The sequence below is a fragment of the Lissotriton vulgaris genome, chromosome 5, assembly GCF_964263255.1.
Source record: "Lissotriton vulgaris chromosome 5, aLisVul1.2, whole genome shotgun sequence".
Taxonomy (NCBI): domain Eukaryota; kingdom Metazoa; phylum Chordata; class Amphibia; order Caudata; family Salamandridae; genus Lissotriton; species Lissotriton vulgaris.
The window spans coordinates 962,949,213-963,021,301 of record NC_141693.1 but is presented as its reverse complement, the minus strand read 5'-3'; positions in this window follow the sequence as shown (position 1 = coordinate 963,021,301).

Sequence of the window (72,089 nt, the reverse complement as noted above, 5' to 3'; positions counted from 1 at the left end):
CAGTTTGGGGCAATAAAAGATAGGCGGCACAAGTTTGAGACACATTTAAGGACATATATGGTCATGTTTTGGAATACTGCCAGCTCATTGGAGGGGGCACAACTCCGCTGGTCAGTTTGGTGCACATTCCTGAAGGGTTACGGGTCAGTGGGAACTGCGCATGTGCGTCTTGACCAGTACTAAAAATAGCCTGTTGCTGGGCAGATAGGAGTGGTCAGTGGAACGGACAACGGACTAAAGGGCACGTCGGCCACGAGGCCGCTCATGATCTAAGATGGCCGCCGCAACATTCAAAATGGCGTTTTCGTATATAGCCAAGTTAAGGAGGACAACGTGTAGGTTCAGCTAATCGCTAATGCGGCCGGGCCAATTACGACAGACGACCCTTTTAGCGTTTAGCTGAATCTACCTCATAATGAACATAATCAGGATGTTCGTCCTCGATGTCTATTAACATAATTTGTGTTACCTCTTTGTGCAGCATCATTTTGTCATGGGCAAGAGCTCGCCTTGATGGTAAGCAAGCTGATAAACACATTGAACATAAGGCTGGGCCACACTGAATACATAGGCATATAAAAAACATTGCTCCCACAAGTATACACAGAATTGTCAACAGTTTCCAGCCCCAAGTTGCAATCATAGACCAGAACCATCCCGAAAGTGTCCAAGTTCCATTGTCCGGGTGTATTTCAGCAGCTATTTTATGAAGCTTGGAAATAGCATCATACACAGATGGAGAATTGTCCGGAACGTATACGCAACAGCTGCTTCCGATAATTCTACATGCCCCCCCACGATCAGCCAAAACAACGTCCAATACCATTCGATTTTGGAGGGTGACAATTCTGGAAATCTGTAGTTCCTCGGTAATATTCCCCAGGGCAACGGCAGTGCCATTCGCAACAGCCTCGACAACACGTGACAGTCGTCTGATTTTCCGGCTGTTCAGTGCAGCCCCCACAAAGGAGAATAGTCCCAGATTAAAATCCACATACTGTTGTAGTGCAGTGTCCATTTGGTCAATGTCCTCCAGGGCAACAGTTCGTTTAGCCCTATTCAAAACGAAGTCATGGTAAAAAGTATAATCATTGTGGTACATCGGAGGGGCAATGAATACAGGGGGTAACACAAACGATACGTAGCACGTGCCCAACCACCCCACTGGAAGCTGATGGTAGCCCTTTGTTCCACAGATAAAGTATGTATTTCGTGATGCAACAAATGAAATGCCATTCGGGCTATCAAACGTGAGAGTAGTGTTACATTCGCTTTTTCCCACTGCAATCGAGCCCTTATTCCTGATACATAAATCGGCTTTTGTAGCAATGACATTTATAACGTGGGCACTAGATACATTAACGTTCCGCTGATTGCTGTATACACGTGGGGCAGACACATTGTCAGGCCTATACTCCTCCCATTCGAAACGAGTGCCCTCAGCCCGGGGAAACCCATCCTTGTCATGGGAACATACTTTATTCAAACGGAAAAGCACCCCCCCCTTAGTTGGCCATCTCAGAGTAAAAAGGAGGGTGTACCAGGCGTTGCATGGCCCATTATGTGAAAACGGGAGTGGAATAAGTGGGGTGCCCCCTCTCTTCTGGTGCCCAGGCAACATCCCACACACCCAGCAATTCGAGGTATTGGTCATGTTATGTGTGTGGTGAAGAATCTGAATGAAGCTGTTATTTAAATACGTTTGGCGGTGGCGCTCTTCATGGAAAGGCAGTGTAAAATGAAAATGTTCAGACGGTGCCGGGGTAGTCGGCAGCAAATGTTCACGTACAGGCACCACAAGTTCGACTACCCAGGCTATAACAGCTATCACCACAATAGTCAAAACAAAGAGAAAGGCACCCAATATTTTCTTATCACGGGATGCCGTTGATGCCATAGTTCAAGAATGTTCGTGCAAAGTCTCAAATGGCACAAATTGTTCACAAATTGTTCACAAAATCTCAGATACACGTACGTGTATACCTAAAAAGAAAAATGCGGTGCTGAACTCCGAGGTAGCCGTTGTTTTCTTCTCCGGGCCAAGACGGGTGTCGCTACTCTGGCAGAACTGATCCCCCCCCCTTGGAATTCCCGGTTTCCGTTTCACAAACCTGGAGCGGTAACCAGCCAGTCATTAAAAAGGGCAAAAAAAATCTTCTTATCGTGGACCCAAGTTGTAGCGCTCTCTTCCGGTAGCAGATTGGTCCGGGAAGGCTCCCTCAACTTCGGCCGACGTCACAGCTGGGCTCTTTTCTTTCTCCAAGATCTCCTTATAATCAGTCAACACAGCAGGAGTCACCAGATCCGGAGAGACACGGCGACAATGTGTCGAATGCACCCACCGCTTCCTGTTTGTCACTCGTACTGCGGTACGGGTCGCAAGGAGGACCTGCTCGGGGCCCTTCCACCTGGGCTCCAGACTGCTTGCTCTTTCAAACGAGCGAACCATTACATGGTCACCAGGACGAAGATCATGGCCCTCTCCAGTAGAGTTGTCAGGGAGCGCTTCTCGAACCTGTTGATGAATAGAGAGCAAATCATTTGTTAATCGTGCCAAATAATCATTCATCATAACACAAGGCACATCATGCATTAATCGCGGCTTGGGCACCCCCCAGATATTCATAGGGCGGCCAAACACCACCTCATAGGGCGTAAGGCCGGTTCGTGAGTGGGGAACTGATCTAAGAGAGAGCAGCGCTAGCGGCAAAGCGTCTGGCCACTTCAACGATGTAGACGCCACAATTTTGGCCAGCTTAAGCTTCAACGTAGCATTGTACCACTCGACCAAGCCTGCTGACTGAGGGTGGAATACAGCGTGGAACTTCTGCTGAATCCCTAACCCCTTCAGTACATATTCCACAATCTTTCCAACAAAATGGGGCCCATTATCGCTCCACAAAAATTTACAAACTCCAAAGCGAGGAAAGAATTCCTTAAGCAACACCTTAGCTGTTGTCAAAGCCGTATTGTCTTTCGTGGAGTAGGCCTCAACCCATTTGCTAAAAGCACACACCACCACTAGGACGTACTTCAGGTTATTGCAGCGCTCGAGTTGGATGTAATCCATTTGAAGCACCTCAAACGGTGCAGAAGGTGGAACGAACCCTCCTTTCGGAGTATGGGTCCCCTTTCCAGGATTGTGTTGCAAACATACCAGGCAGGTCTGCACTACTCTCTTTGCAGTATTTGCAATCTCTGGATGTTCCCAAACTCGTGTTAAAAGCCGAGTGATTGCAAGAGCTCCGACATGAGCCAGTCCGTGTGTCATCTGGACCATCGCCTGTAAGTAAGCCGCAGGCAATTTCCACTTCTCCATGTCTTTGCTTCTCCAACAACCCTCGTCATCTAGTACCCCATCTGCTGCCCAAGCCGCGAGTTCGGATTCAGTGGCTGATTTTTGAATATCCCGTATTTCTGCTCTAGCATCACTCCATCGCTCAGCCTGTGATTGTACCACGTACATGGGGGAGCTAGATCGGGACATAGCCGTTTGTCTCGCTATGCTGTCTGCAAAGGCATTTCCTTGGCCCACTTTGTCCGTGATCTTTTTATGGGCACTACACTTCACTATCGCTACTTTCTTAGGGCCAAGCAACGCATTTAGGAGATCACGCACTAGCTCTCCGTGCATAATGTGCTCTCCGTGTGATGTCAGAAACCCACGTTCCCTCCAAAGCAGCCCGAAGTCATGGGCCACTCCAAAGGCATACCGGCTGTCCGTGTATATGTTCACACATAATCCGGCACTCAATTCGCAGGCTCTTGTTAAAGCTATCAGCTCTGCTGTCTGAGCCGACTTTTGTGGTATCCTAGCTGTCTCTACCACTGTCTTAAGCGTCGTGATCGCATATGCTGCGGAAGTCGTACCATCTGGCAGCCTTAAACACGATCCATCAACCCACAGTTCCCCATCCACATCTGGAAGTGGCACATCCTGTAAGTCGACACGACCCTTTGTCTGTTCCTCAGTCAGGAAAACACAGTCATGATGTTTTTCTTCCTGACCCTCCTCGGCCGGATAGGGCAATAAGGTGGCAGGGTTCAAAGTAGCGCATCTTTTCAATGTAATATGTGGCGCTAAGAGTGTCAGCTCATATCCTGTTAGCCGCGCACTCGTAAGGTATTGAGTCTTTGTTTGGTTTAACAGGGCATCTACTGCGTGAGGGACTAACACCAACAATTTGTGTGATAACACTATGCCCTCACTCTGTCGTATGGCTACTGCTGTTGCTGCTACCGCTCGAAAACACCCAGGCAACCCTCGTGCTACAGGATCTAAAATGGCAGAGAAGTATGCACATGGTCTCTGCTTATCCCCGTGTAATTGCACTAACACTGACAACGCGCACCCATCATTCTCGTGCACGTATAATGTGAAAAGTTTCGTGTAGTCTGGTGTACCTAACACGGGTGCGGAACAAAGGGCCTGCCTCAACTGCTCAAAAGCTTTCTGACATTCATCTGTCCACTCAAGAGGCATTGGTGTAGCTTTAGACAGTAATGCTAACAAAGGTTTTATGATATGTGAGAAACCCATGATCCATTGCCTACAAAAGGACGTCAACCCTATGAAGGCACGCACGTCTCTCTGTGTGCGGGGGACTGGTGTGTCTAAGATTGCTTGAATTCGATCAGATGTTAATGCACGCCCCTCCTTAGACAACAGATGACCGAGGTAGGTCACCTGGGGTCTACAGTATTGGAGCTTTTTCTTGGAAACCTTGTGATTGTGTTGTGCCAAAAAGGAAAGCAACGCAAGCGTACTCTGTTCACATTGCGCATAGGAGTCAGCGGCAAGCAGAAGGTCATCCACGTACTGGATGAGCGCAACGCCAGACTGCAATTTAAAGGAATCTAATTGCCGTTTCAAAGCCTGGCTGTAGATGCTAGGGCTTTCAGTATATCCTTGGGGAACACGGCAAAATCTATACGATTTATTATTGAGTGTAAAACCAAACAGATATCTGCTATCAGGGTGAACAGGGATGGAAAAGAACGCATTCTTTAAGTCAATAACGCTAAAGGTGGTGGCTGTCGGTGGAACCAAGGTAAGCAAAGTCGTGATATCAGACACCACCGGGTATTGGGGAATGACAATTTTGTTGATCTCACGCAAATCAATAATAAATCGATAGATCTTGCCATCTGAGTCTCTCTTAAGAATCGGTAGAATAGGGCTGTTACAAACATTATAAGGGACCTCCTCCACAACCCCTGCAGAAAGCAAATCCTGAACAATATGTGTCAATGCAATTTCACCTTCTCTCGAAATCTTATACTGTGGCACTCGTGGTAGAGGGGCCCCCTCCTTAACAGTAATGTGTATTGGTGGAATACGCATCTCTCCCACATCCGTATCTGAGGTCGCCCACAACGTGTGCGGTAGAGAGGCCAAAGCAGGGATGTCTAAAATGGCATAAAATCTGTCAGGGTCAGGGTAATTGTCATTCAGAATGACCCGCACTCCCTCTGGAGCGCAACGTATTGTCGCTCGAAAATATTTAAGCAAATCAATGCCCAGGATATTGTCTGGGGTATGGGGTGATAACAAAAATTGGCCAAAACTAAAGTATTTGTCAATGCATAGTGCAAGGGGCTTGGACAATGGGCTGGGGGAGGGTGTGCCATCAAACCCTACACACGTAATCATTTCGCCAGACAGGGGAGCCCTCGGAACCAAGTTTTTCGACAAAGCGCTACGAGTAGCTCCTGTGTCGACTAGAAATTGATCAGTAGAACCCAAAATACCCGCTGTTACGTATGGACCTTGCTGATATACCGGCACTTCAACTGATTCCTTACCCCATCCTACGCAGTCCTATGCATGCACATAATCCTGGTGTTCCACATTCTCTCCTTCCGAAATCTGATATTGATTCCGTCTATCAAACGTATTTTGTTCGTCCTGGCCACGGCCCCTCTCCTCAACCTGTCTACGATCACCTCCACCACCTCTCGTTCCAGTATAACCTCCTCTTGACCTTCCACTTCCTCAACCACGCTGACTACACTGTTCACGAAGTACCGGACAATCTTCGGCCCAATGCCCAAACTCCTTACAATAAGCACACTGATCCTCCGCAATGTCCGCATGACCATACGATGCGTTTCCTCCACCTCGTCTACCTCTATCATTCCCTCTACCCTGTGTTCCCCGAACCTGCGCCAACATCACCTTCGTTTTCAATTCCTTCGCCTTTTTCTCTACACTTTCTTTAGCCTCCACTTCCTGCCGCTCATAATACTGAGCCATAGTTAACAAGGACGCAGGGGTCGCCGTGGCCCAGGAACTTTCGCTCGACTTCAATCGCTTTGCAATCTCTGGTAGGAGATTAGCTACATACTTATCTACAAACAAATGCCGACCCGTATCGTCAGTTAAAGATTGACCACTGTAATCATGAAATGCTTCCTCGAAGCGTGTAAAGAAATCTGAGACCGTTTCATCGGGTTTCTGCTTGCATGACTTTAGCATAGTCCAATCAATCTTTTTGGAGGGAACAAGCGTTTTTAATTTATTCAAGATAGCTGCCGGCAGATCTAGAATTAGCTGGCAAGGCTTACATGCTGGTTCCCTATCTAAATCTGCAGCATTTATTTCTTTCCATGTCCCCCCCAATATCGTTTCGTCATTATTTTTACGAATTTGCCGCCACATATCAGGTGGTAATATTAGCCCAAAAAACAAATCTATGTCCACGAGAGTCATCACACAAGACGATATAGCCCCCTCCACCCCCTCATAAAATGCCGCTGGATTCTTCCGAAGATCAGGTAAAGAATTTTTCAATGCCATAACATCTGCTCTATTCCATGGCGTATAAACCCAATTATACACAAAATACCCTTTCGCATTCTTCGACAATTTATCCTCATCCGTACCTGCCCCTTTTGGCGGGACATACAAAGGCGCGGCTTCACACATAGGCATAACATGCAACGCAGAACTCTTATCTGAACCACGGAGAGAACACTCTTTGGCCTGCCCGTTATTCTCCAATTCGGACTCCTTCTGCCTCCTTTTCCTCTCTTCCCGCAATCGGGCTGTCTCATCCCGCAACTTGATCAATTGCGCGAACAGGTCGTCAACATCTGAAAGATCAAAATCACCTTTAGTCAAATTTTCACGATACACTGACAACAATTTAGGCTCTAACGTATCAGAAAGTTCACGATATGCGCCTACAACTTCATCCACCAAACTGGACAAAAAATACATCAATTCAAGATCCGACCACCCTTTCTTTTCTGTTAACAATTGCTCCTGAGTAACACAATGCTTATTCACTTTACGAGCCCAACTGCGTAGATGAGCGGACCTCTCCGTAGTAAACCTGAGAGCAGATACACCCTTCTTGCCCGACTGATCCTGTCCATCGTCCTCTGAATCCACAGCCGGAGCCGTCGGCGAAACGTACGGAGGCGGTGACCGATCTAACAAAGAAAAATCATCAATTTTGTTATTAAGGACAGGATAAAGTGGTCGGCGAATAGGAAACTGACCAGTCGTTTGCAATTTACGTTCCCGTTCTTCCCTCTCTTCCTTCTCCTGAGCCTCCTTTTCTTCAAGCTGTAAAGCCTTATCCCGAGCAGCCTTACGCTGCTCTTTGTCCGCCAAGGCAACCTCACGCTTCATTCGCTCACGCGCCGCTTTCTCCCACATTCGCACGCAATCAAACATATTTTGTCTAGACCTGCGTTGAAACAGACATTGCTCTACAAATTGTATCTTACTCAAAACAAAGGACCCGTGTAGAGGCCATTGCAATTCAGGATCGGCCTTGGTGTATTTATGCCATAATTTACTGTACATAATAGAGGGAAGGCCAAATTTTATGTACATTTCCCTATTTGGTGTTCCCTCTGGGGGAGCCGGCTGTGCTTCTGCTGACCTAATTGAGGTACCTTCTCCAAGACAACACATTCCTCGGAGTGTGCTAAAAACAGGCATGTTCAAAAAGTATCACGAAAGCGTGACACCGGACAAAATGGCACTTACAGTTCTTCACACGGTTGCGCCGCTCAGAGGAAAAAAACAAAGTTAGAGAAACATCTCTACATGCCTGCCTATGTGAAGTGCACTACACATATAAGTTCAAAGATCACAAATTCACAATGTTAGCTAACTCAAATCAAAGACGTCGTAGAACTTCGGCAAGCGTCCGAGGACTACCTTACCGATCACAAAGCGCAAAATTTCAGCAAGCGTCCGAAGACTACCTTACCGAACACAAATCGTAGGACCTCAGTAAGCGTCCAAAGACTACCTTACCGATCACAAAGCTTACCCAAATTCCAAATGTCCAGATTCCAACTGCCAAGGTCTTGTAAGCCAAATCAGCCAAACGGCACTTTCTCAGCGATGCAGACACTTCGAAGACTCAGTCGGAGACCGGCGCCACCTGGAAGGTCAGATCGGACGGAAAGGAAAAAACACCGTGGCAGCCAAGACTCGGGTCACTCGTGGCAGCGCGCGCCCATGGCGGATTTCCAAGCCTTCGTCACGACCTCTCCTTCGGGCATCCGAGTCGCCGATGAGTCCCACCAGAGTCGCCAATTGAAGTATTTCGGGGTTCCCAAGGCCTACACGCTCCAGAGATAACCCACTTACACACAAGAACTGTTGGCACGGAAACTGTAAAAGGCAAAGAACAAGTTTATTAAGACCCCATGGGGTGGTGGTACACTCAAACAGCACCCTTCGGTAATGCAAGAGGTATCACACCGAACACCGGTGTGACCCCGTTTATATACAGTTTGGGGCAATAAAAGATAGGCGGCACAAGTTTGAGACACATTTAAGGACATATATGGTCATGTTTTGGAATACTGCCAGCTCATTGGAGGGGGCACAACTCCGCTGGTCAGTTTGGTGCACATTCCTGAAGGGTTACGGGTCAGTGGGAACTGCGCATGTGTGTCTTGACCAGTACTAAAAATAGCCTGTTGCTGGGCAGATAGGAGTGGTCAGTGGAACGGACAACGGACTAAAGGGCACGTCGGCCACGAGGCCGCTCATGATCTAAGATGGCCGCCGCAACATTCAAAATGGCGTTTTCGTATATAGCCAAGTTAAGGAGGACAACGTGTAGGTTCAGCTAATCGCTAATGCGGCCGGGCCAATTACGACAGTAGGTCAAGAATATAGTCACAATGTCTCCACCAACCAGCGTTCGGAACACAACCCTTTTCAGCAGTCCAAAAAGTTCTGTTAAATGACAACAGAGGGGACAGGCAACAAGAACCATCAGTCAAAGAGGGGAGGGCAAGTTCTTCTCTACCGGGTCATGTTGGGGCGCTACCGGAACTGATCGAATTGGTAGTCTACAGTGTTTCTGGATGTTTCAGACTAAAGCTGGCGTCAGCATGAGAGCACTACCATCTCGTAGCTCCGTCGTGGCCATTCCACGAGCAGACATGGCAGCCGCTCCCCACCAGAAGCCTGCAGGAGTCGGGGGCCCCCAAGACTTTTGTAGAATCTTCACGGCTGAGGGGACGCTTTCGAGAATGGGACCCAAGCCCTATCAGGGAAGCGTCCGAGTTCCAAGGTGTCCCAGGGCCATTTTAGTGGACCACGCCCAAATCTCAAGTGCCGGCCGCCATTTTGAGAGTCCTGTGGCAGTCGCCTATCGCTGCACCGCAAGAGTGGGCGCAACTCAACTACATGGTGAGCGAGACGCTGTAGTCGCAAGAGCGGGCGGTAAACAGCTGAATGGCGGAAGAGGCACAGTGTAGCAAAAGCGGGCGGAATGGCAACTAAAACGGTAAAGGGGCGCCCCACTACAGCGTGTCTTCAGGTCAAACGGATTGTGGGACAAAGTCCAGAATAGAAGAGTCATCAAAAGGCAAAAAGTTCCGCCGGACCCCGGGAGCCGGCCGCCTATGTCGGGGGCGATCTCAGGCTACACCAGTGCTATAAGACTTGGGGAGGGGGTCGGAGCCAAGCGTCTTCTCCGAGTCCGTGCCATCACACCGCCCCTCGGGGGCCTCCGTCAAGCGGTTTAGGGAGGTACCATATAACATTGTTTTCAAATGCAGTCAGGTCCACAAACGACCCTCACTTACTTTGAGAATAGTGAAGCTGCAGTAGGTGGAAATAAGCTTCAGACAGTGTTACAAGCGCTGCTCAGAACTCTGAACTATGGCACCCAACATCCAGGACTTGCCATCCGGATCTTGGCGCCTTGTGCTGCTTCCGACCTATTCACACATCGGTCCACTACTGACATCATGTCATAAACCAACGTAATGTAAATAGTTATTTAATAAAATGTTTTACCCTGTTACTTTGCTGGTGTGTTGTCTATATTTTTATTATTTCCATAGGGTTTGTCGTTATTTTGGGCGGGGTGGATGACGGAGCCGAGCTGTCTTGCAGCCCTCATGGTGTGGAGCTCAGTTCATCTCACTATTTTCGTATTTCTCATGAAGGGTTGTTCCTAATATTTCTATTTTAGCGAGGTCAAAAAGAGATCCAATTAGTGGCCTACTGATTTTGCTCGATTACTTTTATTTTTTTACAGGATTTTTCACGATTTTTCACTATCTGCAAAGACTAAACAGAGTATTGCGACTTTGTGCTTGTTTGTAAATAGAGAATGGACCAAAGAGAATCAATTGTAAAACAGTAAATGCTTGGATAACAATCAATCAAATGGAGAGACAAGCAGGCACGACGGATTACAACGGGGGTAAAGACCTGCGTTAACTACTCTTCACTATCTGCAAAGAGAGAGTACTACTAAGAGAAAAGAGGGGAGGGGGGCAGCGTTCAAAGCACATCAGCGTGCATAAACACGAAAAAGTTTTTACCTATCACGTACTTGACATTTTACAGCTTTTGATATTTGCTATTAAAAAACCAATGAAATTCACTGAAAAAAACCATAGGTTATAGGCCATATATAGTTAGGAATTTGCATTTACAAAACCTTGAAAATTCACTGAAAAAACCATTGGTTATAGACCATATATAGTTAGGGATTAGCCTTTTCAAAACCTTATTTTACTCACACAAAACCATTGAAATTTCATATATAGTTAGTTCCACTAACTATATATCGCGCACCCGCAATCCACTGCTGATGATGTCACACATTACATCATTCATGACATGGTTAGTGACATCACTGATGACATCACTGATGACATCTCAAATGACATCACTGATGACATCTCAAATGACATCACTGATAAAATCACTGATAACATCTCATTTGACATGACTGATCACATCACTGATGATATCATTCATGTGATAATACCATGAACCTCTTCAGACTCTAATATAACCTTAGATACAATCAGTGTAAACAGACAGTCACAGACTGTCACTCATCCATGGAGTTACTCACACACCTAGTCAGTTATGCAAAAAATCAATCACACCTCCATTTTCTCAACTATACAGTTATACACACCTTACTTATTCAAACATATACTAACACATATTTACTTTACTCTCTTATACAATCCCTGATACATGTTCACAATGATCCATACAGCCACTCACACATTCACTGGCTCTTATGCACAGTTATTTATAGATGTCAACTCTCACATTGTTACGGCAGCAGGAGGAATAGGCAATACTCTGATCCTAGTTTTCAAAGGCTTTATTTTTAAGTACAAAGAGTCCGAACTCTTCTTCTTGGTGGTTGTTTTCCCTCTTGGAGATCGACTTCTGGCTGCCTTTTTGATCCTAGACTCCGCAGCTGAGGCGCGATGGTCTCGGTCGAGTCTCCGTCGCGGGACTGGCTCGTCAACCTCCGTTGTGCCGTTGGAATCAATACCCAGCGGGGGGGAAAGAAAGATAGGAAGTGTCAGCGTACTGTCCCAATGGCGTTTATACCTACGGGGAAAAGGGAGTGAGGATAACCCTAACTGTGCACCAGTTCACTGCAAACGCCGTAGTGAGGGGAGGGTGGAATCTGTGTTCAGGGAGGGGGCACCGGGACCAGTTAGGATGTGACTTAGGGTACGTCGGTACGTGTATTCCTGCCCGTGACCCAGCCCCGTACTTTGTCACGTACCTGGCGTAGCCATACACCTCCCGCGGGTGTATGGCTGGGCGATTCGTAGTAACGGTGGCCTCCTGGCTTCTCTTCCTCACTCGTCTCTCTCTCTCCTCCGGCTCGATTCTCGTCTCGTCCTTCTTCACTCTGCTCCGCTTCGCTGTCTCCTTCAACTCCGCTCCGCGTCTCCGTCTCTTCCTCCTCGGTGAACAAGCACACCCCTGATAGGTTCTGTGCCGTATATGACGTCTCTGTGTCTTGACGCGACTCCGCCCATTGGTAATCCCAGTCTTCGTTAAAGGGCCAGTGTTCCGCTTGTGAGTCTGCGTTTGTGTTGGTGTTCTGCAGAGGGTACAATTGGTTAAAGGCAGAGTTTGTCCGTATTGTCCTTGTATGTTGATCACATTCCGCATTACTGGACATCCCCATTTCGTTACATACCTCCCCCTCCGGACACTCGCGATCGGTGAGTGGATGACGTGACAAGAAATCAGCCCCTACATTTTCAATACCTTTCCGATGATGGACAGAAAATGAAAATGGTTGTAGGGACAAAAACCACCGGAGTACCCTCGCATTATTTGATTTATTGCGGGCCATCCACATCAGTGGAGCATGGTCTGTAAAAAGATCAAAATGTCTCCCTTCTAGGTAATAAGCGAGTTTCTCGATGGCCCACTTGATCGCCAGACATTCTTTTTCGATGGTAGCGTACTTTAGTTCCCTGGGGAAGAGTTTTCTGCTCACGTACAGAATTGGGTGATCAAGCCCATCAGGTCCTATTTGTGAAAGCACAGCTCCAATCCCGTAATCCGATGCATCTGTGTGCAACGAAAATGGGCGAGAAAAATCCGGAGAAGATAATACAGGTGTTGACGTAATGATGGACTTCAACGTGAAGAAGGCCTCCTGCATCCGCTCTGTAGGATGTATTGGAGTAGACGGTTTCCCCTTATCTTTCAGTGCGTCTGTAAGAGGCGCGGCTATGTCGGCAAACTGTGGGATGAACCTCCTATAATATCCGACAAGCCCCAGAAATGATCTCATTTCCCTCCTAGTTGCCGGGAAAGGGGTATCCGAAATCGCCCTAACCTTCTCAATTTGTGGCTCAACCATTCCATGTCCCAACACATAGCCAAGATATTTAACCTTTTGAAAGGCCAATTTACATTTCTTGGCGTTCACTGTTAATCCCGCATTCTTCAATGTTTCCAAGACAGAGGCCAGATGATTCAGATGCGAGCGCCAATCTGGACTGTAGATGACAATGTCGTCTAGATAGGCGGATGTATAGTCACTCAACCCGGCTAAGACTCTGTTCATTAGACGCTGGAATGTCGCTGGCGCCCCGTGGAGGCCAAACGGCAAGACTGTAAACTCAAAATGACCATCTTCAGTCGAAAATGCCGTTTTCTTCATATCTTCCCGACGCAGGGGCACCTGCCAATACCCTTTTGTCAAATCCAGGGTCGAGATGTACTTAGCATTGCCCAACCTTTCAATTAATTCGTCCACTCTTGGAATGGGGTATGCATCGAACAGAGATATATCATTCAGTGCTCGAAAGTCCATGCAAAAACGGCGACTGCCGTCCGGTTTAGGGACCATGACGATGGGGCTAGACCAATCACTTTTGGAAGGCTGGATTACTCCCAGCCTGAGCATCTCTTCCACCTCAGCCTTAATAGCCGCTCTTCTGGCCTCGGGGACTCTGTATGGTTTGATCCTCACTTTTTTGTCAGGTGGGGTATCGATACAATGTTCAGCCAGAGAAGTTCTCCCTGGCCGGCAGGAGAAGACGTCTGCAAATTTATTCAGGGTATCTTTCAGTTCCTTTTGTTGCGGTCCAGGCAGTTCATCATTGTGAACCAGCATGTCAATGGTGGCGCTCTCAGATTCCGATTTATCAGTCAAGTGAACCGCGGCAGGGGGCGGCCCCAGCCATTTTTTTAGAAGGTTGATATGATATGATTGGTGTTTGTTTGGAGCGACCTGCAGTTTATAGCTAGTACGCCCTATAATGGCCGAAACCCTATATGGGCCCATCCACTCCGCCCTAAACTTATTGGAGGAAGAAGGTAGGAGAACCAAGGCCCAGTCATCCACCTGTAGTTGCCTCCACTTTTTCCCTTTGTCATATGCTTTTTTCTGGGCAGTCTGGCTGGCCGCCAGATGGACCACCGCTAGTTCCCTCAATTTAGCAAGCTTGGATTTCAAGGCCGTGGCGTAATCCAGTGTAGTGGCGACCTCTTCAGATTGTTCATTGACCCATGCATCCCTTGTCATTTCCAGTAATGAGCGGGGTTGACGGCCGTAGAGGAGTTCAAACGCAGAGGCCCCCATACTACTCTGTTTCTGGGCCCTTATTGCGTATAAAGCCAACGGCAGCATTTTGTCCCAGTCAGACCCACTAACTTCCATCATTTTCCGGAGAGTTGATTTAAGGGTACGGTTGTATCGTTCCACCAGTCCGTCCGTCTGAGGATGGTAAACAGAGGTACGGAGCTGGTGGATGTTTACGGTACCACAAATTTCCTGCATCAGCTTAGAGACGAATGGCGTGCCCTGGTCAGTTAGGATTTCCCTCGGGAATCCCACCCTACTAAACAGTTCAATCATTTTATCCCCCACTTGTTTAGAGTTGGCAGCTGACAAGGGAAATGCCTCCGGAAACCTGGTAGCATAGTCGACTACGACCAGAATATGTTGAAACCCCTTTTTAGTTTTGGGTAATGGGCCTATCAGGTCCATCCCGACCCTCTCAAAAGGTTTCCCAATAATCGGTAACGGCTGCAAAGGGACGGCAGGGGGCCTTATCATATTCATTCGTTGACAAATGTCACATTTACGGCAATAGGATTCAGTATCTTTATAGATCCCAGGCCAAAAAAACTGTCTGAGTACATTTTGGGTCGTCTTCTCAGCACCAGTGTGTCCGGCGACCAGGTGGCTATGAGCAAAGAAAAGAACCTGCTCCCTGAATGACACCGGTACAAGAAGCTGAGCCGGATCCCCCTCTTTCCCAATTCTGTACAGCAGGTCACCCTGTATGACAAAGCGGGGAAAATTTTTAGAGCCTATGTCGGTCTGATGTGCCTGTTCCCATGCATTCATCAGAGTTGGATCACTTATTTGAGCAAACTTAAAGCTTTTGTCTAAAACCCACGGGTCATGAGGGAGTGTAGTATGTATGGGTTCACTGTGTATCCCAGTGGACCCGAAGGCTCCTGCCCCCCTATCCGTCTCTTCCAGGCTGTTCACTTCGGACAATGTGGTAGACGCTATGCTTTCGCAAATTAGTTGCGCCACCCGGTCACCTTTATTGACTTTAAAGTTCTCATTTCCAAAATTAAAGAGGAGGATATTCACATTACCTCTATAGTCTTCAACTATAACCCCTGCTCCTACGTCAATAAAATATTTGGCGGCTAAACCCGACCTAGGAGCGATTCGGCCGTAGGACCCCGGGGGAACTGCAATCTGTAAGTCTGTTTTAACTAAAGTTTTTTCTTTACTGGGCACTATATAGTCATATGCGCTATATAGATCGTACCCGGCTGCCTTGCACGAACCTTTCGAGGGAGAGTATGCATTTTTAGACATTTTTACAAAGCGTAGGCAGTCAAGGGTGTGTTTTTCTTTTGTTCCTGTATTAGTTTTAAAGGGAAGCCCCGTTGTATCTGCTAGTTTATCTCTAAACATATTTAGGAACGCCGGATTGTCCGTTCCTATTATCAAATCTTCAGGCAGACTTTCCATTACCCCTACTCTAACTTCAGGAGTAGTCCCTAAAGTGGATTTTATAACGATGTTAGCCACTGGATAGGGTTTTATGTCCCCATGGACGCACTTTATGTTCACCACCCCGTTTTGGACGTACTGTTTTGGATGGACGTAAGATGTTTTAATTACAGATTGGCGACACCCTGAATCTAATAGTGCTAGCAGAGGGTATCCATTTGCTGTAACACTTACTCTAAATGTTCCGCCCATCTCCGCTGAAAACATGACTGCCTTGGGGAGGTAACCAACCTCCATCGGTTCCTCTTCATTTCTCTTTCTTGGGCACATTCTTGCAATGTGCCCCCATTGTCCACAGTCAAAACATTGCGGGCCAGAAGGGAGGGTGTTTTCCGTTCTCCATGTTCTAGGACGTGTCATTTCTTTTCCTCTTGCAATCGGTTTTTCAGGTCTCATCACAGCTTTTCTCTCCCTATCCGGTTCAAATGGAAAACCTTTCGGTTGAGCCAGTGAAAAAGATGAAGCCATTTCGACCGCTTGAGTAGTAGTCAAATTATGGTGCTGCCTCAGCCACTTTTGAGTGGCATAGGGGAGTGCCTCTAGGAACTGTTCTAAGTAAATACGGTCGAGTATTTCTTCCTTGCTACTCGTCGTGGGTGTGAGCCATTTGTCTGCTGCCATTTTAAGCCTTACAAACAAAGTCTTGGGGTTTTCCCCTACTGAACCTCTTTCCCTTCGAAACCTTATCCGATAGGCTTCAGGATCTAGCCCCAGATGGTCGAGAATTATTCTTTTTACCTCATTGTAGGGGGTGTTCCCATTGGGATTGGCGACTTGGTAAGCTGCCTGTGCTTCTCCCCCTAGAAGAGGCGCCAAAAAGAATGGCCATTTCGCTACGGGCCATCCCGAAGCTCTGGCGGCCCTTTCAAAATTTAACAAGAATGAATCCGGATCTTCACCTGAGCGGTATTTCTGCAGGGAAACTGAGGGTGTTCCGTGTGTTATTGTTCTCTCCGTGGCTCCTCCTCTGTTACTAGGGTCGACCCAGGCTTGCTCAGGTTTTTCCTCAAACGCTTTTTTTATGGCTTCTCTGTCAGCTTGGGCTGAAGCCAAGTGTTGCTCTAACACCCACTCGATCCGTTCTTGTCCTTTTACTAGTTGCTGCACTACTGTTTCCATCTTCTCTCCGCAGATGGTGCCTATGCCCGCATTCTCCACCACTGTTACGGCAGCAGGAGGAATAGGCAATACTCTGATCCTAGTTTTCAAAGGCTTTATTTTTAAGTACAAAGAGTCCGAACTCTTCTTCTTGGTGGTTGTTTTCCCTCTTGGAGATCGACTTCTGGCTGCCTTCCTGATCCTAGACTCCGCAGCTGAGGCGCGATGGTCTCGGTCGAGTCTCCGTCGCGGGACTGGCTCGTCAACCTCCGTTGTGCCGTTGGAATCAATACCCAGGGGGGGGAAAGAAAGATAGGAAGTGTCAGCGTACTGTCCCAATGGCGTTTATACCTACGGGGAAAAGGGAGTGAGGATAACCCTAACTGTGCACCAGTTCACTGCAAACGCCGTAGTGAGGGGAGGGTGGAATCTGTGTTCAGGGAGGGGGCACCGGGACCAGTTAGGATGTGACTTAGGGTACGTCGGTACGTGTATTCCTGCCCGTGACCCAGCCCCGTACTTTGTCACGTACCTGGCGTAGCCATACACCTCCCGCGGGTGTATGGCTGGGCGATTCGTAGTAACGGTGGCCTCCTGGCTTCTCTTCCTCACTCGTCTCTCTCTCTCCTCCGGCTCGATTCTCGTCTCGTCCTTCTTCACTCTGCTCCGCTTCGCTGTCTCCTTCAACTCCGCTCCGCGTCTCCGTCTCTTCCTCCTCGGTGAACAAGCACACCCCTGATAGGTTCTGTGCCGTATATGACGTCTCTGTGTCTTGACGCGACTCCGCCCATTGGTAATCCCAGTCTTCGTTAAAGGGCCAGTGTTCCGCTTGTGAGTCTGCGTTTGTGTTGGTGTTCTGCAGAGGGTACAATTGGTTAAAGGCAGAGTTTGTCCGTATTGTCCTTGTATGTTGATCACATTCCGCATTACTGGACATCCCCATTTCGTTACACACATGTACTGTGCTTTACATATGTACTTACTTTGACATGTAGCACTGAGATATCCATTCACTCACTAATACACTCATGCACACAGTCAACCGCCCATACAGCTGTTTCCACATGCACTTTTGAACCCATACATATAGTGAATCAACTACTCACACATCTATGTACAGAGTCACACACCTCCCAGCCACCCATACACACACACTCAGTTTCCCATACAAATACTTGGACAACCAATGAATAACCCATACAGTTACTCATATAGCTACTGATCAACATATGCAGCAGTTTGTAGAACAACAGATATAATGATGCACAAATGAAAACAGTTTAGTCAGTAACCCATGCACTCAGTGAGACACATTTAATCACTCACTCATACAGTCAGTCATGCACCTACTAAATCCTTCATCCAGACACTTATACATCCACTCATTCTTCAATATGTAAGACATATTTTAACTTTACAGAAACATACAGTCACTGGATGTTGTCATCAGTGATGTCATCAGTGATGTCATTTGAGATGTCATCAGTGATGTCATCAGTGATGTCACTAACCATGTCATGAATGATGTAATATGTGACATCATCAGCAGTGTATTGCGGGTGCGCGATATATAGTTAGTGGAACTAACTATATATGAAATTTCAATGGTTTTGTGTGAGTAAAATAAGGTTTTGAAAAGGCTAATCCCTAACTATATATGGTCTATAACCAATGGTTTTTTCAGTGAATTTTCAAGGTTTTGTAAATGCAAATTCCTAACTATATATGGCCTATAACCTATGGTTTTTTCAGTGAATATATATATATATATATATATATATATATATATATATATATATATATATATATATATTCACTGAAAAAAACATAGGTTTCACACACGTTATTGTTAAAAATGAGCATTTAAAAAACCTTAGAAATTCAATGAAAAAACTATCGGTTTCACACATGTTATAGTTAGCTGGACCTGGACATTTCACTCATACAAAACCATTGAAATTCCCCCGTTATAGTTAGTTTAGTTAACTATAACTCACGCGCCCGCAATGAACTGCTGATGACGTCACATATTATATCACTCATGACATGGTCAGTGACATCACTCATGACATCACTGATGACATCTCAAATGACATCACTGATGACATCATCCAGTGAATGTGTGTCTTTCTGAAAAATATTTTTTTATATATGTATATCTAAAGGGGAGCTGCATTGCAGAGAGGTGTAATAAGGCCATGCCCCTTTTTACAACACTCTGCAAAGCAGCGCCATAGCACTTACTGGAGGTACCTGGTGAGCAAGGTGTCCCCCAGAGACCCCCAGTATTCAAGGGAAATTATTTCCCCCTCTGCAAACACACCAGGGGGCGTATTTGCAGAGTGGTGCAGGGAGGTGGCAGGGCTTGAGGTGACGGATTGCACCGGTGCAGGGAGGTGGCAGGGCTTGAGGTGACGGATTGCACCACTCTGCAAACGTGCTCCCTAGCACGTTTGCAGAGGGGTAACTAATTCCCCTTGAATACTGGGGGTCCCTGGAGGCCAACTAGCCCACCAGGAACCTCCAGTATGCGCCAGGGGGCTGCATTGCAGAGAGGTGTAAAAAGGGGCATGGCCTCTTTACACATCTCTGCAAGGCAGCCCCCTACAGCATACTGGAGGTTCCTGGTGGCCTACTTGGCCCCCAGGGACACCCAGTATTCAAGGGGAATTATTTCCCCCTCTACATTTGCACCAGGGGGCGCGTTTGCTGAGAGGTGCCTTCATGTTTTTTTGGGAGGATCGGCAGGGTATGTGTACCCTGCGCTTATCCCTGGGATTTAAAAAAAAAATGTTGGGGGCCTTGGGGGTCCTTGTGCGACCTCCTGAGCTGGCCTAGGGGGTCAGGAACTTCCAGAATGCACCAGGGGGCTGCGTTGCACAGAGGTGTAATGAGGCCCGCCCCTTTTTACACCTTTCTGCAACGCAGCCCTCTGGCACGTTTACTGAGGGGGAACTAATTCCCCTTGCATATTGGGGATCCCTTGGGGCCAACTAGCCCACCAGGAACCTCCAGTATGCGCCAGGGAGCTGCATTGCAGAGAGGTGTAATGAGGCCAAGCCCCTTTTTACAACACTCTGCAAAGCAGCTCTGTGGTGCTTACTGGAGGTACCTGGTGAGCTAGTTGGCCCCCAGGGACCCCCAGTATTCAAGGGAAATTACAATAATGGTCTTATAAAGACAATTATCGCCGCTTTATCGGCAGTCTCCTGCCAATAAAAGCGGCGATAATGTATCGCCTTTTGTTGAAAATAAGAAAGATCTTTCGATGGATCCCCACCGAAACAAGGAAGACGGTCACCCAAGCACTTGTCACCAGCCGACTGGACTACGGAAACACCCTCTACGCCGGAACCACAGCCAAATTGCAGAAAAGACTTCAACGCATTCAAAACGCCTCCGCTCGACTCATCCTAGACATACCTCGCCACAACCACATATCCGGTCACCTGAGAGACCTGCACTGGCTCCCCGTTAACAAGAGAATCACGTTCCGCCTTCTCACCCACACACACAAGGCCCTCCATGACCTAGGACCCAGATACCTCGACACTCGCCTGACCTTTTACACCCCCACCCGCCAACTACGTACGTCCAACCAAGCCCCCGCCGCAATTCCACGCATCCGAAAAGTCACCATGGGAGGAAGATCCTTCTCCTACCTGGCGGCCAAGACCTGGAACTCCCTCCCCACCCACCTCCGTCTCACACAGAACCACCTCTCCTTCAGAAAGCAACTCAAAACCTGGCTGTTTGATCAGTAATGAACCCCTTTCCCTTAAGCGCCTTGAGACCCTCTGGGTGAGTAGCGCGCTATACAAATTTCTGACTTGACTTGACTTGACATAGCACCTCTTTAAAAAGCATTGTAGTTAATAGAGGGGTTTAGGACTTTAGTTAAATTATAAATCATTTGTTGATGGTACCATACTCATTTTAGGAATTGTGGTGTGTTCTAAGGTGATTTTACCATGTGAAAAAGCCTTCTGCTGTGATATCATGAATCATGTTTGAAAGAAAACTAATATCTCATGATTTTCCCACATTGGTTTGTAAGGGGATCTATAAGCTAGACTGAAAGCATATTTTTTGTAAATTCATATTATCTTTCTCAGTCATGTGAAAATGAAGTCTGACATTCTCAGTAAAACATGTACATCCAACAAGGACAGAGACTGTCAGTTGATTCCTTTGTGTTCTACTGCAGCCTCCTAGAGTGTTCTAAAGAACAACTAGAGCGCTAATAGTCCTACTTATTACAAAGGTATAGCACACCTGAAGCCATCATGATGGGAATAAAGTGTTAACTCTTAAAACATTTAATTTAAAAAGGAACAAAATGAGGGAGTATATTATGCCATAGAAAGTATTATTAGTGCTGCAGAAAGAAAAATTAAGGCACCTTTTGAGTGACTTCTCAAATCCTCTTCTATTTCATTAAAAAATTCTGACATGCAGTCTCCCAAGATGGCCACCAGAGACAAAAGAGCCCAAATGTAGCTCAAATATCACCCAGATGTAGCCCAAGTATAGCCCAATGACAGAATGTCCCAGAGTGTTCTAAAGAACAACTAGAGCGCTAACAGTCCTACTTATTACAAAGGCATGGCCCACCTGAAGCCATCTTGATTGGAATAAAGTGGTAACTCTTAAAACATTTAATTTAAAAAGGAACACAATGAGGGGGTATATTTTGCCATAGAAAGTATGATTAGTGCTGCAGAAAGAAAAATTAGGGCACATTTTGAGTGAATTCTCAAATCCTCTTCAATTTGATTGAAAAATTCTGACATACAGTCTCCCAAGATGGCCACCAGACACAAAAGAGCCCAAATGTAGCCCAAATATCACCCAGATGTAGCCCAAGTATAGCCCAATGACAGAATGTCCCAGAGTGTTCTAAAGAACAACTAGAGCGCTAACAGTCTTATTTATGACAAAAGTATGGCACGCCAGAAGCCATCTTGATTGGAAAGAAGTGGTAAGTCTGAAAACATTTAATTTAAAAAGGAACAAAATGAGGGGGGTTATTTTGCCATAGAAAGTATGATTAGTGCTTCAGAAAGAAAAATTATTTCATTAAAAAAATTCTGACATGCAGACTGAAACATGCACTTTGAATACCAGCAGCAGACTTCCCTGGTGAGCAGTAGCTTTACTACAGTGATATAATGAGCAACTAGAGTGCTAACATTCAGAATTTATGGCAAATGTGTGACACATCTGAATGCCTTCTTGATGAAATCAAAGTAAACAAGCATTGAAAATGCAATAGATCTCGCCCTCGTTTAAGTTAAAGCCATTCTGTTTGTAATGAGGTGGCTTTTCAGCTTTGCTTTTATTAGTGTTTTTTAAACTTTTATGTAAATAACATGCATCTGTATGCATATATGTATTTGTATGCATGCATTTATATTTGTATTTATATAGATATACAGATTATATATGTATGTATATATATATATATATATATATATATATATATATATATATATATATATATATATATATATATATATATACTACCTACTGGCGGTCGCCAGTAGGTAGTTATAGTTGGGACCTAGTTTCCATAGGAAATCCTCAACATTCTATTTGGAATAACTTTGGCCCTGGTGGATGAGTCTTTGCGAATTTCTCAAAGAAGATGGCTCGGTCCGCTGCGCTCCTTCCCTGAAAGTTTGGGGGGGATTGGTCAAGTGGGGGCTGAGATATAAGGGGGGTCCCAAAACGTGTTTTCTCTATGGTATTTTCCATAGGACCTTTAGACTCGGCTACAGGTCGAACGGCTGAATGGATTTATAAGAAATTTGCCAAAACTGTAGAGTCTTGTTTGCAGATTATGCTTTTTTTGGAATGGTGTAAATCCGTTCAGTAGTTGTTGAGAAAATTAAAGTTAAAGTCAATTATATATCTATAGGCGCGCACACGTGCGCGCACCCAAGCGGCTGCGCGTGAGCGGAATTTTTTTTTGCTGCGTGACGTCTGTTAACCTTCGATTCAAAGGAAATCAGGAAGTTTTGTCTGCCATTTTGTCACTGCGAGTAAACATATTGTTCATTTCAAAGCGTTGAAACATGGAAAGGGGAGAAGGTAGAGATTGTCTTGCTGCGTAGGTTTTCTCGGGGTGTGCAGTAAGGCCCTTGAACGCGAAAAGATATATTTTTTTTTGGGAAAAAAATAACGGGGTGCGCGCACCCGGTCGCGCACACCTATTCACAAGAGTGTGAAAATGGAGATAAATCAGAAGTTTAAGTGCTTAGATATAAGGTGGCTCTGAAAAGAGCCCTTGTGTTAATTGAGTGTTTTCTGCATTTATAAGTAAGTACCGATGCAGAGCCTGATGTTGCAGAGGAAGATTCTGTTTCCCTCATTCGTGAAATGAACACCGTCTCTCCTATAGACGTCTTGCATGTGGTATCACAAGTTGTTGTGGTAAATAGAACCCATGCTATAATCTCTGAGGAACGCAGAAACAGATTTATTTACATGTCTCCTTGCTTTCTCAAATTGTGCACAATGTTGATTGGACCAATTCCATTTCTGTCTTTGGCATATATTGGAATATACCAAGGCAGATCGAGGAAAAAGTGTCATCAATTGTCGAAAGGTGTCTTTTAGAAGCATTTCCAGACCTACCCCAGTGATTGTGCCTAGATCGTTCCCAGCACAGTGCACAATTATAAGGTCTGGTTCTGGGAGATGCATAAAAGTTTTCACCAATGGAATCAATTGGTGACATTTCAATCCTCTTTTGGAAATCCATGTTATGTGTACATTTGGTAAGCTGAGGTTGCAAATTCGTCTGCTTACTGCATATTTTTCACTCCAGTGAATATAACTGTGTCCTATTAGCCAGACCTTCATTTTCAAGGGATTTGTAGTCGTCCTCCGATCGGTTGTGGAAGTGGAATGGCAGTTAGAAGTTGAAATTCTAAATAAAGAAAAAGGAAGAGGCTGGGTGTGGTTTAAAAAATAAAAATGATTGGTTGATTGTAACAAGTGGAGATTGAACAGTACGTTCCATGTTAATGTTTATGTTAAACGAAAAGTACTATTGGGTGTGAAAAAACAAGATATGTAACAGAGCTGTGTATTGGCAGGAGTTTCTGGAGGGAAAATAGTGTTCTTAGTTTGTTGTAGAACGTTAAGACATGAACGTTTGACCTGTGCCTTCAGCAAGGTGCAGAATGAGGTGTAACCATGGAAACAGCCGGAGATGGCAGTTGGTGATGGGTTCACTCTTTGGTGCCTCTGCATCTGAGTCTGTTCTCTGGTGGCTGGCGGAGAACTGTTTGTTATTGTGGAGATGAAAGGGTGATAAGGAGAGAAATACGACAAAGCGTCTGGCCTGTAGAAGCGTGGGAGCAGTGATTAACTCTGAGTAAAGCGGAACTGTGTTGGTGCTTAGTAACAGTAAAAAAAAAATGTTAACAGTGGTATAACTGTCTTTACTGTGCGCGACCTACTAAGAAAGAGTTCACGGGCCGTAATTGGCTTGGAGGTTCTAGTATCAGTAAGTGAGGTCGAGAAAAGAAAACATTCAGGACTTTATTTATGAAGGCCTTGCGCCACCGGTGCGTTACTTTTTCCCATTTTAAAAAATGAGGCCCCGGCGGCGGAAGGTCTTTATAAATAAGGTCCTCAGTATCTACAGTTAAGGTTATGTGGAACCCATGAATAGTTTTTCAAAATGAAATCATTTCAGTTGAGATTATGGATTAAAAGAGAAACCGTGAATATTTGAAATGTTTATTTAGAAATGTACTGTTTTAAAGGCAAATCATTATGTAATATGAGTACAGAAATTTCAAAAAACACAGTAATTGGTATTGTCAGTAGTACATGGAATACAAACGCTATAGTTGAAGAAAAATGAATACAGTTGGAAAAAAACATTGTACACTCTTATAAGGAAGTATATTATATTTTAATAAATGGAAGAAGGTCTCTGGCCTTTCAGTTTAGGAACGATATATGAAAATGCAAGTGGTTATACATCATTACTTTATGAATCAGCTGTCAAACAACACAAAATCATAATGTCCATTGTTAGTGAAGCAAATAGGTCTGTTCTTCAAAAGAAAATATGGAAAAGAACGTGAAGAATATAGAAAACCAAAAGGAAATGAGGACGTCAATGGCTTGTATAAGAGTTATTGAAGCATTGTTTAGGCAAAATAGATAGCTTCTGCTTGTAACAGGAAATCAGTTTTATCATTTGAAAGTATGTCAGCTATCCAATGGAAAAGAGTAAAGCAGTACTGATGATCTGTTATAATCGGAGCCTCTTTTACCATCAGAGTGCAGGTCGGTGGGTTTTCGATGTAGCTCGCTGTTAGGAAAGAGTTAACCGTCCATTGTGTAGGCAAAGTATGCAGCAAGTGCCTCCAACATGAAATCATTGTTATCATCTGAGAACATGTCAGCCATCCAATTGAGAAGATGAAAGGAGCATTCGTGATCTGTCATTATTGGAGCGTCTTTTACCATCATAGGGCAGCTCGGTGGGTTTTCGATGTAGCTCTCTGTTAGGAAATCTTGCGCCGCTGCGAATATATTCCAATGACCCAGAACTCCTTGTATCGCTGCAAAGGCCATAAACCCTCGGTTGTAACAAAGCTGTTCATGATCAAGTAACAGATTCATGAGGTGATTGTAATTCGGTTCAGGAGGTACCAAATTGCAGAGACATAAATCCAGGGCCCACGTGAAATCACAGCTCAGGCAATGAAATACAGGCTGCACACAGGTGAAATACGAATATCGAAATGATAATCGATATGAAGTATTCAAAGTTGAGAGTGGTAAGGTGCCGTAGTACAGAAGCATTCTCTGTCGAAATAGTTCTAAGTGGTCCGGCTCGTTTGCGAAGGCAGGAGGGACATCCATTTTGAATTTCCCAAGATGGTAAAGGAAACGGTGCAGCACCGCTGGTTGTATAGCAACTCCACAGAATTAGGTCGCCGGCTATGCAGTGGAGAGGAGCAGAATGACTTGATACATTTTCTAGGAGTCTAGTCACTTATATTTTGCTTAGTGGTTATCAAAAAAGTAGCTTTTTTTTAACTGGAGGATGCGTTAAAAAATAAGGGAGTGATTTGAGGGAGTTGTAAAGCGAGGTCAATTTTTTTTACATCAATGATGTTTTCTGTGAATGTTAGCTTAGTGAACGATATGTGTGTGAGCAGATGCAACGTTCAGTTTTAAATGTGACAATGGCGGTCTTGTTCATGTCTTCCGATTCAAGGTCGGTATTCGCTGCCAAATATAAAGATCAAGAAACGCATGCGTGGGGTACATAGTCTACAGTCTTAAAGGAAAGCAAATGAAGGGTTATTTTTACCGCGTTAGCATTGTCGTTTAAAAAGTTATAGTGATTTCTATTATATGTTAAGAAAGTGTCACTGATGAAGACTGAAAATAAATCCTTATAAATGATAGGGACTGGTGTATTTTAGAAAAGGTGTGTAACATTACATGAATTGTGGAAAAAATTAATGTAATTGAAAGTGTATGGTTTGAAAATGAAAAGTAGAGGTTTATAGTTCACGTTTTGAAAGCAGTTGTAGAGGGTCAGATGAAAGTGTATGGTTTGAAAATGAAAAGTAGAGGTTTATAGTTCATGTTTTGAAAGCAGTTCTAGAGGGTCAGATGCATGATAGATTTATAAAAAATAGAACATGTTTTTAAATAGTATTATGGAAAAAATATGTGCCTTTATGTACTATTTACATTATGTGCCTGTTGCGTATTCTTTGAGTTTTAGTAATCCTGTGTCTTATAAGTTTTCTAGGGGCGGTTTGAGGTTCATGGTGGGTTTGGGCACGGAGGGTAGGTTGGGGGTTTCTAATAGGGGGTCCGGGTGGGGTGGAGTGCGGAGTTTAGTGGAAAGTGAGGGGGCGGGGAGTTACGGTGTTTGGTAATGGAGCAGAGTCAGAGGACGCCACATTTGTGTTATGGGGTGCCACGGAAATATGTATTTATTCTCAGAGGTTTATTATATGAAGGATATATATCAACATGGTGGCTCTTGTCGTTTTGTGGTTCTGTGCATGTTTATAATGCTGGCCCTGTAGTTTTTGTTTATGGGCCTTATTACGACACGCAGGGGAGCTACGTTGGACAGTTGGAGATCAGAGACTTAGGAAATAAAACTTTATAATTGTAAGGGCTCTAAGCGATAGAAATCGCCCGTTGTCGGTGTAAAAAATATCACCGCTATTGGTGGTATTTTCTACGGTGTTAGTGCTCGAAGGAGAATAGTAACTTATATGTGAAAGCAAATTGTGTAACAGGCTCAGCATTTCACATTATCGCGTGAAAACAAAAGTTGCTTTTACATAGCAATAAGTCTCTTATAATTAAGGGACGGAGTGTATATAGTGCTATTTAGTACTCTGCTATGTGATTGATGTCGAATATTTCATAAGAGGAGGCTTTAAAAGTTTTTCGATAAACTAGTTTTCTAGGGAAGTGGGTGGAGTGTTCCGTGTAAATTGCAGAATAGAAACTAGTAAGAACCAATTGGAAGTGTTGTTTTAAAGTCACATGACTGCACATGCGTGTCTCGACGCCTGTACGCGATAGGTGGGTGCGCGCACCCGGTCGCGCACTGAAAGAAAGCGGCGAGAAAATATCAGCTAATATGCTCTTGAAGCTTGTTTTGGTACAAAGAGTTAGTTCTGAAAAGAACTTTTTTTTTTTTTTTTTTTTGGAAACAAGTGTTATGATGCTTTTGATTTCTTAAAGTTGCTACGTAATTTTTCAGTATGTTATACTATCCAAATAAAGTGAAGAAATTTTACTTTTCTTGGAGCATTTATGACTCTCAATTTTGTGTTTAATTAGAGTAAAGCTTTGCTCTCTGTATACAAGAGTTCTCCACAGTTGTTGCATTTTATGTGCACGTTCGCCAGACATGGTTTTAAGTCCATTTCAGCACTCGATGGAGATACAGGTCGTCCACCGGAAGATGTGCTGATTACTTCTGATGGTAATAGCGTGGCCTCCGTTTTTCTTGTCAAAGGTGGTCGCTCATTTTCTTCAGATTCGGAAGATGAATGCGGAACGGTAGCCATTGTACCGAAGTCTTCGGGAAGATGTTCGACGTTGTTGTCTCTTGAGAGTAGAAAAGAAAGTGATGGAAGTGGGTGGAGTGCTGCGTGGAAATTCCAGAATAGAAACTACCAAGAACCAATTAGAAGTTTCCTTTGGAAGTCACATGACTTCACATGGAAGTGTCAGGTCCTGTACGCGATAGGAGGGTGCGCGCACCCGGTCTCGCACTAAAATAAAGCGGCGAAAAAACATCTTATAAGATGCTCTTGGAGCATGTTTTGGTGGAAAGAGTTAGTTCTGAAAAGAACTTTTTTTTTTTTTTTTGGAAACAAGTGTTTTAATGCTTTTGATTTCTTAAAGTTGCTACGACATTTTTCAGTATGTCATACTATCCAAATAAAGTGAAGAAATTTAACTTTTCTTGGAGCATTTATGACTCTCAATTGTGTGTTTAATTAGAGTAAAGCTTTGCTCTCCGTATACAAGAAGTTCTCCACAGTTCGTGCATTTCATGTGCACGTTCGCCAGATATGGTCTCAAGTCCATCTCAGCACTCGATGGAGATACAGGTCGTCCACCGGAAGATGTGCTGATTACTTCTGATGGTAATAGCGTGGCCTCCGTTTTTCTTGTCAAAGGTGGTCGCTCATTTCCTTCAGATTCAGAAGATGAATGCGGAACGGTAGCCATTGTACCGAAGTCTTCGGGAAGATGTTTGACGTTGTTCTCTCTTGAGAGTAGAAAAGAAAGTTATGGAAGTGGGTGGAGTGCTGCGTGTAAATTCCAGAATAGAAACTACCAAGAACCAATTAGAAGTGTTGTTTAGAAGTCACATGACTTCACATGCAAGTGTCAGGTCCTGTACGCGATAGGAGGGTGCGCGCACCCGGTCTCGCACTAAAATAATGCGGCGAAAAAATATCTCATAAGATGCGCTTGGAGCACGTTTTGGTAGAAAGAGTTAGTTCTGAAAAGAACTTTTTTTTTTTTTTGGGAAAGAAGTGTTATGATGCTTTCGATTTCTTAAAGTTGCTACTACATTTTTCAGTATGTAATAGTTTGAAAATGAAGTGAAGAATTTTATCTTTTCTTGGGGCATTTGTGACTTTCAATTTTGAGTTCAATAAGAACGAGGCTCTGCTCTCCATACAAAAGAATTTCTCCACACTCGTTGCATTTCATATGCACTTTCGCAAGATATGGTCTCAAGTCCATCTCAGCACTCGATGGAGATACAGGTCGTACACCAGAAGATGTGCTGGCCACCTCTGATGGTAATAGCGTGGCCAGGGCTCTTGTCGATGCTTTTACATAATGCTCAGGATGCCTTTGTTTAACATGCCGCTGCATGGTGTGTATAGAAAAGGAATATTTTTTATTTGGATTTCCCCTTGAGAGCTCCGAATTGCATATCGTGCAGGTTACTTTTGGCGCATTCACTTTCTTTTGATCTCCAGGATAAGTAAAAAATTGCCAAATGAAAGATTCCTTTTTTCTTCTTAACGGTGGTCGCTCATTTCCTTCAGATTCGGAAGATGAATGCGGAAGGGCAGCCATTTCAGCAAAGTCTTCCGGAAGATGCTCGACGTTGTTGTCTCTTGAGAGTAGAAAAGATTGTGAGGAAAGTGGGTGGAGTGCTTCGTGTAAATTCCAGAACAGAAACTCTTGAAGTCTTGTTTTCAAGTCACATGACTTTACATGCGCTTCTCAGGACGTGTAGGGGGTGACACTATCTAGTTACGAACGTGATTACATACTTAGGAACTAGCATTCAAAAAAACTATGAAATTCACTGAAAAAACCATAGGTTTTACACACGTTATAGTTAGGAAGTAGCATTTGAAAAACCTATGAAATTCACTGAAAAAACCATAGGTTTGACACCAGTTATAGTTAGCTGGAAATTTTACTGACATAAAACCAATGAAATTCCACGTTATAGTTAGTTGGACTCACTATAACTTGCGCGTGTAATGCACTGCTGATGACATTACATATTATATCACTCATGACATGGTCAGTGACATCACTCATGACATCACTCATGACAGACCTCCTTTAAGTGTAATGTAACCCTTAAAACACATATTGGAAAATAGAAATTAACATTTTCAAAAAAATGGAGATACCCATACCAGTTACAACAACCAATTCAGTAATTCCACCATCTATATACACATTCTCTCATTCACCAACAGTTCTATATAGTCACTCATACATATACTCACTCATCATATGTAGTGATACACCTATACATCCTGTTACACACCGACAATCATCCAAAAGTTACTCACACACATACTCACACATGCAAATAAACTATTGAACATCCATTTATTTGCATATAAAACTATACACACACTACCACGTTACTTCTAAAGAAACTTATACATACTTACTCTCTTAAACAATCACTTATAGAAACACATACTTATTTAAACAGGAACTCTTTCTATCTCTTAGTCTCACATATACTGACTTATATATATCAATACTCACATATACTAAATTAAAACATATCTCGTTACTGATAAAGACACTAGTGAGGCAGGCATTCACTCACTAACACACACATATACACACTCAACCACCCATACAGTCCTGCACATATGGTGTCTTCTAAACACATACAAAGAGAGAGTTAGTCATTCATGCATCTATGTGATTAGTAATACCCCCACAAAACCATACAAACACTCATACTGATACTAAAACAACATCTAAGAACCCAAATACCTACTCATGTAGGTACTCATCAACCCATGCAGCCACTTATTCACAAAGTGAAACACTGATACATATATTTAAATATTTAAACATTGCTCGCTAATATATGTATTCACTAAGGTACACTTAATAAGCCAGTTATCCAATCATTTCTTTTTGAAAAAAACATTCATTAAGACAATAATTTAAACATGTATTCTTCCCTCGACCTTTACATATACATATATAAAACATATTTATTTTTTAGAAAGACACACATTCACTGGATGTTGTCATAAGTGATGTCACTGACCATGTCATGAGTGATATAATATGTAATGTCATCAGCAGTGCATTACACGCGCAAGTTATAGTGAGTCCAACTAACTATAACGTGGAATTTCATTGGTTTTATGTCAGTAAAATTTCCAGCTAACTATAACTGGTGTCAAACCTATGTTCTTTTCAGTGAATTTCATAGGTTTTTCAAATGCTACTTCCTAACTATAACGTGTGTAAAACCTATGGTTTTTTCAGTGAATATATATATATATATATATATTACCTACTGGCTATCGCCAGTAGGTATATATAGTTAGGATTTTTTCCCTATGGGACTTTTGAAAATTCTATGTCTAATAACTTTGGCGTTTGTGGACGGAATCGGCTGAAATTTTCAGGAAAATGGCACATTTTGTTTCTGAGCAGCCCCTGAAAATTTGGTGGGGTTTCGTCAAGGGGGGGCTGAGAAAAAAGGAGGGTCCCAAAACGCGTTTTTTGCATTGAGTTTTCCATAGGGCGGTTGGACTCACTTTTAGCTCGAACGGCTGAATGGATTTGCACGAAACTTGGCAAAATTGTAGGGACTGTTAGCCCGATGTGCCTTTGCTAGGTCTCAATATATGTGCTCCAGTAGTTTTTGAGAAATTAACGTTCAAACCAAGATATATATCTGTAACAGCGCTCTGGGCAGCGATCCGGTCCGCTTACTTTTCGCTTATCGGAACTTTGCGCGCAGAAAGCTGATTGGCTCTCCGGTGTCTGTCAACATTCTAAACAGTCCGGAGCGGACGCCATCTTGTCTCTCGGTAGGATCGAGAGAGAAGAAGAGGTGGAAAACGAAGGGGGAATTTAATGAAAGGGGGCAAGGTATCCCCCTCTTGACCCCCTAGGAATGTTGTTGGGGTTATTAAAGGGTCCCGTGGGGAAAATAAAAAAAAAATGATTTTTCACGGTAGAAGCGCGGCCGCGAACTGGTAGCGAAACGGGAATTCGCCATTTTGTGCTTCGTAAATTAAATCACTAGTTATAAGTGGGTGCGGGAGACGTATCCTAATCCCCTATGTTTCCTGAGGGTGGGTGAGGAGGCTGATATATGTTGATACATCTCTTCCAGCGGCTGTGCGTGAGCTTTTTTTTTTTTTTTGCTGCGTGACAGTCCGGAGCGGCCGCCATCTTGTCTCTCGGTAGGATCGAGAGAGAAGAAAAGGTGAAAAACTAAGGGGGAATTTAATGAAAGGGGGCAAGGTATCCCCCTCTTGACCCCCTAGGAATGTTGTTGGGGTTATTAAAGGGTCCCGTGGGGAAAATAAAAAAAAAATGATTTTTCACGGTAGAAGCGCTTCACGGGCCGCGAACTGGGCCGCAAACTGGTAGCGAAACGGGAATTCGCCATTTTGTGCTTCGTTAATTAAAGTACTAGGTATAAGGGGGTGCGGGAGACGTATCCTAATCCCCTATGTTTCCTGAGGGTGGCTGAGGAGGCTGATATATGTTGATACATCTCTTCCAGCGGCTGCGCCATCTGGCCTTTTTTTCGAATGCCACAATTTTGTCGTGCACGGCAGCCATTTTAGATGCCAGGCTGGTCCCAGGCTATCACCTAACCCTGCGGATGTAGTTTATGGCCCCAGCTGTAGAGAATTCAGACATGCCAACCCTCCTGATTCAGGCGTGTGACTACTGATTTCAGTGCTAGTCTCCCGCCTCCCGATTTCTGCAAGTAAAAACCCGGGGGCATATTACGAACAACTAGCGATAATTTTTGTCTCTAACTTGTTTAGAGACAAAAATTATCGCCGCACATCGGCGATTTTTATCGCAGATAAACCTTGCTATTATCGCAGAAAAGTCAGCGATATTCATGTATTATTGACCTAATGCTCTTAGCCATGTTATCCACCTCCCATTGGATAACATGGCTAAGAACTGCTCAGGGCAGGTGTTAGATTTGGGAGATATTCGCGCTTAGCGCGAATATCTCCAAAAGTTGGTAATAGAAGGTAGCGATGTTAGGGACTGTTTCCAGTCGCTAACATCTTGGCACGCCACTTTGCATGTCATTAGTGATAAATATCACTGACATGCAAAGCGGGGCCCAAGATGGTCGCTATCTCCTTTTAGCTGTCACTAACTGGTGTTAGCGACAGCTTGGTAATAGGGAGATAATTTTATCTCCGCTTTCATGGCTTTTAAAGCCAAAAAAGCGGAGATAAACCCCCTTGATAATATGCCCCACGATTCCTTGGGGGTTTCAGCTGACAGGGCTTGGTATTGTGTTACATGGTTATTTTTCCATGAAACGTCAGAGGGTCGATGCAGGGGTTCTAGAAGAGGTGATAAACCATTTAAGCCTCATGAACAAGCGCATGGTTTTTTAAAGATTTGTGAAGTACTCGGGGCGGCGGTGTGTGTGTGCCGTCTTTCAGGAGCGGGCGGGGGGGCACTGCCAGCAACTTGCCAGGTCAGGTAGTGTTCAACACGTGCATCACCCTTTCTCTGTCTGCTATTGCGCTCCATGCTTCGGAAAGGTAAGAAAAAGAACGTGCATTTGAGTTTGAAATGTCCGATCCTGCAGCAGCACACTTCCAAAGCCCACACATGACAATAACCCGATTCAAGGCCCCATTCACCCGTTTTTCAAAAAATAGATAACACTCCAACAAATTAAGGTTATAAAACTTTATTAACTTTTAACGATAATGAACAGAACAAAAACTAAAAACATTTAAACATTTATTAACACAAAAAGCAACAATGGTTAGAAGCTGTCTTTTGTGCGAATAGTCCCAAGGCAGCACAACGTGCAGAGTTCTGGACGGCACCCAGGTGATGTCGCCTGGGTGCCGCACTGGTTTAGGGATCCTACAATGCTGCTCCGAAAATTGGCGTGGGGCGTCCCGGGTGGGGCGGGGGGAGGCCTCGTCAGTAGCGGTCTGTTGTGCGAATAGTCCCAAGGCAGCACAACGTGCAGAGTTCTGGACGGCACCCAGGTGATGTCGCCTGGGTGCCGCACTGGTTTAGGGATCCTACAATGCAGCACAGAAAAACAGCGTGGGGCGTCCCGGGTGGTGCGGGGGGAGGCCTCGTCAGTAGCGGTCTGTGTCCAGTGTCACATGGCTGACACAACATGTACGACAGGCACCCAGGTGATGTCCAGTAAACTGCCGCACTGGTTTTGGTATCCTACAATGCTGCTCCGAAAATTGGCGTGCGGCGGCCCGGGGGGGGGGCGTGGGGGAGCCGGCGTGAACGGGCCTCCCCAGGTGGCGGCCATCTAGCTGAGTTGCGCTCGCTCTTGCGGCCACAGCGTCTCGCTCACCATGTTGTTGAGTTGCTCCCACTCTTGCAGTGCAGCGATAGGCGGCTGCCACATGGCTCTTAAAATGGCGGACAGCTCCTCGGTTTTAGGCCTGGTCCACTGAAATGGTCCTGGGACACTTTGGAACTCGGACGCTTGCCTGCTAGGGCTTGGGTTCCATTCTCGAAAAGCGTCCCCTCAGCCGTGAAGATTGTATAAAAGTCTTGGGGGCCCCCGACTCCCGCAGGCTTCCGGTGGGGAGCGGCTGCCATGATTGCTCGCGGAATGACCACGACGGAGCCACGAGATGGTGGTGCTCTCATGCTGACGCCAGCTTCAGTCTGAATGATCCAGAAACAAGGTGGGGCTTTCATCGTTTGGGAAAAAAAAATGTTCTAAACCAATGAAAAGTGTTATTTTTAGGTCATATGACCAAGCCTTCCATCTTTAGGAAACCAAAAGTAAAATGAACCAATGAAAAGTTTTATAAACAAGTCACATGACCTGTTATGCGACATAGGGCTACAAAAAGCGTAGAAAATCCGTTGGCACGTGAGGCGGCGTCAGTAGCGGACCGATGTGCGAATAGGCCGAAGGCAGCACAACGCTCCGAGATCTGGATGGCACCGAGGTGGTGTCCAGCAAATTGCCGCACTGGTGTGGCCATCCTACAATGCTGCGCCGAAAGACGGCGTGTCCAGCTGAGTTGCGGTCACTGTTGCGGTACAGTGACTCGAACGCGCCGAGATCCGGATGGCACCGAGGTGGTGTCCAGCAAATTGCCGCACTGGTGTGGCCATCCTACAATGCTGCGCCGAAAGACGGCGTGTCCAGCTGAGTTGCGGTCATTCTTGCGGTACAGTGACTCGAACGCGCCGAGATCCGGATGGCGCCGAGGTGGTGTCCAGCAAATTGCCGTACTGGTGTGGCCATCCTACAATGCTGCGCCGAAAGACGGCGTGTTCAGCTGAGTTCCGGTCACTCTTCCGGCACAGTGACTCGAACGCGCTGAGATCCGGATGGCACCGAGGTGGTGTCCAGCAAGTGGCTGCACTGGTGTGGCCATCCTACAATGCTGCGCCGAAAGTCGGCGTGGGGTGCCCCGTTGGCTTATGAGGTGATGTCAGTAGTGGACTGATGTGTGAATAGGTCGGAACCAGCACAAGGCGCCAAGATCCGAATGGCAAGTCCTGGATGTTGAGTGCCTCAGTTGAGATTTCTGAGCAGTGTTTGTAGGACTGTCTGAAGCTTATTTGCACCTGTTGCAGCTTCACTAGGTCCGGCGGAACTTTTTGCCTTTTCCTTTCTGCTTCTTTTCCTACAATGCGTTTCATCTGAAGACACGACCAGGTCCCTGAATGTGTGCAGGGGGACGCTATTGATTGAATGAACGCGCCGAGATCTGGATGGCACCGAGGTGGTGTCCAGAAAATTGCCGCACTGGTGTGGCCATCCTACAATGCTGCGCCGAAAGTCGGCGTGGGGTGCCCCGTTGGTTTATGAGGTGATGTCAGTAGTGGACCGATGTGTGAATAGGTCGGAACCAGCACAAGGCGCCCTGCACTGTTGAGCCTTTTTCAATGTCTCTTTTTTGTTGTTTCCCCTCCATCAAAAACAAAACAAAAATACAAGGCGCCAAGATCCGAATGGCAAGTCCTGGATGTTGAGTGCCTCAGTTGAGAGTTCTGAGCAGTGCTTGTAAGACTGTCTGAAGCTTATTTGCACCTGCTGCAGCTTCACTAGGTCCGGCGGAACTTTTTTCCTTTTCCTTTCTGCTTCTTTTCCTACAATGCGTTTCATCTGAAGACACGACCAGGTCCCTGAATGTGTGCAGGGGGACGCTATTGATTGAATGAAAATGGCGGCTTGACACAAAGCTGACTCAAGCGTTACTGTTGGTGCTATACAGACAAAAATTGGTTTTCAGTTTGTACATTCTTCAGGTTTTTTTTTCTCCATCCAAGTCTGATTGAGAGTTTGTAGAAAAATGGCTTCAGATTTTCCACATACTACTCTTCAACATTCTTCCTAAATGTAACAATGTGAAACTCACTAGGAGAACGGCTGTTTCTGTTTCCTTTCAAAATGCTGCCACCAATATTTTCTGAATGGAAGACACCATCTTGTAGCATAAAGGGCCGAAAGGGGTTCTGGTCTGGCCGATGGTTGGTGGAGACATTTTGACTATATCTTGGACCTGCCCGGCCTCGCCCAAAATGGCGCCGGTATAAATGGGACTCGTAACTCTTTGCCCGCAAATGTATATCTAGAAAATGTTATTGTAAGTGGCCCTGTCGTATTTTAATTACAAAATGTACGTCCACCGATTCCGCAACTGTTAGACACCTTTGTTCTTGTCACCTAATGGCCCGCTCGTTACGTTCTTCTACAGTGTAAATGTCTCCTCATCATATACGATTTCAGTTTGCTCCGTGGCCGGCCCACGTGGTTATAGGCCCGTATTTGTATACTGACATTTTCACAATAAAGGTTTTTAAAACAAAACACGGTAGTAGTATTTTCATTTGTAAAGTTTGTACTTTTAGTGACTGTTTTCGAATCAGTAAAAGGCAAGTGAAATAAAGCAGTCCAATTACATGACGGATAAAAGGTATAATATGTAGGAACGCAGTAAAGATAAATGGTGAAGGGCAGTTGTGTTTTTCATGTCTGCAACATAAAGTGATCGATAAGAATCTGATAATCAGGCGTATCGGCGACTAAGACAGCAGGCCGAATCTCTTTTACTCAACGGCTCCGTCATGGAAGGAAGAAACGCCCTCTTTCTCGAAAAAGGAATATATTTTACTTGCAAGACAGTTGTAAATTTTCCGGGAAAGTACATTAGCCTGGAATATTATAATATATGTTTGAAAAAAAAATATTGTTCGAAAATAATAAAAAGCGTAATTTTTAGGTCATATGACCAAGCTTTTCATCATTAAATTAACAAAAGTAAAATGAACCAATGAAAAGTTTTATTAACAAGTCACATGACCTGTTATGCTTACGTTACGCGCTGCGCGCCGCGCCTCGGATCACTTCCGGGTGCGCTAACGCGGCGTGTCATAAAACGCATTACGCGACAACGTAGGTCAAGAATATAGTCTAAATGTCTCCACCAACCAGCGTTCAGAACACAACCCCTTTCAGCAGTCCAAAAAGTTCTGTTAAATGACAACAGAGGGGACAGGCAACAAGAACCATCAGTCAAAGAGGGGAGGGCAAGTTCTTCTCTTCCGGGTCATGTTGGGGCGCTACCGGAACTGATCGAATTGGTAGTCTACAGTGTTTCTGGATGTTTCAGACTAAAGCTGGCGTCAGCATGAGACCACTACCATCTCGTAGCTCCGTCGTGGCCATTCCACGAGCAATCATGGCAGCCGCTCCCCACCAGAAGCCTGCGGGAGTCGGAGGCCCCCAAGACTTTTGTAGAATCTTCACGGCTGAGGGGACGCTTTTCGAGAATGGGACCCAAGCCCTAGCAGACAAGCGTCCGAGTTCGAAGGTGTCCCAGGGCCATTTTAGTGGACCAGGCCCAAAACCGAAGAGCCGGCCGCCATTTTGAGAGTCCTGTGGCAGCCGCCTATCGCTGCACCGCAAGAGCGGGCGCATCTCAACTACATGGTGAGCGAGACGCTGTAGTCGCAAGAGCGGGCGGAAAACAGCTGAATGGCGGAAGAGGCACAGTGTAGCAAAAGCGGGCGGAATAGCAACTAAAACGATAAAGGGGCGCACCACTACAGCTTGTCTTCAGGTCAAACGGATTGTGGGACAAGGTCCAGAATTGAAGAGTCATCAAAAGGCAAAAAGTTCCGCCGGACCCCGGGAGCCGGCCGCCTATGTCGGGGGCGATCTCAGGCTACACCAGTGCTATAAGACTTGGGGAGGGTGTCGGAGCCAAGCGTCTTCTCTGAGTCCATGGCCATCACACCGCCCCTCAGGGGCCTCCGTCAAGCTGTTTAGGAAGGTAACATATCACATTGTTTTCTAATGCAGTCAGGTCCACAAACGACACTCACTTACTTTGAGAATAGTGAAGCTGCAGTAGGTGGAAATAAGCTTCAGACAGTGTTACAAGCACTGCTCAGAACTCTTAACTATGGCACCCAACATCCAGAACTTATGCTATTTGAGAATGGTAGTGACATCGAAGCATCTCAGGGACCAAAACCATTAACGTACTTTCACGTATGAAAATCTTACTTGGGGAGGGGGCAGGAGCGAAGCGCCCCCTCCCAGTCAGCGCCACCACACCGTATGTTGAAAATCTGAAGCCATCGTTCTACAAAGTCAACCAAACTTGGATTGAAAAATCTAGAAAAATGTACAAACTGAAAACCAGTTTTGGTCTGCATAGCATCAGTAACAACGTTTGAGTTAGCTTTGTGTCAAGCCGCCATTTTGATTCAACAAAGCACAGGCATTGAAAAAGGCTGAAATTCAGAACTCTAAACTATGGCACCCAACATCCAGGAGCTTGCTATCCGGATCTTGGAGCCTTGTGCTGTTTTCGATCTATTCACACATCGGTCCACTACTGACATCATCTTATAGACCAACGTTATGTAAATAGTTTTTTAATAAAATGTTTTACCCTGTTTCTTTGCTGGTGTGTTGTCTATATTTTTAATATTTGCATAGGGTTTGTCGTTATTTTGTGCGGGATGGGTGATGGAGCCGAGCTGTCTTGCAGCCCTCATGGTGTGGAGCTCAGTTCATCTCACTATTTTCGTATTTCTCAAGAAGGGTTGTTCCTAATATTTCTAATTTAGCGAGGTCAAAAAGAGATCCAATTAGTGGCCTACTGATTTTGTTCGATTACTTTTATTTTTTTACACGATTTTTCACTATCTGCAAAGACTAAACAGAGTATTGCGACTTTGTGCTTGTTTGTAAATAGAGAATGATCCAAAGAGAACCAATTCTAAAACAGTAAATGCTTGGACAACAATCAATCAAATGGAGAGACAAGGAGGCACGACGGATTACAACGGGGGTAAAGGCCTGCGTTAACTACCCTTCAGTATCTGCAAAGAGAGAGTACTACTAAGGCAAAAGAGGGGAGGGGGGGGGCAGCGTTCAAAGCACATCAGCGTGCATAAATACGAAAATGTTTTTATCTATCACGTACTTGACATTTTAAAGCTTTTCATATTTGCTATTAAAAAACCAATGAAATTCACAGAAAAAACCATAGGTTATAGTGGATATATAGTTAGGAATTTGCATTTACAAAACCTTGAAAATTCAATGAAAAAACCATAGGTTATAGGCCATATATAGTTAGGAATTAGCATTTACAAAACCTTATTTTACTCGCATAAAACCATTGAAATTCCATATATAGTTAGCTAACTATAAGCGCTAACTATATATCGCGCACCCGCAATCCACTGCTGATGATGTCACATATTACATCATTCATGACATGGTCAGTGACATCACTGATGACATCACTGATGACATCTCAAATGACATCACTGATGACAACTCAAATGATATCAATGATGACATCTCAAATGACATCACTGATGACATCACTGATGACAACTCAAATGACATCACTGATGACATCTCATTTGTCATCACTGATCACATCACTCATGTGATAATACAATGAACCTCTTCAGACTCTAATATAACCTTACATACACTCAGTATAAACAGACACTCACAGACTGTCACTCATCCATGGAGTTACTCACACACCTAGTCAGTCATGCAAAGAATCAATCACACCTCCATTTCCTCAACTATACAGTTATACACATCTTACTTATTCAAACATATAATAACACATATTTACTCTCTTATATAATCCCTGATACAAGCTCACAGTGATCGATACAGCCACTCACACATTCACTGGCTCTTATGTTCAGTTATTTATATATCTCAACTCTCACATGTATTGTGTTTTACATACGTACTTACTTGCACATGTAGCAATGAGAAATCCATTCACTCACCAACACACCCATGCACAGTCAACCGCCCATATAGCTGTTTCCACATGCACTCTTGAACTCATACTCCTAGTGAATCAACTGCTTACACATCTATGCACAGAGTCACGCACCTCCCAGCCACCCACACACACACTCAGCCTCCCATTCAAATACTTGGGCAAGCAATCAATAACCCATATGGCCACTCTTATAGCTACTGATCAACACATGCAGCAGCTTACACAACAACAAACATACTGATGCACGAATTAAGACAGTTTAGTCACTAACCCATGTACTCAGTGAGACACATTTAATCACTCACTCATACAGTCAGTCATGCACCTACTAAATTCTTCATCCAGACACTTATACATCCACGCATTCTTCAATATGTGAAACATATTTAAACTTTACAGACACATACAATCACTGGATGTTGTGATCAGTGATGTCATCAGTGATGTCATTTGAGATGTCATCAGTGATGTCATCAGTGATGTCACTGACCATGTCATGAATGATGTAATATGTGACATCATCAGCAGTGGATTGCGGGTGCGCGATATATAGTTAGCGCTTATAGTTAGCTAACTATATATGGAATTTCAATGGTTTTATGCGAGTAAAATAAGGTTTTGTAAATGCTAATTCCTAACTATATATGGCCTATAACCTATGGTTTTTTCATTGAATTTTCAAGGTTTTGTAAATGCAAATTCCTAACTATATATCCACTATAACCTATGGTTTTTTCTGTGAATATATATATATATATATATATATATATATATATATATATATATATATATATATATATATATATATATATATATATATATATACATACATATATATAAATGCATATGCATATATATGCATATATATATATGTGTATATGTGTGCGTGTAGAGAGAGGTGGAGAGGTAGAGGTAGAGAGGTATTAATATGTTATGTTTTAAAACATAGTAGTTAGTTTTAGTTAACTTGTACATTTAAACATTTACTTTGTGTAACTAGTAAAAACAGGGAGGTGGAGCCAAGATAGAAAAGTGCTAGGCCACACCCACTGTTCTGTCCATTTGGGCCCAGAGGTTTTTGGTGTGAGTGGTGTGCTTGGACGGTTTAGTTCCTAGCTATAGGTGTTCAGGAGGCAGTGATAAATGTGTGTCTGTGAACAATAGCTGGAGCTACACCGAATACCAGCTAAGGAAAGTAAATACAGGTATAGGAGATGCTCAACGCCTGAGACACATGTTGACCGAGAGTTAGCAATGAGGTCAACTTGCCACTGATGGTGACTCATTAGAGACTGGAAGCATTGAGACTTGCCATGTGTGGGCTTCTTTTTTCACCAGGGGAGTTAAGCGATCGGACTGGGGAGCCCTTAAGAACCGCTTCCAGTAGGAGGTGGAGCTGGGAGAGAGCCTATAAACTAGAGTCCTATGGAGAGGTAGATGGAGTGGGTCAGAAAGAGCTGCTCAGAACCTTGTTGATGGTTGTAGGCCCATCCTAACCCTTGGGAGGACAAAGGAGAGATGCCACATCTGTGGCATTCCATACATGAGAAGAGGTACGGTCGAGGTCAACGCACCATTTATGTGAGAGTACTTGCAGAGGGGGAGTCATGCAGGGACACAGGTGTGTCTAATTCTTGTGAAGACGATATCTCACTGAGACGTTTTATGCGAGTCTGACCCCTATTGACAGGCTGTGCCTAAAGGCATACTACTCTCCCCAATACTAATCTGCATTAGACAAAGGAGTCAAGCACCTCATTAAAGCCACCACTAATATTCTTATACACACCTATGTTGGCTCTGTAGAGAGGATTTCATCTTGGTGGACAGTCTGGTCTTGGTGGCATCCCGTCCCCAAATAAGATCACCAGAGGGCTCCATTGTGGGTGGACAGCAGTAGCTGAGGGGAGCTCTGGGCTGAGCTAACTGGCTGGCACCTGGGGCAATTCTCATTTGAGTCTCTAACAAACACTTAAATAAAGTAGCATTAAGCATAGGGACCTGGTGAGCCCGTTTTAAAACTTTTTGTGAAAAGAGTAATAGATTTATCTGAACTTGAGTGAAGGGTAAGATGGCGTCGTCTATTCTTATTAACGTTTGACGATCTCTGTGGTTGGTTAAAGTCCTGCCAAAGTTTTCGTGTGTGCGTGATAAGGGTTCTTCCGTTTGAATGTGTGAGCGATTTCGTGAAAATAGTGTCGTCTATTTCCTGCGAAAAGAATTCTGAATGTTTGTAAAACTATCTCTTTATTTAGCGAAACAGGCAAGTGGTTCGTTTATTTGTAGTTACTAATTGAAATTCATTGGAAAAGCATTGTTTAAAATCGCGCTGTGAAAATGTTTTGTAAAGGAGGGGTGAGTTTGCGGAGTAACACACAGTGAAGCTGCAGCGGCAGTGTACGTCATTTTGGTTCGCGCTGTGATTGGCTAACATACGTCACAGCAAGCACACTGATTGGTTCATGTGACAGTGACGAGCTGACACCAGATTGGTCAGTTCTGAATACTGTAGTTTTTTTAGTTGAGCAAAGTGGTGACGTGGCTTAACCTGATTGGCTTGTTGGTGTCTTTCGCGCACGGATTGGCTAGAATAGCGGAACACCAAGAGAACATTTCGGAGCTTTCAGAATAAGCGATTTTGATTTTAAAACATGAGTTATTGGAACGATAGTGAGAAAAAGAAGCCTTCATGGTTTCAGAAAGTGAAAAATTTATTTAAACCTGACAAGAAAATTGAAACGCGTGGTGGTAAATTACTTCATAAGTACAAAACACCAGCAGCATATATGGAAGGTGAATATGGTTATCATACTGTAATTTGGTTTGATAATTGGATGCATTACACAAAAGGTGATGGCGTAATGGCATGGCCGGAGGATGGGTCATTTAATATGAAGGTTTTGAGAAACCTGAGAGAAAAAATTATGGATCTTGTGCCAAAGCCTAGACCTACACAATTTGAGGCTTTAGTTGAATGGGAAGTTGAGATGATGGAACTTGAACGTGAGAGTAAATGTTCAGCACCTAAATATTCAAAATACGTTGTAAATAGAGAAACACATGAAGACAAAGTGAGACGTTGGAGAAAAGCAGACATGTATGATGGTCTGTATCCAGTAAGAATAATGATTACTGAAGAGCCAGGTCAAAAGAAAATTCAAAAGAAGAGTTGACTTGATGAGGAATTAGATGATGCAGTTTTAGAAGATATTTATTCTACTAAACGCAAACCGCCACCTTATCAAGTAGATTCACAATCTACCCCAAGAGTTTCTACAGGAACTTCTCCAAGTGCACCTCCTAGGGAAGCTGATAAAGGTTCGCCCAGAGTTTTAAAATTACCTGAAAGAGTAGGGTCAATTAATAATTCTAGTACTCCCAGAGAAAATAGAATTTCGGATCAGAGAAATAATTTTCCAAGAAATCAGGAAAGAGCTCTTGCAGATATGCCAGAATTTTCCAGTTATAATAGAGCAAAGGAAGATGTAATTCAACAATTAACAAAAAGCATGGAAGCAGTGACAGTACCAGTAACAATTGGTCCTGTTGTACTGGTTTTTGATCAGGGAGAAAATAGACATTCTACCTTGACAGTCCACTAAATGCAGAAATTCAAAAAGTGGCTGAGAAATTTTATTCGGAAATTTCAGAGATTCATAGAGAAAAATCTATGATGCAAAATTTAACTTTAAATCGAAGTTTAACAGGTTCAGAAACTCCATCAGTTCCAGAATCAGATCCAGGCCCTTCAGAAAGAAGCTTAAATAGAATAGATTTAACACAAAATGCATTGTCTCCAGAAGCACCTGAATTTAAAAAGCTTGATGTTGCAAAATTAAAGGCTGATCTGGAGGAATTAATTATTGGTACAATTGGTACTGACAGTTTAAAATTGTATCAGGATGATGAACTTCTTTTTATTTGTAAAAGCATCCAATGGAAAACGAAAAACAGGTATGAGCAACTGGAAGAAATGGCTGCTGAGTTAGAAATTGATTTGAGCAAACAAAAATATTTGCAGAAACATTATAGAGTGGATTTTTCTGAGAAAGATATTGACAATCTCAATATTGCAGGAAGAATGACTCATATTAAAGAATTGATAGCTTTTCTTAAAAGATTAGGTGAATTAGGTAAATGGAGAATAAAATGGTCAAAGAATAAATAACAGGACAAAAGAGTCAGAGGAGAAACAGTTTCAGAATTTCCAATGTGGGAAATAGCAGGTGGAGGGTACGTGCATGTCCCTTGGTCAAGAAAAGATATTCTGTTGTTTACTAACGATTTCCCTAGGCTGAGAGAAAAGCCAGTTGAATGGTATCGGCAGGTAGACAGATTTGTTAAGGTGTCAAAAGTTCTGTGGATTGATCTGGATGGATTCTTTGACATTGTTGTCCCATCAGATCTTTGGACAGAATGCAACATTTCTGTGGATTGGCCAAACTAAGAACCTGCCCGAGACACAATTACAGGTGCCCCGTCAAAAGATGTCATGGATATATATAATAAAGTAATTTATTGGCTGAAAGGAAAAATTCCCCCGAAAGAAGTAGACTGGGTTAAAATTGACAGAACAAATCAAGAACCAAAAGAATCAGTACATTCATTTTATGAAAGGTTGCTGTTAGTATTTAAACAGTACAGTGGCTATGAAAAACTAAGTGAAAAGGACATGAGCCACTGTATTTAAAGATTTGTTTACGGCCTGAGACCTGAAATTGGTGAAATGATTAAAAATGGAATTGTGTGCTGGCAATCACTTTCAGTTGATGACATCCTGAGAAAGGCAAAATATTGCAGTGATGAGATAGATGCCAAACAAAAGAACCTGAAGGAGAAAGCAATGTGGGCACAAGTGAAGGTAGCTGAGCATCAGCAACAGCAGATGTTTTTTGAAAACAAAAATATGCAACAGATCAAGGCAAATTTAAAAATAATTTTAATAACAAACCTAAATTTAATGTAAATGTTGAGGAGCTAAAACAGAAGCTCCCTGGTTTTAATTGCGGTGAAATTGGACACTGGAAACGCGAGTGTAAAAACCCGCCCAGAAATTTTAAAAATACCTCATTGAATCCACAAATGCAGAGTGAGTTAAATCAGCAACAACAGCAACAGCTACAGCAGCAGTTAAACGAGTTAAGTCAGCAGCGACAGCTACAGCGACAGGTAGCGAATCAGCAGAGCCAGATTCAACAGAGCCAGTTTCAGCAGAATCAAATTCAGCAGAGCCAGATACCACAAGCACCATTTCCTAACAGTGTAAATGCTCAAAGGTTTACACCAGAAACAGGTTTCTGTGGAGGTAATCAGGTAAATAATGTGTCAAAAGTGAATATGTCAAATGCTTCTCAGCAGTTCTGGTTGAAAAACAAATAAGAAAGTGATTCATCAGATGATTACCCATGACAGTGCCTGAGAGAGGAAGAAGAGTGTGTGCTTGGACCCACTCTTGAGGTAGATCAGTCTGGTCCATTTGTTAAAGGTAAAGTGAATGATGTTGATGTCACTTTTCTTGTGGACACAGGTGCTACCCGTTCTACTGTTAGATCAACAGAAATAGAAAACCTTCCTCTCTCTGGTGAGTCTATCCAAGTTGTAGGTGTAGCAAATCAGCAAATGAAAACAGGGGGGGCGTGGCTTGGATGCCGAGGCGGTAGGCTGCGTGAGCTCTGAGCTCCGCGCCCGATCCCAGATATCATCCTGATTATCCATGCGAATTCCAATGAAAATTGGAAAATCCGTTATTTAAAAGCATCACGGAGGCAGCGGCGCTCAGAGTGGACGACCTGGAGCTGTTCCTCGTCCTGAAAATCGACCTCGAATAAATGCATTGGAGGAGCTGCCATCGATCTAAGATGGCGTCCTGATGCCTGCACAATAGTCGCAGTCGACGGAGGTGGTTTGAGCCCTGATTCTCCTGTTGATCCAGTACTGGCGGTGGTTACCAGACCGGAGGACCTCCCCTGATCTTATCGACACAGGTGGCCTTTCCTCGCTTTGATGGCGAGCTACGGGGACACGCGACCATAAGCTGATTCTTTGAGGGGGCCCCAAAATGGCGGCGCCTCTGTGACGACGATCCCGACTCTCCGCACACAGACTGGCATCTCGAGACCCCACTGTGGCAGGAGATCCCGGGAACGGACCCCACGGGTGCGATCGGAACAGCGTCCGGAGTTCTTCAGGTGTCTTAGATCCCAGATCCTATAGCCCGGGGGATATCCGGTGGCAAGGCCCTGCAGTGCGGAGACAGCGAGGAGAACAAAGGGGATCCTAAGAGCCAGTGCCCACTGCAGCCAGGATGGTGAAACCGAAAGGGAAGGGGGACGGTGCGGCTGAATCAGAAACGATGGATGGAGCGGATCGAGACCAATCTGCTCTACAGCGTATGCAAGACCGTATCCTAGAGGCCATCACAACCACGAAAGACGCCCTGCAACAGGACATCACCCAGGTGGCGACGGGCTTAGGCCTCCTGAAAGCGGACCATGACAAGCTCAAAGACAGAGTTAAGGACATGGAGATATCTATTCAGGAGTTGGTCCTGGGCCATGCAGCGGTGAAAGCACAGATGACGGATGCTTTGGACAGGTTGAAGGTGTTGGAGAGGAGGGCCGAGGATGTGGAAAATAGGAGCAGGCGCAACAATGTTCGCCTCGTAGGCCTTCCGGAAAAAATTGAGGGCGATGACATGGTGGGCTACCTCGATAATTGGCTACGCACTGAGGTGGCGCCAGAGGGACTATCTCCTTTCTTTTCCTTAGAACGGGCCCACAGGGTTCCAGCCCGACCTCCGGCCCCGGGCCTGCCGCCTCGCCCGGTGGTGATTAAGCTACTACACTACAGAGATCGAGACTGGCTACTACAGAGGGCGAGGAAGCAGGACCCTTTCAAGTTGACAATCACAGAGTCACCCTGTTCCCGGACTACACTTTTGAGACCCAAAGACTCAGGGCCAATTTCCTGTCACTCAAGCGTGAGCTCCGTGGGGAGGGCATAAAATACTCCCTTCTCTTCCCAGCGAAGTTGAGAGTGGTGGTGGACGACAAGTCGCTTTTCTTTACTACCTCGGCGGACGCTTGGGCCTGGTGGGACACGTACAAGGCTGGTACGGACGGCGCTAGGGTCAGGGAGGAAGAGGCTAGACAGAAACAGCCGATCAGGAAGTCGCAACGTATTTGCAAGAATCGGCGGAGAACTGGGAAACCATCGGTGTCACAAACGGAAACGGAGAGGAAGGCAGCCCTACAAGCGGTGGTGGACCTCTCTGGCACGGCAAGGAGCCAGTCTGGGAAGGGTACGGACTCGGAGGAGCAGGGCACGGGATCAGAGACGGGACTCTCGGAATTCGGAGGAGCCAAGGGCCCCATCGTCACGCCTCAAACGTCTGGGGAGATACTCGAGGCATGAAATGGTGGATTGGAGGAGCGACCTGATGGTCAGACACTGGGGCGCTGTGCCTGTGTACACTGTTTAATACTGTATGGGACTTCGTGAGTCTTTCATGGGGGGATCATGGGGCGGGATATGCGGGACTGATTTGTTTTGATGTACTCTCTCGGCAACGGCCCGCGCCCTACTGGCCCTTAAGGTCATCGCAGTGGAGACTGCGAGTATTAGTGCCTTTTTTGGAGGGGGTAATTTGGTTGAGACAGTTTGGATGGGTTCACTTCCAATTGCGGGGGGGCCTGTCCTGGGGGGGTGGGAACCAAGAGTAGTTGGGGATGCTCAGGTTGGTTTTGGGGGACTGTGGGGTTCATTTGTTTGGAGTGGGAGGGGGGGCAGCATTATGTTGGCACAAGCGCATGGTTGATTGCTGTTATTGTTCTGACTGTGGGTGCAGGGGGATATGGCTAACACGGGGGCTTTGAAATGTGTGACCTGGAATGTGCGGGGTCTCCATACCATGGTGCGTAGACACAAGGTCCATGCGTATCTGAAACGTAGGGGTGTGCATATAGCCTTTCTTCAAGAGACGCACTTCACCAAGCAGGAGGGAGTAGCGCTACAGAGGAGGTGGAGGGGGCAGCTCTTTAACACAACGTATTCGGCCTTTGCGAGGGGGGCATTGATTTGGATAAGGGCGGGGGTTCCCTTCCAGGTTACTAAAATAGTAGTAGATCCAGAGGGTAGATTTGTGGCTGTGGAGGGGAGACTTAGGGGCCGGATAGTGTCTCTTTGTAGTGTGTATGCTCCGAATGTGGATTTGACTGCTTTCCTGACAACACTTTCAGGTAAACTGGCGAGTTATTTGGCAGGGCCGATGGTCATGGGAGGAGATTTTAATTCGGTGGTGGATACTGATTCGGATAGATCCCATCCCCCATTGCACGCCTCCCCAGTTCACAGGGTGGCGAAACGCCGACTAGAGTGGCAGGAGAGCTGGGGTCTGGGGGACGCCTGGAGGGCACTGCACCCTACCACAAGGGATTACTCCTTTCATTCTACTTTACATGACCTGCATGTTAGGTTGGATGTGTTTCTGTGCTCTTCGCATATGCTCTCAGCAGTGGGAAGCGCGGAATATCTGGCCCGCACGCTGTCGGACCACAACCCTCTGTTGTTGTCCCTGAACTGGATGGTGGAAACCAACTGTGTCCCAACATGGCGGCTGCAACCTGATACATTGGATGATTTGCTTTTTAGGGAGGCCTTGGGGGAGCGAGTGGCACGTTATTTTGAGGAGAATAGTGGCTCCGCCTCCACAAGGGCTGTGGAGTGGGATGCGTTTAAGGTGGTGATCGAGGGGCACTATATCGGGAGTGCTGCTGGTGCTCGTAAGACTTTGTTGGATGATCTTGAAAGAGCGGAGCGGCGGTTGAGGGAGAAGGAGAGAGAGCGCCCGAATCACCCTGAGCTCCAGAAGGGGGTCAGTGGCGCCAGAGAAGCGCTAGCGGTGGAGTTAGAGAGGTTGCGTAGCTTCGACCACAAGGTATATCTGATGAGAGCGCATGCGGAGGGCGATAAGGCAGGGTCGATGCTGGCGTGGCTTGCCAACCCGATCAGGCGGGGTGCTCCAATCATGGTGGTTCAGGAGGAGGGGGGCGGGCTTTGCCACACCCAAGCCGGGATCCTGGATAGGTTCAGAGCATATTATGAGGGTCTGTATGAGAGCGGGCTGACGGGCGGGGCAGAAGAATTGGAAGCCTTCCTCGGAGGGTTGCAGCTGCCACAGTTAGAGAAATCGGAAGCAGAGGAGTTGGGTCGGCCTATAACGGTCGGAGAGATAGGGAATGCAGTAAAACAGATGGCCAGGAATAAAACCCCAGGGCTGGACGGTCTGCCGATAGAGTTTTATAGCAAGTACTTGGAGTACCTGGCCCCACAACTGCAACTGGTCTACAATGAAGCGCAGTCGCGAGGTAGACTTCCGCGATCAATGTGCGAGGCCCTTATGATCCCGCTGCTAAAACCTGGTAGAGCGAGTGATGCCCTCTCATATTACCGTCCATTATCTATGCTTACGACGGATTACAAGATACTGAGCAAAATCCTGGCGAATAGATTCCTGACTCACATGACAGGCTTGATTCATAAAGATCAGTGTGGCTTCATCCCGACGCGAAATACTACCCACAATATTCGCAGGCTGACTAGACTGTTGGGGGCTCGGTTATCAGAGGGGACTACTCCATTCCTGCTCTCCATAGATATCGAGAAAGCCTTCGAATGGGAATATCTGTATGAAGTGATGAGGCGTTTCGGACTAGGGGAGGGCTCTATTAACTGGACCAAAGTCCTATATACAGAAGCCACGGCTGAGTTAGAGTGGGTTCACTGATCTCGAATCAATATCCGGTACGACGCGGCACTAGGCAGGGGTGCTCCCTTTCCCCCCTTTTGTTTGCGTTGGCAATGGAGCCTTTTGCAGCGGCGGCCAGGTCCGGCCGCTACTATATGGGGTTGGCCTACAGGGCCAGGCCGCATGTCATCTCGTTGTATGCGGACGACTTGTTGATGTTCTTGGCCGATGCGGAGGAGGAGTTGCTGGGGGCGAGATGTTTGCTGGAATTATTCGGGCGGATGTCGGGCCTAAAGGTCAGTTGGCCCAAATCTTGTCTGTACCCGCTGAGACGGGGAGAGCCGTGCCCTCTCACGGCGCAGGAACTCCGATGGGAACCTCACTGCTTGCACTACCTCAGCGTTTATGTGTACCACACCCCAGTACATATGCTGGATGGGAATATAACTCGGTGTATTAATACCTTGAAAGGGTGTATGGATTTTTGGGCTACTCTGCCACTCTCACTGGCGGGTCGGGTCTCCTTGCTTAAGATGGTGGCGCTGCCTAGGCTACTATATTACTTTAGAACTCTCCCGATATTGGTGCCGGGCTCTGTTTTTCGGCGCCTGAGATCGCTGGTCATAGCATTTTTATTGGGCACAGGTCGGCGGCGAATAGCACTGGATAACCTCTTGCAACCCAAAGATGAGGGAGGCATGGCGGTGCCTGATTTCGAATGCTATTACCTGGCGGCTCACCTGCAGACTTTCACACAGGAGGTCGCAAGGGTGTATCGAGGCCCGGAGCATTCTAGAGATGAGGGCACTCCGCGGCATGTGCTGGCATATATCACGCTGCACCAGAAGTTATTGCTTAGGGATCTGACGGTGGAAGAGCAGACGTTCCGACTTTGCTGGAACCGGGTGCGTAAACGAGCGGGAATCCGCCGCATGTATGCTCCGGAGATCCCGCTGGGAATGGTCACAGCCTGCCTCATGGTGGAGACTGGTCGAGACTGCTAGGTTGGGAGGAGGCTGGGGTACAGATGCTGGGCAATTTGTATGAAGACGGTGCATTGCTTCCATTTCAGGAGCTACAGGAGCGGTTTGACCTCCCACGTGGCGATTATTTATTACACGCAGCGATAACGGGCGCCATGCAAGATCACTGGGGAGAGGGCTTGCAGGAACCTGCGACCTCCATGGCATGCCAATATGCGATGATGACGGCCGGAACCTTTAAGGTGGTAACCTGTCTGAATTCCAGAATGTTGCGGGAGGCCTTGCAGCCGCTCACAGCTATAAAAGCGAAGTGGGAACTGGACCTCCAAATGGAAATTCCTGACGCCACTTGGGGTCAACTATTGCGGAGGGCGCAGAAGAGCACGAGGAACGCTAGATTCCAACTCATACACTTTTATATTATTCATCGGGCATACCTCACGCCGGGGAAACTACGGCAGTACTTTGGAGTGGAACAAGCGGCCTGTCCTAGGTGCAACACGCTGGGGGCAGATCTGGGACACATGCTGTGGGATTGCCCTACCTTGGAGGAATACTGACAGGAGGTTGGGAGGGCCTTAAATAACGCCACGGATAGGGAGATACAGTACACCAAAGCAGTGGGGGTGTGGCACTGGTTTCCGCACACATCAAAGAATAAGACTATCAGCAGATTCATAGATATGGGGCTGATATTGCCGAAGAGGGAAATCACCAGGAATTGGAATTCGAAAGTGGGGCCCACATACAAGCGCTGGTATGGTGAATGTCTGAGGTGGGCTGCCTGCGAAAGCACTTTACGATACCAGATGGCTAGGAGGACCGATGATGAGAAAGCCATGGAGAGGGCAACAGCATGGGAAATGATGGTACAGGCACTCCGGGATGATAATGATGAGGAGGAAGGAGAGGATGCGGACTCTGAAGTGGCTGACCCCACTAGCGCACCTAGGAGCACACCTTTAGCGAATGTTTAACTCCTCCTTGCACACACCAGACCTTATTTTTCTCTAGGATGCTACTATAGCGCTGCCACGGGGGGGGGGGTGTTCGGGAGTGTGGGGAGTTGGGGGGGTGGTTGATAGGGGGTGGGGGAGGGGCGAAAATTTAAAAGCAGTCCACGTCCTCCTGTGTTTATGGCTATGGACATTGGACAATGAAGCCGGAAATGGGCTCATTATATTTGTTGCTCAGTCTTCTACCTGGAGACGCAGATAACATGTTAGGGGGAGCGAATTGATTATGTGCCTTACTGCTATGTAACTCGGCTATTTATTAATATGATGTCTGTGCAATTATTTTGGTACTGCAATAAAAACGATGTTACAAAAAAAAAATCAGCAAATGAAAACAAGTCTGACAGAGCCAGTAAAGGTCGAAATTGGAAACTACAAAGATAAACACAGGTTTCTAGTTTGTGACAGCAGTCCTTGGGTCGTGATATATTGTGCAAAATGAATTGCAGAATATATTGCTCACCAGATTGCATTGAATTACAAACATCAGAAGTAGATGGTCTTTACAAATTAACAATGTTGATGGTCGAAGAAGAAAAGAAATTATTATGTCCTGTTTTTGATAAAAATAATTTGCCAGAAGAGCTTAAAGAGCCAGTCAAACCAGAAATTTGGGATCTAACTGGAAATGATATGGGTCTTATGAAAAATGTAGATCCAGTTAAAATAACTGTAAAACAAGGAATAGATTTCCTGAATGTTCCCCAATACAAAATGAATGCTGAGACAATTGAAGGTGTCATTCCAGTGATTGAAAAATTCATAAGTCAAGGTGTGTTAAAAGAAATTGAGAGTAGCCCATGTAATTCACTGATTATGGGTATCAAAAAGCCAAATGGAACGTACAGGATTGTTCAGGATTTAAGAAAAGTTAACCAAATTGTTGTTCCATGTTGCCCAATTGTTCCAAACCCTGCGGTAATTCTTTATCAGATTCCGCACGATGCAGAATGGTACACGGTCATTGACCTGTGCAATGCTTTCTTTACAGTTCTACTACATCCAGACAGCCAACAAATGTTTGCATTTAGATTCCAGAATCGCATTTTAGCATGGTGTCGTATACCACAGGGGTATACGAGACTCCGTCCATCTTTAATCAGTTATTAAAGAAATCCCTGGAGGATCTGATTTTACCTGGAAATTCAACATTGGTACAGTATATTGATGACTTGCTCGTGGCAGCAAAGACACGAGAAAATTGTGTACCTGACACCATTACTCTTTTAAATCGATTGGCAGATGAAGGACATAAAGTGTCACCTGCGAAATTACAATTTTGCAAACAAGAGGTAAAGTATCTTGGTCACAGAATCGCAAAAGGAATCAGACAGGTGACTATTGAAAGAATTAAAATGATACGAGCAATACAGCCTCCGACAACACAAAGACAGGTCAGAATGTTTCTGACCTTTTTGTACTATATTAGGGAAAACCCTGAAATTGCAGGAGTTCAGTTCGCAGGCTGTACAATCAAACTCACGGCCTATGCTGATGACGTATTGGTCATGAGTGAAAAAGCTGATAAGGCTATACCGGCGTTACTCTCCACAATCGAAGAATTCTCAAGTGTATCTGGGTACTCCCTGAACAAGGATAAAACTGAGGTGAAGTCGTTAAACAATCTGTGTGATAAAAACATCCTGGGCGAATCCGGGCTGACCTGGCAACCGAAGAGTTTTAAATACTTAGGTCTGGAATTTGAAAGGGATTTGGTAACCACCCTAAAAATTAATGAGGAGATACTCTACAAAAAAATACAAAAACTCTTAGATGGCTGGTCCCCAAAGTTCCTCTCATGGTGGGGTAGGGCGGAAACATTAAAAATTATGATCAGTCCCTTGGTAAACTATATGGCCTGTATGCTCCCCATGACCTTCTCAGAGGATTTTTTACATAAAGTCGAGAAGTCGTTAACGGACTTCCTGTGGAAAGGGAAGAAACCGAGAATTGCCATGAGGAAACTGCAATTGCCAAACCTTAAAGGGGGCTTAGGTCTACCAAATTTCAGAAACTACCAAACCGCCTTTCTCTGCAGACAAGGAGCTTCCTGGTTTACCGAAGACCCCATATATACGCCCTTATGGATTGACATTGAGAGATCCATTATCGGAAAGGCCCGCTCTCTGCTGTACTCACAATGGATCTCTCACACCTTACGAATTCAAAATACATCATACTTAATACCAAGAGGGCTCTCTGGCGGTTAGATCGCACTCACAAAACTGGTCTACAGATCCATAATTCTTCATCTGCTTCCTTGTGGCGTAACCCGTCAATCAAAATTGGCGGATCGCCCATAATATGGGACCACTGGTCTGATAAAGGTGTTAATGTGATTGCTGATCTACACGAAAATAACATGCCACTACCATTCTCAACTCTGCAGGCTAGACACTCCCTATTACCGATTGACTTTTACTCGTTCCTGAAGCTAAAGTCAGCCTTATCTAGCAGAACGTTCAAACTAGCGATGCCTTGGGTAAAATCTATGCTCCCTCACTTTCAATCCTCTGGACATTTTGTCTCAAAAATATATAAACTTCTTGCACCAACACCCAACAAATCGATGAGGCGTAACGAAGCCAAATGGGAATCAGAACCAAATAACACTGGCATAAGCATAGACTGGGTCAAGATACATGCATCAGCACTCACACATAAGGTCTCGCCGATACTATCACAGACCAAATATATGATCCTTAACAGGGCTTTCTGGACCCCACAACGATTATTTAAGGTTGGCCTACGAGACACACCGACCTGCTGAAACTGCTCCTCGGATATTGGTGACCTTCCACACATGTTATTTAATTGCCCCATGCTCCAAACATATTGGACTAAAATCTTGGACTACATTGGGCACACGTTTGACATACACCCTGCTAGGGAATTCATCTACATTATCCAGGGGGCTTTAGACCCACTACTAAAGGGGGACCATGACCGTCAGCTCCTGGATCTCCTGCTAACACTAGCATGCAAGGTAGTCCTATGCAATTGGAAATCAGCGTCTGAGGTCTCTTTTAATGCCTGGAGGGAATGGCTAGCCTGCATTAGGGGCACTGACAATCCCGCTCTTCACTCATCACCATGGCAGGTTACCAACAAAAAACTATGGGCTTCTCTAGACCAGGCCTCCTTTACTTTCGAGCCACCATGATACACCACCAATGAGATCAACACTTAGTAAATGTGGGGGTGCCCGATGCACGAATTGTACTGGTTATATCCCGCCCATATGGGCTTACCAGATTTAGACACAATGTGCAGGGATGACAAAGTATACCTGGTATTATCTGACTAGAATTGGATGGAGAGCTCTACGGAACTGTGCACAACTGTAAAGATTGCAATGATGGCATATTTTATTGTTTACCTTGTTCATTTATTTATTTGTTTATCCATTTATTTATTCATTCAACTCATTCATCTCGTCTCATTTACAGATCCGGTCTGCTGTTACCCTCTAGTTTTCATTATGCTTTATTTTCCGTTACTGTATGTATGTATGTTTTTATATGCACTGATCCATGCTTGACCACGGCGTCACTCCAATACGAATGTAACTTTATTGATGCCTTATGGCCGTTATCATTTCTATTTTTGCTCAATAAAAAAGATTTGAAATTTTAAAAAAAAGAATGTTTCTGGTGATGGTAGGATACTGTTGCCAATGGATTAGTGGATTTTCCGTAATTGCAAAAGCACTACAAAGACTGACAAAGGCAGACATAAAAGATCCAATTAGGTTGTCAAAAATTTTATTAGAAGCTTTTGAACAGTTAAAAGGAAGCTTATGTGAAGCTCCAGCTTTGGGAATGCCAGATTATGAAAAGGAGTTTGAGCTATACTGCAGTGAAAGAGAAGGTTGTGCACTGTCAGTCTTGATTCAGAGACATGGAAAACTGAGAAAGCCAATTGCTTATTTTTCAGCTGTTTTGGATCCTGTTGCAAAAGCTTTGCCAGGTTTCTTAAAAGCAGTGGCTGCAACAAGTGTAAGTCTTGAACAAAGTGAGGGTATCATTATGGGATTTCCTGTAAAAGTATATGTATCTCATTCGGTGGAAATTCTTCTTACCAGAAGCAAAACTCAGCATCTAACCAGTAACAGATTGACAAAATATGAGAAAACAATTCTGGGATCAGATAATGTTTCTATTGCAAGATGTGTGAATTTATATCCTTCCACATTATTGCCGGATGGTGTTGTTACTGAGGTTAATGAAACTGACATTGATCATGAGTGCTTAGATGTTGTAGATTACTGCACTAAGCTTTGTAAGGACATAAAAGATGTTCCTCTTCCTGAATCTGATTTGGTTTACTTTGTTGATGGTTCCTGTCTAAGAACAGACGAGGGAATTCTGAGAGCAGCATACTCAGTATGTACAGTTTCAGATGTTGTAGACGGTTCACCTCTTGATGGAATTCGTTCAGCCCAAATTGCAGAATTAATTGGTTGAATTCGAGCTTGTGAAAAAGCTGCTGGTAAAAAGGTAACCATAGTGACTGATAGTCAGTATGGGTATGGCGTAGTTCATGACTATGGTCAGCTCTGGTCTCAAAGGGGTTATTTGACCTCTGCGGGAACGCCAATCAGAAATTCAAAATTGATCAAAATATTGATTGATGGCATTCAGTTACCAGAACAAATTGCTGTTGTGAAATGTGCAGCTCATAAAAAAGGTGAGGATTACATTACTAAAGGTAACGCTTATGCAGACGAGATCGCAAGATACTGTGCAAAGAACAATTATTCAATTAATCGGGAAAAAGACAAAAGTCACATGTTGAATTCTCTCATGCTAATATCTGTAGTTGAAACATGGCAAGGAGTAAAAGAATTACAAGATGAGGCAGATGATGAAGAGAAAAACACATGGTTAAAAGCAGAGTGGAGACAGCGAGAGGAAGATGGAGTTTGGGTCTACAAAGATGGCAGACCAGTAATGCCTAATAGCATGATTGCTGACATGGCACGGATGTACCATGGTCCAGGGCATTTAGGGAGAGATTCGATGATTAGGCTATTCAGAGAAACATGGTTCAGTCCAAAGTTCAGAATCATAGCAGAGTCACTTTGCCAAAGATGTTTGACCTGTCAACAGATGAATCCGAACAGGAAAACTGTTGTAAGTTTGGGAACCATAGGACAGGAGGGTGGTCCTTCCACTAGATTGCAGATGGATTTCATTGACATGCCAAAGCACAACAAGCTCAAATATGTGCTTGTATTTGTTTGTCTGTTTTCAAGATGGGTGGAAGCTTTCCCAACCCGTCACAATGACTCAGTCACTGTGGCAAAATTACTTTTGAGGGAGATCATACCTAGATATGGTTTTCCGGTAACTATTAAAAGTGATCGCGGAAAGCATTTTGAAAAGAGATTGCTAAAACTGATTTGTGAAGCTTTAAACATTCAGCAGAAGTTACATTGTGCATACAGACCAGAAGCATCTGGTGTTGTAAAGCAGATTAATGGAACAATCAAAAACAGAATTTCAAAAATGTGTTTAGCCACAGGAGTAAAGTGGACAGATGCTCTTCCACTTGTTCTGATGTCTTTAAGAAGTACTCCAGAGAAAAAAACAGGCCTTAGCCCCCATGATATCTTAATGGGTAGAGTAATGAGGCAAGCATTTGTTCCAGTTGGCAAGCTTATGAGTATTAATGATAATGCAATCATTGAATACTGTCAGAACCTCTCTGATGTAGTTAATTCTGTATTTCACCAGGTGGGAACAGATGTGATTACTAAAGAGAAGGAACAAGCTCATGATCTGTTGCCAGGAGACTGGGTCAGAACCAAAGTTCATCGAAGGAGAAACTGTTTACTACCTAGATGGCAGAAGGCAAGACAAGTAATTCTTGTCACAACAAATGCAGTAAGGTGTAGAGGTTTGAAAAGGTGGGTGCATGCGAGTCACACCATTCATGTACCACCTCCTGATAATTGTGATGAAGACAGTGAAACAACAACTGATTCAGATTTAGAGGGAGATCCTGAAGATCCAGGATCTGATGAACATCAACATCTGGAGAATCTAGATGCGGATCAGATCTTGAATGAAGAAGATCTGGAAATTGTGTCTGAAGATAAGAATGTCGATGAAAACACGCTAGAAAAAGTATTTCAAAAAGAAAAAGAAGATTCAAAAGCAGAAGACTCTGAGCGAGACAAAGATCTATTCCAGGAGAGTATTGAAAGGCAAAAAAGTAGCTCTGTAAGCAGGAGCAAGAATTCTGAAACTGGGAAGCTGAAGGTGATCCCTGAAGAGGAGGAAGAATTGCCAAGTACCAGCTGTAAGGATGATGTTCCTAATAGAGTGAAGCTGCCGAGTAAAGAGGTTCCTAAGTACAGATTTGAAGTCTCAGAGTCAGATGCAGATGCGAGTGATGAAGAATCTGAAGTAAGAAAGTTCAGGAAAAGATCTTGGAAAACTGAATCCAATGAAACTGTGCCAAAGAAAAAGATTTTGAAACAAGGAGATATTTGGCCAGAAGATAATCTGAAATTCAGATTGGTTAAGAAGTCAAAAGAGCAAATCAATGAAGTTTCTAGTCAGGGAGACTCTGATAAGAAAAACGAGAATAGTAAGAAAATTGAAGTAATTACTCGTAAGACAAAAAGAGTGATTAAGCCGCATCAAAAATATAAGCCCCCAGAGTGGACATATATCATAATCCCACCAATTGTTGAGGTGGAGAGTAGCAGTCAAGAGGATTTGGAAGAAGCAAGTTTCAATGATTGAAATTGTTTAATTTTACATATAGGGTTTAGTTCCTGGCATAAGGTTGAAGAAAGTGTGTTAGGTGACACAAGGTCGAAGAAATTGTGTTAGCTGGAAAAACACTCGTACATGTGACGTAAGGTTGAAGAAAAGCTGTTTTAGGGTTAATTTTTCTAAAAAAAAAAAATTAAAAGGAGGGATATTTTAGTTTTAGTTTTTATTTTAATTTTATATTACTTACATTATTTAAAATTTTTGTTTTTAATTTAGTTTATTTATTTAAAGATGCCTAGCTCTGATACATCAAGGTGTTCGATCCTGAAGAGATGTTGTAAGATGTCCTCAGTTTGTGTGATTCTTTTAATACTGGTTTGGTTAATTTTAGCTGTTGTATACCCTTTGGTATTGATAAACAGAAACTAAAGACTAATATAACAAGTAAGGTAGAGACTAAAAAAGAAAAGCATGCTGGCAAGTTTAGCAGAGTTATTGAGCATGATCCAGAGATTCATCAAGATAGATCTGTTGGAGATTTTTCTAGCAATTCATTTTCTAGGCTTCTATCAGAATATGTTAAGGTAATGAATGTAAAAGATTGCTATGTTTGTGTGAAGCTGCCTGCTTTTGTTTCAGAGGGGGTTACTTATAATATGTTACCTCTTACTTATGGCATCACATGCAGTGTAATTGCTAGCCTGTTATATCAAACTGGTCGTCTGGAGTATTATTACTCAGACTTTGATGAGGTTTTTGCAAACCTCAAAGTTGTAAATAGTTTAAATAAAGTTAAGCCTGCGAAACAGATGAGGGAATTCTTTTTGGTAACTAATGAACTTAATTATGAATATGCTTATAGAAATAATTTAACATGCAAAATGAGGGCTGAGTAAAAGACTTTCCTGAATATGGTGGAGGAGAGAAGGGCTGTTTACAAAAGAAATGAGGTGCTTAAACATGCTAAATCCAAGTTCTGGCAGATGGAGGATGCTAAACTAAATGGTGTTAACACAAATGCAGCTATTCATATAGATGTTCCAGTTAGTGGTAAATTTTGCATTAGAAGAGATAACACATTATATGATAACTTCTTTGTTGGTGCAAGTCAATGTGAAAATACCTATCGTATCATAGGGGGTTGGGGATTTAAAGGTGGAAGAGATCCAATTTTTCCTGGGATTTATTTTATTTGTGGCAACAAGGCGTATTTTAGCCTCCCAGACCATTGGTATGGGACGTGTTACCTTGGATTAGTTTTTTCAAAAATTTTTCATGTTGACAGAAATGAGAAAGGTACCTTTGAATTTGGGACTCACCTGAACAGGTTTAAGAGGGAAAGTTTTACAGAAGTCATGGGAGACATTTTTGGTGCAATCATTCCCATGGTTGGAATTACCATGAATTCGATTAAGATTAAAAAAAGTTTCTACAATTGTAGATAGATTGTCAACAGATACTGCAAGTGGTTTTTAATTAATCAACACAGAACTTGTTGCTACTAGAAGCATGGTTATGCAGAATCGTCTTGCATTAGACATTCTGCTTGCAAAGGAGGGAGGAGTCTGTGGGGTCCTACATGTCCAGCATTGTTGTACTTATATTCCTGACAAGAGTCGGAATATTGAGTCGCTTATTCAAAATATAACCGAGTTTCATGAGGAAATAGAACCCCTGGAGGAAGAAAATTTCACTGAACGAATAGGCAAAAGAATTGAGGCAATTAAAGAATGGTTTTCAGAGATTGGTGGCTCAATCATCGGCAAAGTGCTCTGTCCAATAATTGTCATCATAATGGTGATATTGCTGCTGAAAATTAGTTGCATGATTCACAAGAGAAAGAAACATCAGAAGTAAAAGAGGAGGATTTATAAACTTAGAAAGGAACAAGAGGAGGAATATGAGTTGGAGGAAATGCGAAGAGCTCAGTTTGAAAGTGTTGAGCAAACAGCAGAGACAGGGGTTTAGAGAGACTAATATTGAAAGAACTCAAAATGTGACTTCTCTAAATTGGGTTCAAAATGTTCTAAATTTTGGGTATTGTTTGGTGATTTTGAAATCACCAGATGAGGGAGTTGATGGAGCGAGCTTCAGAAATTATTTTATTCTGGCTTGTGAAATTAATTCTCTGTAACATGAACTAATATATTAATGAATTATCGCATGATTTGATGTACTAAACCAATCTAGATTTAAATACTTCATTGCATTACACACGGGATTAATGTTAATGTGCTCATGTTGCATTTGCAAGTATGTTTTATAATACATAACTAATGTTGTTTTGATTGTCCTATTGTCTTTGTCAACACTAATGCGGCTATTTAATTAATGGCATGTGCTTAAATTATATGTGCTTTTGTTTATGTTGTGTTTTTTGGTTATGTTGTGTTTGGTGTTGTGTCTGTCTATCTTTTTACTCTTTCAGATATATGAAGAATCCTGCTGGACTTTATGAAGAATGGTAGATTTTAAATGTGCTGCTTTATTCGTTTGCTTCTGCTAGGTGACATATATTAACAGGTTAATCATTAGCAATGGAGGGTGGGTAACAGAAGGGTTTGCATTGCTTGAATTAATTACTCTTTTGTGTTTGTTTAAATACTAGCTCGAGTGAAAGGCTTAAGGCCTAGTTCTGGAGAATCTCGTTTAGCCTGACTAAAAGGAGCCAAGCACAGCCATGTTGAAGCTTTTTCATGGAACTTTTTCTTGAAATGAACTGTAGCTCAAACAAAGACTTTTGTGCTAGGATGTGCTCCGAAAAGTTATTCTTTCAAGGCCGAGGAAGCGTCCAGAGGCAGCTTGACCATGTCCTGGAGGAAATGTGAACTTTCAGTATAATGTTGCTATTCCTTGGAAGCCGGTGTCGCTTCATGTCAATGAACAATGATGAAATGACGTTTTGACTTTTGGAAGTGGTGGCCTCTGGTGGTCTGACAGGCAGCAACCAATCAGGATGCTGGAATTTATTACAAATATATCGTTTTGCTAGATTAGTGAGTTAGAAAAGTATAAGAACTGAGCCTTTTGAGGGGAGCGGGGCTGACTGTTCCTGAGGGCGAAGTGCTGTCCGTTTTTCCTTGGACACGTAAGGCAAATGCAAAATTAGATGTCTTTTTCTTTGCAGGTCAGAAAGCTAACTTTAGGGAAATAGGGTTTATGTTTATTTTAATTCATTAAATCTTGAGCAATTTTGAAGTGCCAGACCCATGTGCCAATAAACTAATAAATGATTCTAATTGAATTAAAATGTATAATATTAATAAAGAGCTAATAAAGAGTTTGAAATTGAAACTTTGAATCTTTAAATAAAAGGCTTAAAACGTCAAGCTGGTCTTGATTAATTTAGTCGTTACCATCAGTTAGTTCCATCGGCCAAAGTGGTCTAGTTAAAGGTTATTTCTTATTTACTTATGAATAAAATGTTATACTGCAGTTGTATATAATGTACATATGGGTTTGATAGTGTGATTAATTAGGCCACATGATTCAGCTCCTTGATATTCTGTCTCAGTTTTGTGGGCCTTGTTAAATATTTAGTAAGGTGAGTATTAGGTAGTGAATGGTGATGCTGTAGAGACAGAATTTCTATAGCCACGCTGGATCACAGCCATGTCTAGGTGAGTATGCCTACCTCGCCTGGGCGAAGGACTGAAGTCGCAGAGACAACTGCTTCTTTCTCTACCCCACAGAGCTGGTGATCGGACAAGTGCTTCTGTCGAGAGCATAATGTTTCTTTTGGTCAGACCCAGGCATCCCCCTAGGATCACTTAAGGGCCCCTAGCGGGGCCTTCCCCTAGTTTGAAGACCTCTAGGGCATAGCAGGATACATAAACTGGATGCTACTAAAAGCAACATATGCTGGAGAAACGGAATCCTTCCTGGGTCCCTCCTTCATTTGATATGGTAGTACCCAAACTTTAACAATGCTGGAAAGATGGTCTCGATGATGTTGACTGAATGGTTGGGATTAAGATGATCAGTCTCCCACTATATGCAATCCTGGGAGCAACATATTGCCTCTCATAATCCCTAAAATCATGAAAGGGTCAACAAATTTCCTTATAGTTGTGTACAGCTAAACAAGTGATTCTGAACCTCTGGAGCAGGGAGGAGAACCCTAATCATAGACCATGGCGGTACCGGGTGTAGGACATGGCCAAAATGAAAAATAAATCAGTAGGGCTGCCAGGCAGAGGTGCCAGTTTAGAGATATTGTGGACCTCATTCTTATCTGTGTTACCGACATAATTTAAAAAAGTAAAATGTCCTAGGTATCAAAGGTTTTAAACATCACAGCTTCACCCTAGAGAAAAGCTCGGTAGTGGGATGGTCGAATGATTGGTCGGCTGTGATTAGTGGGACAACTTTGCCATGTGATACAGTTTGTTATCAAATTGGTAAGGGATGTGAGGGTTCCAGAGACAATCGAGGGGAGAGCTGAAGCAAGCTAGGGATGTTTATTCTTTCTTCCTGAAAACCTAAGGAAACTACACCTGCTTGGTGTACTGCACTATTCATTACTATATGTTTGAATCTTTGGTAGTATTTACATCACTCATTATCATTACCAAGCTCAGCCACACTTGGGATGTAGGCAGAAATTTGTTTACAGCTTTAACATTCAATGTACAAAGTTAAGCCTAAAAATTAAAAAATAATGTATGTTAATTAAACACATACATTTTAGTTAAACGTACTAAATGTTAACTAAACCTAAAAATTCTCGAATGGTTGGGTTTTATTTTGTTTAAAAATTAATAATGAATATATATTACTACATTTAAAACAATTATTTATTTAATCAATATTTATTGTGGAGAGTTAATGTGCTGAGACGTGATTTTATAAGACCTAGATTAACAGTGCTTTTTTAAAATTATTTAAAATAGTTTTCAGTAAATAAACGTTATTGATTTTAATTCTATGGCAGGACAGGAGGCTCAGATTATGCTTTCTCGATTTCTTTACTACAAACAGCAGACAATAGGAATACAGTAAAGAAACGAAAAACTACAACTCCCATGAGCACTTAGATAACCATAGAGAACATATTCTTATATAAAGAGCCATAGAGGGCAAGACCTCCTCTTTCTTTGCTGCTTCTCAGCCAGTTAAGTCATTTTTCCTTCTTACTACTTATTGTGCTTATAGCATTGTTTACATTGTATTTGCATTGTGCACGCTTCTTGCGCTTGCCTGCTTGCAGCGTGTGTTTGTTCGCTGTCTTCGGCGTTTGCTTTCATGCTGCTGCGCTCGTTGTGCTGAGTGTATTTCGGCTTGTCTGTTCTCCGTTGGTGTTCGGAGAGCGCGGGTTCGCCTCTCTTTAGGCTTGGGTGCTTTCCGTGCCCTCGTCTCTGGTGGAGTGAGACTGGGGACAAGAGCGGTCGCGCGTTTCAGTCGCGCGCCGCTTCATTTCCGCATTTAACGGCAGGCGGGCGTCTGCGCATGCGCGGCGGCCCATTTTTTAATTTTCCGTGTGCCTCACGGATTCCCTGACACGCTGACGGCGGCGTTAAACAGCCTGTGCCCACTGCCTGCCGAGTGCTCCCCATTTGACACCCTTTCTTCGTGAGAGTTGGGGTTGGATAATTTCTAGAGGCTTTTGCCTAGAGTGGCTTTCTGCAAGCCTGTCCCTCCACATTACATTTCTTTGCGTGGGGAGTGTGTAGCTCTCCATTGTTGGCTTGCAAAGGGGTTTTGTCACTCCCCCTGACTGGGTCACTTCGGTGTCCTCTTTCATATTTTCTGTGTGGGCTATTGTCTGTCTGTCCTTTCAGCCTAGCTATTGTTACCATGGCTGGTTATGAGGAAGACGACTCCTATTATTATGACGAGGAGCCTGAGGACTACTTTGAATACAATTTAGTTGACGCACTTGATCAAGGGGTGCAACATTCTGAGAATTCTGCCCTAGTCCGTGCCATTGGGCCATTGAAGCGTCACCTGACGGACTATGCTCAACAACAAGGCTGGATTCCTTCTGCTTCTGCCAAGCGCTCTTCTAAGTCCCCACGGAATCCTCACAAATCGGACTTTGTCAAATTGGCCAAATCTTTGTCCAGCTCCAAGGGTTCTAAAGTGGCTGTGTCCTCTACCCTGGATACTGAGGATGCCTCTTCCTCGTCCTCCTCTTCTGGTCCCTCTGCTCCTCCTGCTAAGAAATCGAGGAAGGAGCATTTTGTTGATGCATCGGCGCATCCCCCGGTGCTTACCTTTGAGCCTACCGATATCGTCCATCCAAATTCAAAGTCCTGGCTCCCAGCTCCTGAGATCGCAGAGTATGTCCAGGCCCATATTCGGGACTCCTTTGACCAGGAGGTACGTTCTCGCCTGCGATCCGAGTGTCCTCGCCCGGATTTGGCGGACAAACTCGCTGAAACTCCTGAGGTAGATCCCACAATCCTTACCTACCTTAGGAAGTTCACGAAGGTCCCCAAGAAGGGCATTGATAGATCCTGGCGTCTGTGCCAGGATAAATTATTAGATCTCCTTGGTCCGCTCACTAAGATCCTGGACTTGGGGTACCAGGCTCAAGGGTCTGCTTCTGGCATCGACCCAGACGAGCTGATTGGTTGGCCCAACGGGCTATTTGCTAGTTGGGCAATGCGAATTGTGGTCTTTCTACGGAGCGTCGCTGTTCCATTCTTCTTAAAATGGACCCACGTTTGACGGAACTGGCTTCTTCGGAATCGGGGCCCCTTGCCCAGGGTCTTTTGTTTGGGCAACCGTTCCTCAAGGAGCTGACGAAGTTTGTCTCTACATTTAGTGGCCTAGATAAGGCACAATCTCAACTACGCAGGGCGTTCCGCCCGGTTTTTGGCAGGGCCGGACGTTCCAAGGGGCGTTTGTTCGGCCGTGGTTCTGGCCAGCAACGTGGCAATCAGTCCCAGCAGGGTGGAAGTCAGCAGTCCTCCTATTCCGGTTCCAAAACCAATTTCTACCCCTCCCGCAAAGGCCGTGGGCAGGCCTCTAAAGGCGGTTATGGCGGACAGCAAGGAGGACGACAAGATTTCGCAAACACAGGTGAGCCTACTTCCTTACGATTCAGTTGTTCTGGGGGGCAGGGTGCAGTATTTCCTCCCCAATTGGCGTACAATCTCCAGCGATGCTTGGGTGTTACAGACAGTTCAAGGTTACCACATAGAGTTTTATCACCCTCCCCTTCAAACTCTCGCCCCTTCTCCCCTTGTTTTTTCCCAACGAGATCAGGCCGTCATCTCTGTGGAAATTGAGTCCCTTCTGAGAAAGGGAGCCATTGTACAGACTTCTCTGCATCCTCAGGGGTTCGTCAGCAATGTGTTCCTGGTGGAGAAGAAAGGGGGAGGTTCTCGCCTAGTGCTCAATCTCAAGGAGTTCAACAACGGAGTGGTCTATCGCCACTTCAAGATGGAGGGCATCCATCTTCTCAGGGATCTCCTTCGCAAGGGCGACTGGATGGTTCGTCTGGATTTGAAGGACGCTTACTTGTCCATCCCCATCTTTCCGCCTCATCGCCATTTCCATCAATTCCAATGGTCAGGGACGTGGTTCGAGTACTCGGTTCTCCCGTTCGGTCTCTCGTCCGCTCTGTGGTGCTTCACAAAGCTCCTGCGACCAGTCATGGAATCGCTGAGGTCATGCGGGGTGCGTCTGATCGTGTATCTGGATGACATTTTGTTGATGGCTCAGTGTCCTGTGCAACTGCAGTCCCATTTGGCATGGACGGTCGACTTGTTGCAGTCTCTAGGATTTCTAGTGAATCCTCAAAAATCTCATTTACGTCCCACTCAGTCGATCGAGTTCCTGGGTTTCCTTGTCGACTCAGTCTCTTGCCAACTGCTTTTACCCTCCCAGAAAATCAGGTCTATCAAGAGGGAGTTGAAGTTACTGTTGTCCACACAGAGTGTGTCCTTACGCTCGATCGCTCGGATTGTCGGACTGTTGGCCTCCTCCATTCAAGCGATCTTTCCGGGCCCCTTGCATTATCGGGCCCTGCAACGTCTCAAAATCAGACATTTGCAGAAAGGTCTTCGCTATTCCGATCTTGTTCCACTGTCACCGGACGCGAAGTCGGAGATGCTGTGGTGGCTCAACCACATGGAAGCATGGAACGGGAAGGCCCTGTTCGGCTCCACTCCGGATATTGTGCTGGAATCGGATGCGAGTCTTTGGGGCTGGGGAGCCCGGTGCGGGACTGTGACGACGGGCGGCCGTTGGTCGCAGGACGAACTGAGTCTTCACATCATTTGTCTGGAGCTCCTGGCGAGATCGTTTGCGATCCGCAGCCTTGCTCCTCAGGCTACCAGCTGTTGCATACTGCTCCTCATGGACAACATCTCTGCTGTGAGGTATGTGAACAAACTGGGGGGAACGGGTCGAAGCTTTTGGCTGAGATAGCGAAGGACTTCTGGCACTTCTGCCTTCAGAGGAAGATCACTCTTATTGCAGAGTATCTTCCGGGTCGCCAGAACCAGGTGGCCGACTGGAACTCTCGCCATCTGCTGGATTTCAGCAATTGGTGGATTCACCCCCGTGTTTTTCGGAACCTGTCTCGCCTTTGGGGTCGGCCTTGGATCGATCTTTTTGCATCTCACCTCAATGCCCAATTGCCCAGGTTTTACAGCTGGGGTCCGGATCCGGAGGCTCTGGCCACGGATGCCTTTCTCCAGACTTGGCCCCCTCATCTTTGCTATGCGTTTCCCCCGTTCGCGATGATTCCGTGACTCCTGGCGCGAGCAAAGCAATTCCAGTCGGAGATCATTCTGATTGCTCCTCTTTGGAGGGCTCAGGCATGGTTTCCAGATCTTCTGGAGATGATTTGCTCGACGCCGTTCCTGCTTCCACAGATGTGGAACTTGTTGTTAGATCCTCTGCTCCACCCGCATCCTCTGGTACTGTCCGGTCAGCTCCGGCTGGTTGCGTGGCGCCTTTCGGGGAACGCTGGAAAGTCCCTGACTTATCTGGAGACGCTTTGAGATTTATCGCTGAGGCTTGGGCCCCCAACAAGCACAAGCGTTATGCATCAGCTTAGCGGCGATGGTGTAGTTGGTGTTCTGAACGAAACTTGGATCCCGCTTCAGCGGATGTTGGTCTAGTGGTTAATTTTCTTGCCTCCATAGCTTCTTCTGGTTCTGCCTACAGAACAGTCAATTCCTTTCGCTCCGCTGTGTCTGCGGGCCACGATTTTGTTGACGGCAAACCTATTGGGGAGCATCCCTTGGTTTCTAAATTGCTTCGTGGTATTCGGTTGGTTAAACCACCTTGTCCAAAGTATGTGGCTCTTTGGGATGTCTCCATTGTCTTACGTTTTCTGGAGGCTTGGCCTCCCAACTCTTCCTTGTCTCGCAAGCAACTTTCAGCGAAGTTGACTATGCTCCTATGTTTAGTGTCTTGTAAACGCATTTCGGATGTACCTGCATTAGACCTTGCAGGGCGTTCATTTTCTCCGGACGGAGTCACTTTTACAGTTTCCCGACGAACCAAATGTAACATGTCGTCTGTGACTTACCCGGCTTTTCCTCAGAACCCACAGTTATGTGTGGTCCAATGCATAAAGGATTATGAGGTAAGTACTGCTCCTTTTCGACAAGATTTGTCTGGGCAGTTGTTGATTGCTTTGCAAAAAACCTTTCGGCCTGTAGCGCCGGCTACCCTGGCCCGTTGGGTACGTTGGCGCATGTCTGAGGCAGGAATTGATGTCTCCATTTTCGGAGCGCATTCCGCTCGGGGTGCCAAGGCTTCTAAGGCTTTTACTGTTGGTGTGAATTTGTCGGACATTATGAAGGCCGCTGATTGGTCTTCTGATACTGTGTTTAAAACATTCTATTTCAAACCCATTGTGGACATTGCCTCTGTTGTTGTGGACCAGCTTTGAACAAGCATAATCTGAGCCTCCTGTCCTGCCATAGAATTAAAAATTTGCAAACATTTGTGAAAAGAATTTTCAATTCTATTAAGGAAATGGAGGCGAGGATTATCCCACACAAATGTACTTTACTGCTTGTATCATGTATTTTCTCATTATTATGACTTTGTGACATGTTTTCTTGCACTATTTCCCTACCCTTTGTATTTTGCCTTATGGTACTGGGATGATGTATTACGGCTTTGGTTTTTCTTTTAGGTTCTGACCAGAAGTGAGCTTCATCAGTTTCTCCTGCATTGGTTCCGGTCTTTCGGCTTCTGGACCTGTGGAGTTCTGCCTTCTCAAGTCTCCTGTTCCTTGTTTTCACTTGGATTATCGCCTGATGCTCATTCTCCTGTTGCCTACGGATGTTCCTCCAGGCTGTTCTGCGGTTCCACGTGAATTGACTTTTCATTGACTTATTTATTTACTGACCAAAGAAAGAGGAAAAGTCTTGCCCTCTATGGTTCTTTATATAAGGATATGTTCTCTATGGTTATCTAAGTGCTCATGGGAGTTGTAGTTTTTCGTTTCTTTACTGTATTCCTATTGGCTGCTGTTTGTAGTAAAGAAATCGAGAAAGCATAATCCTCGCCTCCGTGTCCTTAAAAGAATTGAAAATTCTTGTCACAAATGTTTGCAAATTTTTAACTATACTTTCCCATACGGCGATCTCTGTCTCAGTGGGGATGAAGGAGATTACTAGAAGTACCTTTCCATTCATAAATTCGGTCGTAGATATTACACCTTCGCCCCGTCCCCAATCTGAGGAGGTGGAGACATGTAAGAACACTTAGGTGTAACTTCTACTCTTGGAAATGAAGTATAAAAAATGTAGAGTTCCGCCTCAGTGCAGTAGTAAATATAAGTGTAAGTACATATGCATGTGCTTATTTAATTTGTGAAAGGGCACCTCGTTCTTGAGTTCTGAACCTTGCTGATAGAAGATGCACACCTGGAAACACACTATCTCCTCCACATTCTTCTTCGATAAAGAACAAGGTAGTTGAAACCAAAAAGAAAATTGTCAGAAAAGAGTTGTAAACGTTTCAGGACAAAAAAAACTGGAAGAAAGTTGCATCTGTAAAATGTGTGCTGTTGTTGTGGGTGGATATCTATCTGGCAACAAAGATTTCCTTTACGGTGGCGTAAAGGTAAACAGATGTGCCGCAGTTATTACATAGTTTCCAGAGACTTGGTGAAAAATCGGCCTCCCGTCCATGGGAGTATTCTCTGCTTCTGTAATTATCCAGACTAGGGCAAATGTTCTTGTCGGAATGCCTTTGCATGAAGAAGCAATAACACGAAGAAAGACTATTTTGCTGATGTGTTTGTTTGTTTTATTATTCATAATGGAAACTGCTTTTCCTTGTGCCAAGATCTGGAAGGAACATTTCGAGTCCAATACGGGACAGAGGTGGAGAGATCTGACTGGGGCGTGAAGCCCGTCCTCCATTTCTAACACTAATGTAGGCCTGAATCAATCGAGGCCAAAGTACAACCTCATAAGCACAGATGAACAAATACTGTTCCTTGTTTGAGCTGGAGTGAGAAAACTGGCCCAGGATGCACATAACCGTTCAAGTCTGGAAGTAATTATGGGCAGGCGAAGACAACAGAATTCCATATTACTTCGCTGGATGTCTGTAAAGGCAGTTTTAGGAGGTATTTTGGTTAGGTTTACATTCTGGAGCTTAGCAACATAAATTTGTTGTCAGTGAACTATTAAATACAATAGACACATGTTGGCGAAGAGTGCGCAGCAAAAGGATGGAACTGATTAGGGGACAGCCCATGAAATAATAGCTTAAATGGACCCTCTGCAGGAATTTAATATCCCCTGACAACACTCAATTGTCAAATCCAGCAACAGTGTTCGGGGTGCAGCAACTTCGGAGCCAGAAATTCCTGATGTGTTCTATTTATTTTCTATAGCTAGGAAACGGAAATACCAGTTAGTTGTGAGAATCATTTCAAGAAACGAGGGGCTCACAAGAAAGAAATGGATGGTTTGAAACTTTATTTCGGATTTTTTTTATGGCCACTGGGTCTACAACGATGTCTATTGCATGCACACGATAAAGAGGCAATGTGGGATTTTAATTGGACTTTTGGCTGTTCTTCATTTGATTTAAGCCCAGGTAGAATTTCAAACAATAACAGTGTAACACCTGGTTAACACGTTAGATGATACGCATAGTTGTAAATCGTGACTTTAATAGGCGCTCGCGGAGGGATTTAAAAGGACTCCATTGTTCAGCTGGGACGCGGTTTTAAAAAGTTCACAAACTACCCCAGTTGAAACCTGACGCACGGGCTTTTAAATGTGCTCCAATTGAGTAATCTGATAATTTGACCATGCTTGGGGCGACTTTGTGGGAGAGTTTGATGGTTATGACATATGATTACAGTTAAACTGCAGTGCATGGCCATGACGTCTTATTTAAATGTATAATGCAAATCCAATCGAGGAAATCATAGCAAGTGAACACTAACAATCTGATTAAAACGCATCAGTACTGCCCACGGCCTGCTGCTTTTGTTTTTAATGATTTGCTGATTAGAGTAATGACCAATCAAACTCCATACAAGTCTCAAATCACTTTTTATGTAATGGACTGATTACTAAATGTATTTCGAGTACTTACTACTATGCCGAAGATTTTTTTTTTTACGCATATGTAAATCTTTTTTATTGGCTTTTGCATATTTAGGGTAATTTTTGGGTTTTTTTAAGCTTCCACTTTTTGCATAGTTCTTGCATGCAGGATAGTGGCTCGAGTAGAACCCGCCATGCTGACACTTATCAATATACTGCTCAATTCATTATCATGCGTGAATGTTTGTACCCCCGGGAGTACCTTAGGCACACTTTTCATGCAGACCAGACCATCACCCAGTATAGTGAGCAGGTATCTAGCTCAATTTAGGTACCCAAGGGCATTCTTTTAGAACTATTTTCATGCAAATGACTGCCCAAGGGATTGAACACCTATCTTGTTGGGCTTTTGTATCTCACGTTCACCATTCCCAGAAGACCCTTGAAGACATTATGTGCAAACAGCCTACTTTTTACACAAATTAAGATTATTACACGTGTAGGGCATGGAATAACACAATTTTGACCATTCTTGCTCGCTTTCCTAAAGCATGTTTAATGCAAGTTATCGCAGGTACATACCCTTCTTCTTGTTTAATTCCATCTTTTTGCATTTTTTATTTGAGCACTGTGAAAAACAGTTATTACTTTATTGTTTATTACAATAATGCAACCCGTAGCTTTATTACTGTTCAAAATATGCAGATGCTACGATTAACTAAATTTAAAGTCATATTTTTGGGAATGATTGACACATTCTACTGGAAGAGGATACATGCTGTGGTGTCGGGCCTCAGGCCCACATGTCGCTGTAATAAAGGACACATGCACAAGGTAATGAGTTAGCAAAACTGGCCGCGAGCACGTGCACCCAGGCCCTTTTATTAGCGGGCTCACT